Below are 72,089 nucleotides of genomic sequence, written 5' to 3' on the forward strand. Positions count from 1 at the left end.
AAGCATATAAACTCGTTTATAAAGAATATTTTTCCTCTTAGAATTATTTTTTTAAATCTTCTTATCTATCACGTAATATATAATCAACTCAAAAAGATCTAAAATAAATCTCTTATATGGGATTTGAGTTAATTTCAACAATCTCTACATTGATTCAAATTCCATCTAATTATTGATTTTTATGTTAGACATGCTTTCAACCATAATGAATTTCTTGTAATTATCTTTTTTTGTGTGTCTACACTTTACGTTAAATGATCTCTCAAAATATGAATTCAAACTTCTTCCTTGAATAGAGTTCTTTTGGATTTGTCTCTTCTCATATCTTAAACCTAGCTCGGATATTAGTTATTAATCCAGTTTTGATACCAATTATTAAGCTAAAAAGACAAAATTCAATTAAACAATTAAGCCAATAGAAATATAATTAAACAATCAAATCAACCATACAAAAGAGTAATTTAACATTGATCAATTTAATCGACTTACATCCACAAATAAAAAAAAAATCTACTAATTCTAAAGAATTACAAATAAACAAATTATCAACATTTAATCTAAAACAAAACATACCCACGAACCATTTTATTTTTCTCTAGTCCAATTGAGTTTTTTTAATTCAAATAAACACATAGCTACATGAGCCCTCTCATTTTCCTCTAATCTACTAAAAAAATACATACCTATAAGAACCTTCTAAATTTCCTCTAATTTTATGAGATATTATATTAAAAAAAACCTTATAACTTTCTTATTTTTTTCCAATATCTAATTATTTATAAATATAGAAACTTATCTATCAAGAATTTTTTCCTTTTAAAATTTTTTTTTACAAATCTTTTTATTCATCAAGTAATATTTAGTCGATCTAAAAAAAATCACAAACAAATTTATTATGAAATTTAAGTCAATCCCAACAATCTAAAATACCTATTATACTTTTATCGTCTCAAAAAAAAATTATATATATGATTATCATTGACATCGTATGATGAATTTTTTAATTTTATAAATAAAACTATATAGAATTATATATTATATAACATATTCACTTTATATTTAACTTTTTAATTTCCTTAATTATAATTCAATAGACATGTCTCAATTTTATGATTTTGATTTATAAAATTTTCATCTACAGTTGATAAATTTTTTTTCTATGTTGATAGACTAAGGTCTCATATTTAGCATTACTGCTAAAAGTAGTTTCTGTGCTCCAGAACTGTTTTTGACCCAAACACAATGTCAAACAATAATAACATTTCAGTTTTTCAGTTAAAAAACTTGGTTTTGCAACTCAAACAAAAAAATTCCTTAAAATATATTCTTACGATAAAAAAATATATTTGGGATAAAGAATTATTTTATTATTCTTATATTTATAATATTTTATTATTTTACAAAAATTTTAAAATATTTCAATAAGTTACTAAAATTTTTAAATAACAATAAATATTGAAAAATTTTAATCACATTTTTCTTATCTTTAAACATAATTTTTTTAACTCAAAATTTTTGCCAACCACGTCACTAATACTAAAGTATCTCGTTTCAATATCATAATAATATATTCCTTTATGATACGTCGCTGGCAAATCAATTTGATATGCAAATTCTGATATAACAGTGCAATTTGTTTAAGAATCTGGAGAGTTAGTCAAACCAAAGGCAATTTTGAATCAACTTTAATTTGCAAAATCTGATAATAAAGAAATTTGGTTCAGAATCTCCGGGATTGATCAAACCAAAGTCTAAAGTAGTCTAACGTCACGTTTTTCGTTCGTTGGTTATTTTTGAAATTAGAATTAAAAAGCAATAATTGTTTTATAATTTGGTTCATGGAATAAAAAAGAAGTAGAACACTGTGAAAATTTTATATTAGTTAAAAGTGTGGAAAAGAATTGATCCAGTATAAAAACACCATTTTACCTTCCAATTAAAATTAATATTTAAAATTCTAGCTAATATATTTTTTAAAACTTTTTTTATATTATTTAATTTAAATTAAAAAATATTTTTTTTAAATATATATTTTAATTAAAAATTTAAAACATTTTTTTTTATTTTTTTCAATTTTCTTATTTTCTTCATTCGTCCTTTCGTGCCATCGATGAGATATTTTTGTCGAAGTTTGCCGTTGAAGTTGCTTTCCGACGTCAGATTCAATTACTGGGCTTCAAAATCTACGCTGTCGGCCACTAAATTTGTTCGTGGCCTGCTACATCGATGATGCCAACAATTGTTCTAGAGGCTGGTTCCCGATGTCGATGGTATCGATTATCTATTCTAATTCCTGATCGTCAGATTGACAACGGTTGTCAACTATCGATCCTATAGAACAGTTAGCCTCTTTATCAAATATAAATATTTTAAATTAGTCTAGAATTTGATCATTAAATTAATAATAAGTATCTTTAAATAATATTAATAATAATAATAAATGTAAATATCTTTAAATATATAATATAAATATCTGTAAATATAAATTAGCCTGGAATTTTGGGCACTATATTCGTTAAAAATATTTTATTTTTTATTATTAGATTGAATAATGGCCTATTTTTAAATAATAATAATAATTATTATCATTATAAATATTTTAAAATTAGTCTAGAATCGATCATTGTACTATCTCAACTCCAAAGTTTTAGCCTCTTTATCATAAATTTAACGTATTTAGTTTCTAATTTTCTCAGAAAATGTGGAACTAATTAACAACGATAAAAACACCAATAGTTATATTCCATTAACTTTGATAATATGGCTCATTTGACGTTCATGTGGCTAGAAATATTCATGGATCAGCTGGATCAAATTAGAATTGATTGCTCTTTTGAAAATTTTGCTCAAGACACATTAAGCGTAATGAAAATATTTTTAAAATATAATTTATATTTAATATATTATTAGTGTATATATTTTATATATTATTAATTAATCAAATGATGATAATTTATTAATAAAGTAAATTAGATAATAACACTTTATTTATAAATAAATTATTTTAATTTATATACATTTATTTTAAAAATTAATATTTTTTTAATTAATAAATTATCATCATATGATTCATTATTAATATATAAAATTTATTATTGATAATATATCAAATATAAATTTTTTAAAATATATTATTTTAATAGTTTAATATTTATAAATATATTTTAAAATTAAAATTAAATTAATTTTAATTTTAATAATTAAATAATATCTTGGAACAAATCGTGGTTTGAAAAATCTCGTCCAAGACCCAACTTGAGGTGGGCCAAGCCTCGTGGATAGTTCTACACATGGCATTCTGGCATGGAATATTCGCCATTTAGCAAACAATAAAAAATAAAAAAAAAATTAATTTTTTAATTAAAAATACTAAAAATTATTTATTACGATTAATCATTATTCAATTAAAAAAACTTTAAACTAACTTCTATTGTATAATTTTAAAAAAATAGAAAATGTAAAGAAGAAAACATAAAAGTAACTAGTTTTTTTTTTTAAGAATAAAAATAATTGGTATTACATAAAAACTATCAGTTTACATAAACTAATGAAAAGCACTAAAAACCCATAGATTCAAAATTTACATTTAAAAAAAAAAGAAAAAAATTACAATTTTTATATTTTCCAAAAAAAAAAATGTAAAACAAAAGGAATGAAAGAGTGAAATATACTAAAAAACAAAGAGAGGAAGAAGAGAGAAATGTGTGGGAAAAACAAGGAGGGAGAATGAGAGGAATAGAAGAGAGAGACATCAAGGAAGAGAACGCAACAAGGTGGATCTGTGTCATGCTAGGCAGGCCTACGACGATATGCACTATCCCTGGCAGATTAACTTAAATGTTGCCCTTCATTTTATCCTTTGGTTCCATATTTCTCTATTTTCATATGTTTTTTCTCTCTTATATTGTGTTTGGGAAAGAGTAAAAACAGAAATGATGAGGAAGAAATAATTACAAATTTTTCCAACGTTTCATCATTTAGTAAGAAAAAATAAGAATAGGGAAAGAAAATGAGTGGATTTGCACATTTTCCGCCTTTCTAAATTTATTCCTTCAAAATGTAGGAAAAATATTAATTCAATTTAAATTAATAATTTTTGACCAAAAAATAACTTAAATTATTAATTTTATTTACAATTTTACCCATAATATTTTTTCCTTCTATTTTTCATCCTCCGTACTTAACATAATGAAGGAAAAATAATTTTCCTTCCTCTCTTTTTTTTTTATTTTTCTTTCATTACTTTTTCAATCATTCTCATTTTTCTTTATATTTATCAAATATAGTGTTAGATTAGTAGATCCCTTTCTTTTTTTTCTTCAATCTCTTTGACATTTTTTTAATTTTCTCTCTGATAATTTTTTATATGAGATGATCATTCAAAAAATCATTGCAATTTGCACATCATGATTAGATTATTATATTTAGGAAGCACTCGGTGATCTTATATGGTATTAATTTTGGATCACTCAAAGTGATCAAATCACTATCGTAAATTGTGATTTAATTCTCATATAAAAATGTGAGAAATTTTTATTATCTAGTTGAAGTTATATGTAAAATTAATAATATTGTATTTTAAAATTGTAATTATTTTATATTATAAATTTGTATATTTTTAAACTAATATTCATTGTAACAAGTTAAAAATAATTTGTGTATTTTTTTATTCTTTTAATATTCTATATATAATATAATTTTTTGTTTTTATTATGAATTTAATAGATTAATTTCATTTTCTAATTCAAATATTTTTTATATAATTTGTATTATAAAATTCAATTTACCTACTAATAAATATATTTATTAATTTAATAATTTAATTATATTTTATTATAAAATCAATAAATATTACTAATATTTTCTAAATTATTATCTTTAAATAACCTTAAAATTACTAATTCGTATAACTATTATAATATGCAAGGTTATTTCATACTTTTAAACAAAATAATATTTAATTTTTAGTAATACCAAACACAAAAATTTTTAATTCCTAAGAATTAATCTTTGTTAAGTAAATAAATTAATTTAAAATCACAAGTGTTAAAATCATCTCGGTAATAAAATCACCTTAAAAATTATATTACCATAATTATTTTGCAAAAGATATTAAATGCTACCTCTATGATATATGTTGTTTATCATTTTTTACTTTTTAATTTTAATTAATAAATAAATTAATATAATTAGTAAAAATGAAAAAAGATAAAATTTTGGATAAAAATTTGCCACCTAGTTTAAGGAAAAAAATTTACACCATTATTGATTATCTCCAGTAATTATAAAAAAAGTACATACATATAATGAGCAATCAATAATGAACCACTCACTCAATTAATATTCTAGATCCCTTATTTCAAATATACATATATATATTCTAAATCCTGCATTCTTTTTTAGTTATCCTCCAATTAATCACTCATTCACAATTAATAATTTAGACCCTTCATTCTCCTTTAAGTCATTTTTTTTTTTTTTAGTTTTATGAAGTTTTAACACACCAAATATTTAACATACATAGTTTTATGAACCCTCTTATTCTTCATATATACACATTTTAGACCCTTATTCTCCTCCAATCATTCTCTTCTAATTTTATAAAATTTTTATACATTAAACATTTAAACATACATACTTATATGAAAGATTTCATTCTTTAAACATACACATCTTGGACCCTTCTTTCTTTTCTAGTTATTTATTTTTTTAGTTTTATGAAGTATTCTAATACCAAATATTTAAATATATATATATATATATGGATCATTTTATTCTTCAAATATACGCACCCTTTCATTTTTTTTCTTATCCTATGTGTATCTATTTCGTGAAATCTTATAGCTCTTCTTATTTTTTTTATCATACATAATTTTATTAAAATTTTCACTATTTATAAGTATCATCTATCAAGAATCTTTTCTTTCAAAATTTTTGCTTTACAAATTTCTTTATTTATCAAATAATATTTAATCAATTATAAAAAAAATTTCAAATAAATTTATTTGTCAAATCTTTTAATATTTGAATTAATATTTCTAATAATATTCATAAATGGTTAAAATTACGAGAAACTGTAAATGAACCATTTCTAACTTTAAGACTTTTAAAAGATTATTTACAATACTTTAATTCTTAAAAAGAAAATTAAAAAATATTTTTAACTGTTTTTTATAAAAATTCCAATCACTGCAAAGTAAAGACAACAAATCAGTGAGGCTAATAAAGTTACAAATCAGTAGGACTAGTACGTTAAACAACTTTGTTGAACATGAAAAATGAAATTATTGAATTCTTTTCCTCTTAAAACCGTAATTCACCGCATCTTACTCATTTTCATTTGACAACAAAACACCTAGCCTCACCAGATCATGCTAGACCATCCATGCCTCCTAGGCCTATCATTGCACATGGCCCCACTTTTTTTTTTCTTTTCTACTTATTATATTCATAAACTCTATTTTCTGTATGGAAACAATACAAAGATCTCCCTGATTTAGTAGAAAATGAATTTATTTTTTTTAATTTAAGAAACATCTTTTTTATTTTTTGAAATTTGATAAAAATACACTTACTCTTAAAAAAGTAATGACGCTAATTATTAAAAGTTAATTTTAAATAAAAAATCAAACTTGCTTTTTGTTAATTATTAATCATTTATTTTTTTGAATAAATCATAATTTTATTATCTAAAAAGCAGTGAAGACTACTACAATCAATTTTTTTTACAATCAAATTATACAATCAAACTACACAATGTTAATTGCACAAGAATTACATAACAAAACTTTCTCTACATAAGTCCCATCTATCACATAAGTCCTTATTCTCACATAAGTCCCTATTAACTTGATCAAATGCTATATTCCATAATATTATCAGTTTGATTATGACCATTTCTTAAATTTGTTTTAAAATTTACTCTCTAGCACCTTCTTTTTTATCGAATTGCCTTTTATTCCTTTCTTTCTATATTAGGTAAATGTATATTCCCCAAGCTATTCTTAGTAGGATAAAGAGCAAAGCCTTCCCTTAGAGTCTTTTATCACCCTTTGAAACTTTGCTTCCCATCTAGCTACCTTCTTGTGTAGATTATCGAGCCTCAGCACGTGTGTCCAAACCTTTTTATAATAGTTGCAACTACAGAAAAATATGGTTTCGAGTTTTCACCTCTTACCTCATAATACACATCCTTCATCAGTAATGATCCCTCAAGAATTTAGTCAATCATTTGTAGGAAGTTTGTTTAAAATTGCCATCAAAGCCACTATAGTACATTTTGGTGTATGGAACTTACACCAAATGAGCTTATGCCATACAACTTTTGTTTACTTAGGTCGCAATTCCTCCCAAACTATTGTGGCCGAGAACCTTGATCCCCTTGTCTTTCAGATTAGCTATTCTTTTATTTGAACCAAGAATTTGGTTGCCAAGCTCCTTAATTATAGTAGCCTTTTCATAGACTAACTATTGTCTTGAATAATTGGTATTTCCCATAAGCTTCTTTCTTTGAGTATATTATTGAAAATAATGACTCGAATTTCATAAGTGATTTATGTGATATTAGTTATATATTACTTGATGGATAAAAAGACTTGTAAAAAAAATTTTTAAAAGAAAAAAGTTTTTAATAGGTAAGTTTGATTTACAAAAGAAAAATTTTAAAAGAAAAAATTTTTTTAATAGGTAAGTTTGTATACTCATAAATAGATAAAATCTCTAGATGGTTAAATATGAAAAAAAAATATAAAAGAGTTATAAGATTTTATATGATAGACATTTTATAAGACTAAAAAAAATTAATATCTTTATATGTGTGTATATTTGAATGAACTATAAGAGAATAAGATGATCCATATAGGTATAGGGATATGTATGTTTGAGTGGATTAAAAGATATTGAAAGAGTTTACATAGGTATGATGTACGAATGTGTATGGATATGCATTTGTTTTGGTTAAGAATCTTTATAGGACTAGAAAAAATTGAGAAAATTTTGGGTATTAATTATTGAATGAGGTTATATGATTTGTATATTTGTAATTTTCTATAACTAGTGGATCTTATTTTTCATCTGTAGATATTTGTTAGTTGAATCGAATTACGTTAAATTATTATTTTTTATGTGATTGATTGATTAATTATTTGATTATACTTTCACTAACGTGAATGTTAGATTAGATTAGAGCTTTTTGCCCTAACAAGTGGTATCCCTAATAAGTGGTATTAGAGTTATAGTGATATCCAATAAGTGATATCAAGCTGAGAGTTCAAGATAATAGCTGAAGTTTTCAAAATATAAAAAGAGGCAAGCCTAAAAAAACTTGTTTCAAGGGAAGAGTTCGAGTTTATATTTTAAAAATCGATTTGCATGAAGCGTGAAGATATACATAGAAGATTGTCATGAGACTTTCATTGTAAGTTGAGGTAAGTACATCTAACATGAAGATCGATAATTAATGAAATTTGAGTTAAAGTGGAGATTATTGATAATAGTGACTTAAATCTCATAAGTAATTTGTTTAAGATTAGTTAAATATTGCTTGATAAATAAAAAGACTTACAGAAAAAGAATTATAAGAAAAAAGAGATTCTTAATAGATAAGTTTGACTTATAAAAAAATGATTTTAAGAGAAAAGTGATTCTTAATAAGTAAGTTTATATGCTTATAAATAGATGTAGTCTTTATAAGGTTAGGTATGAGAAAAAATATAAGACAGTTGTAAGATTTTATAGGATGTACACCCTATATGACTATAAGAGATTAACATCCTTATGAGTGTGTATATTTGGGTGGAATAAAGAAGGATGAGATGATCCACCTAAGGATAGTGGTGTGTATATTTAAGTGGACTATATGAAATTGAGAGAGTCCACATAAGTATGATACATGTGTGCATATGAGCATATATTTATTTTAGTTAAAAATACTCAATATGATTAAAAAAGATTGAAATAGTCTATTGATTGTTTAGTGAGATTGATATGATTTGTATATTTATAATTCACTACAACTAGTGGACTTATTTCTCATTCGTAGATGTAGGTCTATGAGACTGAATCATATTAAATTACTATCTCTTGTGTCATTGATTAATTAATTATTTGATTATGTTTTTGTTGACGTGAATATTTGATTGGATTGGGATATTTTACCTTAACAAGTGATATCAAAACTGTGATGATCCCTAACAAGTGATGTTAAAGCTATGGTGATCTTTAACACACATAACCATTTATCCATGCAATCCACAATGAACCAGTTTATGTGAATAGCGATCATCGGTGCTTCAACATATATGCTTAATTCCAAGTTACAAGGTTTTTTAACCTAAATCCACCTTCTGGCCTTAGATTGCAAATGATTTGCCATTTGATTCTAGCTTCATTAGCTAAGTTTGATTGCCTTATTTAAAAATAGCTTAAGTATAATTGCACAATCCTTTTTATAACCTTTTAGGGAAAAACAAAATGCATGTTTCAATAATTATGGACACTATATATAATTGATTGGATCAATTGAAGTTTGCTTGCAGAAAACAAGTGATTTGTTGCCTAACCATTGATCCTTGCAGTAATCTTCTCGATTAATGGGTACAATATTTGATTGTTAACCTAAAAGTGCCAAAAGAACCTAAAGATATCTGATAAGAAGAGTACCAAGTGTAAACCTCATCTCTTGCAAGATTTCGATTAATTTCCTTCTCTGGACCCCTACATTGAACATTTCACTCTAGCATTATTAAGTTATAGACTTAAGAATGAGTAGATTAGCTGTAGGATGCTCTGTATACTTGTGATTGAACTTTTATTCCCCTTTGTGAAAATTAACAAATCATATGTTAAAATATAAATGTGTCTGCCTTATTTTTTTGCACTTTGGATGGTAAGAAAAGATTCTATAATTGGTAGCGATGTCCAATAGCCTTGATAACACATTCATGGCAATTACAGGCAGGTATTGTGAGGGTCACCCTGCTTGACTCCTCTTGCTTCTAGAAAGGAACCTCCCAAGCCTTCATTCATTACTAATGAGAACCTTTGAGTTGTCAAACAGTATTACACCCTACCAATGAACTTCATTGGATATCCTATGGCCAATTGTACAGATATGAGAAACTCCTAACTGAAAGAGTCAAATAACTTTTTCAAATAAATCTTAACCCTACCTTGAGTCTTTTAAGCTTTCTATGTAGTCTTACCATAAGTGTACCATATACTAGTTGTTTCTAAGAATCCTCAACCAATTTTAAGAAATTCGGGTGTTTCGTCTAGAAGTGAAAAATTTTGAAAGGCTTTAGTGGATCTTGCTTTAGCACATTGATCCTAAGAAAGGCTGGGCAATAATCTAAAACTTCAAGAGGTAGGAATTCCATAGTAGAATTCATTATCTGTGTCAATCAGGTATCATTATTGAGCACCTTATCCAACTTTTTTAAAAAGTTTAATTATTTCCCTAGGTAAAAAAAAGACCAATGTACAAGTGATTCAAGATTGTCAAGTCATGTATGCAGTCTCAGAATTCTTGGGTACCCACACTTGCAACCTGACCACCATCATAATCTTACCTTTCTAATAGTTCAGCTATAACATTACAGTTACTTGCCAAAAACCATGGACGGTTCAAGTTGGTTCCATGAAGGGAATAGAGATGCCTTTATAACCCTTTTTTTCTTAACTTTTGTATTGTACCCATATATAGTAGTAAGACGGATCTCTATTGTTGCATGATAAATAGTCATATAATGCTTTGATCAGTGGCTTCCACCATGTCTACTCTCATTTTAAATTTTCAGAGTATCCAAATTCTATCATTATATGTGAAAGAATAGTTATAGAGATGGGATCACCAAAGAAATGATTACTTAAAATATGCTACATATTTTCTTCTTTAACTCTTGTTTCTAACAAGTAAGCTACATCTACTTTCAGTGTTTTAAGTCTACCAGTTATCTCCTTCAGTTTTAAAAGGCCATTAAGCCCTTTGACATTCCAAATGAGTATATTCATGAAGAAGTGGAGAGTGAGTGACCTTTTAAGGTAGTGCAATTTGCCTTAACTTAAACTTTTCTTTTATCAATTGGCCCTTTTCTTCCTATTTTTCAATTATTTCATCAAATGTGCAACCCTTGCTACAACCACTCAAGGGTTCTTTAGAAAGTAGTATACTAGCTCATCCCTATGGGCTTGTTTGCTATATGTTCCAACACCTTTTTCTTCCCTTTCAATAGTATCAAATCTATTTGTGGAACAAGATCTTGCTTACCTTTTTGTGCTCCATTTTTTACTGTCCTTCCCAAAACCATTCACCCTCTCGATGTTCTCCATAGTAGATTTATCGCATGACGTCTTCTTTGGCTGCTATACTTTAATTGTAGCTAGCTCAATCTTTTGAATGCTATCATAGTGCCTAAAAACCTTATACTATTGATATTATTGAAAAGTTTATTTTTCTATTTATTTAAATTTAATTTAATAATTAACACAATTATTTTTTGATATTATAAGGGTTTTTTTTTATCAAATCTAAGAAAAGTAAAAAGCAATTTTCAAGCTAAAAGAAGATAAGGATTTTTTTTTATCAAATCTCAATGCATATTTGTATTTTTTTTAACAATATAGGTTTAGTAAATTAATAGTAAAACTTTTTACTAACAGATTTCATATCATCTATTATTTTTTAATATAATATTAATTATCATCTGTAAATATAACTTTCATAATTTATGAGTGAATCTTATTCTTGTGAATGATGACTGAATTGATGATAAGTATTTTAAAAAGTAATGAGTCAGAACCCAACATATAAAAAAAAATTATCTTTTCTTTATTATAAAATTATACAAGATTCTTTACTTTGTATTTAACATTTTTTTTCTATCTAATCTACTTGTGCCACGCTTGCGAGATTTTTAATTATTTAAAAGGTATAATTTTGTTTGGATTAATATTAAAAATACTGATGATTTTTATTTTTTGTCAAATGATTAGTAATTGTGTATTACTAAAAGTTTAAAGAATTTACAAAAATAAGAAATTGATATGCCCAGGTGCCCCCAATTTTTTGCCCATACGTTTACGAGCGTGTAGGGCATGGTTGATTGTTTTCAGACCATGCTGCATGCTGCATGCCCACAGCCCCACTCACCGACGGTGGTGTCATTAGATCTCGAGGTCTGGTGTCTCAACTACACCGCTGCGAGATCCTCGTCTGTACACGAGATGCAGATCGGGGCATGTAGCCGAAGACACGTCTAAATATTCAATATCATGTGCTGACACGTTTGAAGGGGCAAAATTTTCCCTTCTCCTGTCAACATGACACGTTTAGATTTCCTCTTTTTCCCCGGATTTAAGCCTCCAAAATAAAAAATTCAAAATTTTAGAGATGATAATTATTTTATTCTAATTTTTTAAAATTAATTTAATTTTTTAATTCAAAATTTAATAAATATATTTAATATTTAAATATAAATAAAATCAAATAAAAAATTAATTCAAACCACAACCCTATTTCTCATCCATTACCAAATCTCATTAAAAGAAAAAGAAACAAAATTTCTTTTTAATAAAACGAAGAAAGCACGTTCGATGTACCATACTTCGTAGGAATAGGATCCATCTATATATCATTTATTAGGCCGAAAAGAAATAAAAAAGCAACATATTAATTTCATAATAAATAAACAAAATATTTTTGTACAAAAAAGAAAAAACAAATCTCTTTTTGATTTTTTAAAGGTTTTTACTAATCCTTTCTTTTTACAGTTTTCTAGTAAGGGCTACTGTTGTATCCAAATATATGTTGAGAAGATTTGTCTAGTAAACTCGAGAGAAAGCTACGAGAAGCATAAGTATAAGGAGAAGGAGAAGAAAAGGAACAAAGTGCTTTTGGCTTTTTGTTACGGAGAAGAAAACTGTAACGCAGGTACACTTTTGATTTTAAAAACGCCATTTCACTTCCTCTTTCTTGTTTGAGTTTTTGTTTTCGTTATACGATGAAAATACGCTCATGGTTGCCGGTTGGATGGCTGAAGGCTGGGCCTCGCCGGTCGGTTTGTCTTCTTCTTCTCTTGTTTTTTTAACAAGTTATACGAAGCGGTTTTTGGTGCATAAATCAAAGATTGCCTTTGTTATTGACGACGAGTTTTCCTTTTACCGTATTTATTTATATTATTAGTTTTTTAAATGAGAAAAAAAGAAATAAAAAAGAAATTGATTGGAGTGTGAGCTTGCGTTGGTTTTCTCGTGAGTGGTTTTTCCGAGAAAAACACGAGTTGGGTGGAGTCCTGTAAAATTATTTTTTAATCCTCACTAATCGCTGTGTTTTTCCAAGTTAAAGTCAAAAGAAAAGGGCCATTGCTTGTTGAAAGTGAAAGCGAACCGCTACTTTAGTTGGTGGAGGTTTTCCAAATTATTAATACTCCTTTTGGAACATAGGAGAAATAATTTTTCTCTAATCTCCTTGATTTTTGTTATTTGAAAACCAAACCAATTCTCGAAGAAAAGATAATATTACTAGTATTTTACAGACCGAAAATTACTGAAAGAGAAAAATCCTTCCTATAATCTCTCCATTTTGTCTTTGTGTGAAGAAGAAAAAGGAAAAAAAAAGAAAAAAAAATATTAAGGGAGACGAATCGGTAAATCAAAGAGGCGTGAGCTTGAAAAGAGAAAAAAAGTTTGATATTGTTAGTTCAATGGTGAATGAGAAATAATCGTAATAGTGAGCAATAGAGAGTGACGGTGCCATCTCTCCTGCGACACACAGAGTGATGAGTAGCATATTCAAAGGGTCGCCGTATCGGCGGCCGAATGACGTGGAGGCAGGAAGCAGCCGCTCCGCCCAGTCCGACGACGAAGACCATGAGTTTAGCGGTGGTCCTTTTGACATCACCAGCACTAAGAATGCTCCCCTCGACCGCCTCCGCCGTTGGAGAGTAATGCCCTAATTTCTCTCTCTTTTATGTTTTATAAATAAATAATAAATATCTTTTATTCGATATATTCGTTGCTTTGTTAAGTTATGCCGAATTTTAGTTTATGTCTTTTGATTTTGATGGTGTTGGGTTGCTAATTTTAGGCGGATGGAGACTAGATTAACACATTATATTGAACTGCGTAAACTTCCTTTATGCCAGGGTTTAATAGTGCAATGATGTTTTTAGGGGCAAATGAATCAAGAGGGAAACTAAACTGCTATTTTCTTATTGATTTTGCTTACCTCCGTCCTCAAATTTTTTTCACCTCTTCCTTTTTTGTCGTTTTTTCTCTTTCAATTTTAAAATTTTTAATTTGGTCTTTGCCATTCTGTTCAAGCCATAGAAGTATAGATTTGTCTCACCTGTCTTGAATCATAGAGCAATGTTCTAATTGTTTTGCTGGCTTACTCCGGTCTTGTTGCTTTTTTCTACTTGTCTTGACGAGACAATTGTTTTACGTTACTGTTCAATTCAAAATTTCCTAAAACTAAAATGAAGTAGAGACTGACAATGGAAATTATTTTCTAAAAGTAAACAGGCCCTAACAATTGGGACATCCTCCCTAAATTGTCCTGGCTTCAAATAAATGAATAAAATAAAAACACCTCTAACAACTAACAGTGTGTTTTGCCCCTCTCCACTGCACTGCACCTCTTACATCTAATTTAACTTACAGCTTTGTCAAAATAAACAATCAATGTGATATTCTAGCTGGCACAATCCTGCACTAGTAAACTTACTGACTGCAATTTTGCGTTTCCATCTGATGATGTAAGTTCTATAATTTACTTTCTTTGGCATTATTGAGGGTTTGTGATTCCTTTGCTTTCTGCTTTTGAGGTTTGCACTCCTTTACTGCTGATTTGATGTTTTGTGTGCTTGAATTTTGCCTTGTGTTAATGTTTGCACTTATGAATTGTACGCATGGCTTGTCAAATATATTTAGCTGTTCTAAATTTGATTTCTCAGTCCTTTTAGAATAAGGTTGAGGTTTATTTGCTAGTTTTTACTTTTTTCCCCTTTTAGGAAAATTCCATGAACCATATGTTTTTGGATAAGAATAATTCTTTTCGCATAAAACAGTATTTATTTTAAAATTATATTCCTTAATATCAAACCCTCCAAGTTTCTAGTGACCTTGTGACTTGGTGGTTTGAGCGTAGTTGCTTTTCCTATTATTTATATTGTGGGTGTTTTGAGTTGCAAAGCTGACCCGAACCTGAATAAACTGCCCAAAGCTGAACCCGACCAACCCAGTCTAATCAAGAATAGTCAACAACCCAAATCCACCCAATCTGAACCTGAAATGACCTAAACACCTGAAGTAACTTGAACTCAAAAATTATCCAAATGACTAATCCAAAAAGGACTTGAAATTAAATTGATTTGATCTTAAAACTCAATAATTTGGACCGGAAATAATCCAAATATGATAATCCTAACCTGAATAACTGAGTGCCAAACCCAAAAAAACCTGAACCTGAAATGATCCAGACCTAACATGACTGAAACTGGAATGACTTGAATTTTCTTCAACCTGAAGTGATCCAACCCAAACCCGGCTCAACCCACCCATTTGACCCTTTAGGTGTCACACCTAGTTTGTTTTTCCTCCTCTCTATGATATATTCGGGCTTCTCTTATTTTCCTTACTACTGAGAAGTTGATAATTCTCGTAGGTGCTGAATAGTATTTGACAATAAATTATCTTTTGTAGCAAGCTGCACTAGTGCTTAATGCTTCTCGTCGATTTAGATACACCTTAGACTTGAAAAAGGAGGAAGAGAAGAAACAGATTTTAAGGAAGATCAGAGCACATGCACAAGCCATACGAGTATGTTATCCTTGATTTTAGTATTATCTTATGGGATCAAGGTTGTATCTTTTTCCTCTAATTTTCTGTTTTTGGCCATGTTAGGCTGCATATCTTTTCAAACAAGCTGGGGAACGAGTAAATGGTAACTTATTCTGATTATTGTATGCTTAGCTTTGTAGAATGAGTTTTTAAGTATAATGCTTATATTTTACTTTTTCAGTTTGATATTCAATTCTTTGTATCTTTCCCTTGTGTTTGGCAGGTTCATTCAATTAAGATTTGGCTATATGTTGGCATTACTCTTTACTGCCTTGCTTTATCTCAATTGTTTTTTCAAACTGCATGATCTTTTTCTTCTTTTGCTTTGACCTTGTTTTATTATTTGTTCTGGATTTTTTTTCTTTTTTGGATTTTTCTTTGGAGGCCTTAGATATTTCTCATTATAGTAGTTATTGTAAATTTTCATTCTCAAGATTTTGGTTCAAATGTTGTTCAACCAAGTGTTTATTATGTCCTGTCCAATCTTAGGTGTCATTTGATAAACTGAAAAAATTCATCACTGAAAATAATTAGTTCTAAGAATTTTTAAGTACTGAATTGTTACTCTAAAAATATTTGGTATCCTACTGAAAATTAATTATTGAATAGATGTCTTGTTGACTTTTTATCAAGTATTTTACATTAACAAAAGTTAAAAAAAAAGGAAAATTAAATAGTTCAAAAGGAAATAGTAAGGTTAATGTAATTAAATGGCAAAATTTTCCTTGAATAAGAATGATTGAATACATGAAGTAGCTTTTTACTAAATATTTTCAACATTTTTCATTGAAAATCTTCCATTAATTTTTTTTTTTTTAAAACAAGTTATCAACTGCATTGAAAATTTTCAATGCTTTATCAAACACACTTTTTATATCTTTGTAGTTTTGTGCATTATATAGTTTATCTATAGGATTTTTCCCTACTAGTTTAAAAATAGGACTGAGACTGTATAGCTTCTAAGATTGTATAGCTTCTTTTTCTATTATTTTCTTTGGCTCTTGTTTTCATTCATTATGGGTTAATATAGGTAGGCATATTGTTACCTTAATTGTTGTTACCTTCTAGAATCATGACATAAGCATGCCCTAGATTGTGGTTCTTTTCATTTCAGGATGTTTTCATGATAAAATTAGGAATCCAGATAGGTGGACTAAGTAGAATCAAAGATAGATTAGAATAACTGAGAAAAGAAAGAAAGAGAGGCATGAGGAACTAGTGAAGAGTGTAAGGGAAAGAGATAGGATTTGACTGGGAAAAGCAAGATGTCATTTGGTCCAAAAAAAGAAAAAGGAATTTAGACAGCCAAAAAGTTCAATATAATATATAATAATGGCTAATTAGCGTAAAATAGGGGCACATGTTGACTCTTCTGTTGATATTGTGTGTTAACTGGGTTTCAGGCTCATTAATTTCTATGTTGCTCCACTTAACGTATGCTTCATCCCCGATATTTCTCTTTAGTATTCTTTCATATAGTTAGCAAACCAAATTACGCAGCTGATTGGGCCTTTCTTTATCCCAAATACTTCCAATCAGTGCCTCTGTTTTTCACCTTCATTCATATGGACTAATATCTATTTTAATCAATACTTATATGCAAAGCCATTGATTAAGTTGGCTTTTTGATCAACTTGAGCTTTTTATTAGCTATATAATTAAGTTGATATAGCTTTCAGTTAGGTCATTGGAATTCTTTTTTGTGTGTATTAAAAAAAATGGTATTTAAAAATGTTGTATTATCTGTTCCATTTACTGTTGTTTTGTGTTGCAACAGCTTATAAAGGCTTATCATCTTGGTATAGATGTTTATCATGCTGCTCTGATTTGTAGGAACAGCAATTCCACACCCAACTCCCACCGGTGATTTTGCTATTGGACCAGAACAACTTGCATCAGTGACTAGGGATCACAATTTCAATGCTTTGCAGGAATATGGAGGGGTAAGTTTGTGCAAATAAAACTTGTTGATTGATATTTATATTTTTGTATTATTTTGCCACTTATTTTAGGTTTTGTATTCTTGTTGTGTTTCTAAATCAGGGTAATGGGTTAGCAGAGATGCTAAAAACAAATTTGGAGAAAGGGATTCAGGGAGGTGATCCTGATTTACTGAAACGGAGGAATGCATTTGGTTCAAACACATATCCTCGGAAAAAAGGAAGGAGTTTTTGGGTAAATTGTTAGATATCTAAGTTTCAATTTGTCTTTCTATTGTGTCTTTTTTTTTTTGGGTTCCCCCTGTCTGTATTCTGTTCTTATTCTTAAAAAACTAACATTTTTTTTCTGTGAATAGAATATTTTTGATCCATTACCTTTACTTTCTTGCACACAGAGGTTTGTTTGGGAAGCTTGCCAAGATCTCACTTTGATAATTTTGGTGGTAGCTGCTGTAGCTTCTCTGGCTTTGGGTATAAAGACAGAGGTGAGCTTTCCTGTGTATGGTTAATTGGATTATGTTTTTTATTTTCATAAGCAAATGTTGCTGAGGTATGGTTATAATGTTTTTCCTATTTTTAAGATGCCAAAAATTGTTTATTAATTATTATTATAATTTAATAATATTACTGTATTAATAAAAGCAACACTTTAAGTAATACAAATGGAATAGACCATCTTTTGTTTCATAAAATATACAATAGGATGATATAATACTGGTCTAGTGTCATATAGATTTATGGATTGAAGTTATTTTCTTCAGTGATGTATTGCCTGGTTTCTAAAATAGAATTTCACAGGGATTGCAGTATACGTTATTATCTAGTTATTAACATGAGCTCTGGTGGCGTAGCTAAAAAATTTTTTATTGGTATCATATGATAGTTAACCATATGCAAAAAGAAATTTGCATTTTATATCATTCAACAAAATTTACATAGATTATAGTATTTTAAGCATAAATGATAAACACCCAAACATTAATTTGACCTTATCGAAACTCCCTTTTATAAATAAAAAATATAAACCATAAAATTAAATGTATCATATGCTATTATTTTAGAAAATAATTTAATAATATTATTTTATAATTGCCAATCTTGATATATAATTGTTTGTTTGTATTTATGTATATAATTGGACAATTATTATGGTATAATACATTTGAATATGTATTTGTATTTGGTTAAATGAAAAAATAGATGAAATTTAATTTATGACCCCTTCTTTTATTTTTTATTTAATTTTAGTGGGTTCAATGTAGAAAAATACCAAAAATTTCCATTAAAATGTATATTTATCTTGTTTTTCAATGTTGATTGGGGGTCAATTGACCCCACTCAAATACACTTGGCTATGCCCCTGATGGCACTTGGGTTTTTGCTGTCTTGACCTCACTTGTTTATATGCCAAAATTTTCTTAAGGCAGGAGCGTTGCATATCATCAAGTTCTTGGTTGTGACCAACAATTATTTTAAGAATGTGCACACTCTATATCTTTTTTTGAAGTAGATTATTTTTCTTTAGTCCTGTTGATTTGTTCTAAGCCTTTAGGCCTTTTAAATAAGAATCTTCAGTTTTCAAGTCCTATGTTGTAATTTTCATTTACAGGGTCCCAAGGAAGGCTGGTATGATGGGGGTAGCATAGCATTCGCAGTTTTGCTTGTTATTGTTGTGACAGGTACTGGATTGATTGTGTAAACTTTTGAAGTGTTTTACAGAATTTATAAAATATACACTTTTTAGTTAATTTTTCCTTTATTGTCTTTAGTTCTATTCATCCTTGTTTTTTAAAGCGCTTCTTGAAATTGTTTATTGAATCAAAATTTGAAATTTTAGCAAAATAAACCTCTCATAGATTAACTCAACATGGTAATGCAGACATATTATGCATTTTTCCTTTTAATTAGTAATTTGTGATTACAAAGCTAGCTTTTAGGTGTGGATTCTTTGTTAAGCATTCTTAAATAATTTTTAGTAGGTAGCTAAGCAAAAATGTTTTCCTTTAGTGCTTGGTGGACATGTGAAATGAGGCTAGAATCTTGGGCTACGTTTTGCTTTTCCAAAACCATGTGGCTATGTGGTGCCAAAGCTACTCAAAGTTAAGGACAGCCTTTCTTGTTCTTGTTTTCCTTTTGGGATAGCGTCCTTTCATGCCTCTGTTACATAAAACCCCTTAAGCTTACTCACATGATTATGCTGACACACATTTTGGCCACCATTATACCCGAAGTACTCTTTTACTCCTAATATACTCACAAGATAGACACTAATTCAATGAAAATGATGGGAGACCATTTGCCATTGCCAAGCCAAAACAGAAAGTCAACCGTATTTTAGTGGCTTGAGTGACTCTAGAAGTCGTCCAAGGGTCTCTAGTTAGACCTAGTGCAAAAATCCCACCATGGCATCTTAGGTTGGTGACATAACAACATTGTGCTCATGAGTATGCTTGATGGTCTAAAGGTTAAAACTGCAATGGTGATGGTCTTAAGGTTAAACTGCAAAGCTGGTCTTAAGATTAAGACTGCAATAGTGTCTCTTTTTATTAGGCCATCACTAGCTAAGCATCACTAATGGCGGAACTTCTTATCCCAGACAATGGCCATTTAGTTCACTCTTGTTTGCGACTATCTCTTCATGCACATATGCAAGCCACTTAAGGTTCACCAGAACCAACTTGTGTTGAAGCCAAGTGCCACCACGAACATAACTCTACAAACTCCTGTAAGCAGACTGCAATGGTCTTCAATAAGAGGGTATTGAAATTGGATTAATGTACATCTGTGATTTTATGCGGCATTGCAGCACCAAGGCGCATTGGAGTTGGTGTGATAGCTAGTCTATGTAAATAGACTTAATAGGAGTAGGATGGTCTTCGTAGTTGTATCATTATTAGAAAGGAAAAGAATAGGTGTTCCTAGCAACCCTACTAGTGACTAAAGTTCTCAGCCATAAGATTTTCCCATTCTCACCAATCCTGGTTTATGCTGTTTATGGTTATTTTTTTTCTTTGTTACATAGGCTTTGAGCGTACACAAGAGGTAACATCTGGTCCGATACACTCTAATCTCCATTTCTTTGTTATATAGTTATAATAATGTTTTTTTTTTCCCTTTGATACGAGATTTTGGGCCACACAGTGGGAGGTAACCCTCTTTCATCTTATAATTCCCACTGGGTGCTCCTAGGATTCCAATCTGAGACCTCCAAATTGGAGTCTCAAGTTTGAGCTATCAGTATGTCCCCTTGGGGATATGATACTGATAATGATGCAATGAAGAATAAGTATATGGTAACTAGCATTTTCCATAAATTCTATTCCTTTTCAATAAAATTAGTTGCCAAGTGCATTTTATAGTCTATATGATGTCCTAATTTAATATACACAGACATTGAAGTTTGCATTATTTTATGTAGGGGATTATGTTTATGGAGGAAAACAAAAATGCTGTTTTGCTGTATTTACCGTTTCATAAACTTCATCTTGGTTTTGAATTCTTCTTCACTATGTCTTAAATAAGGTTTGATTGAGCATCTAGCCATTAACACAGAAGTAGAGCCTGTAAATTTTTTCCTTTTCATTTCTTATTATCATGAGTTCTAAATCTGCAGCTATCAGTGACTATAAACAATCTCTTCAGTTCCAAAAACTAGATGAGGAGAAGAGAAACATACATTTGGAGGTAGTGTCCACTGGTTAACAGCTGAATTGATTATAAGCAATATACTTTTGGAATTTATGTTTGAATGCAACATGGCAGGTTGTTAGAGGAGGTAGAAGAGTTGAAATTTCAATATATGATGTTGTTGTTGGTGATGTTGTACCCCTCAATATTGGTGATCAGGTATGTGGCTTTATCTCATTTCTTTTACTTTATTATCTTTTTAATGCATTATCTAATTGGATTTTCTAAATCTGCTCCTTAGGTGCCTGCTGATGGAATTTTGATCTCCGGTCACTCACTTGCAACAGATGAATCTAGCATGACCGGAGAGAGTGATATTGTAACGCTTACAACCTGCAGAGCTATTCAATGAAATTCTTACACTTGCATGCTTTAAAATTGCTGTTACATCTTGTTGCAGGTTCACAAGGATGCCAAGCAACCTTTTTTAATGTCTGGCTGCAAAGTGGCAGATGGGAGTGGCACTATGCTGGTAAATTTTATTCCTGTACCTTCTCTTCATATCATTATTTTGTGCATGCAGCAATCAGCCTGTTTAAGTTCTTAGTGTACACTTTACACACGGGTCTTACAGTTATTAAACTTAATACTTAAATTCTTCTGTTCCTCACAACTAACTGTATTTGTGTATTTAGTGTACATGGGTTCTCTTCATGATTCTTGACTTTCTACATTTTGACCATAAACATTTAGGCTGCATTTTCCACTGTCTTTCTTAGGAACAGATGTATATTTCATGCTGATGAGCTTACTTCTTTTACTGTCCTATATTTGATTATTCACATTGATAACTTGTAGACTATTATGGTTCTATTCTTTTTTTGGATAAACTGAAGTATGCGGTGAAACCTTGTACCTTTTTATAGCTCAAATAAGTATCATATTTGTTTAATTCCCAGGTAACAGGGGTTGGGATTAATACTGAATGGGGTTTGCTCATGGCTAATCTTTCAGAAGACACTGGTGAAGAAACTCCCTTGCAGGTTTCTGTTTCCCCATGACAGTAATTGATGAAATTTTAGGCTTTTCTTGTTATGTTTACCTCAAATTAATTTTGTAGGTGCGTTTGAATGGGGTTGCAACTTTCATTGGTTTTGTTGGACTCAGTGTAGCTTTTGCTGTCTTGGTTGTCCTTTTAGTAAGGTAACTCAGATTTTGGCTTAATGACAATCTCGTGTCTCTCCCATTCTGTTTTTCAGTCCCTTTGCCGTTTCGTCTGATTTTAAAGTTTTGGATTCACTTAGGTATTTCACTGGCCATACCAAAGATGCAACTGGAAGAACACAGTTTGTTGCCGGCAAGACTAGTGCTGGCGATGCTGTAGATGGAGCTATTAAGATTATCACTGTTGCAGTATGTGCTCCTTATCTATCACCTTTGTCCAAATGCATATCTTATGTGGATACTTAAGGGATATTTGTTTTTGTATGTATGACTAATATTGAATGATGTAGGTTACTATTGTTGTTGGGATATTTGTTTTTGTATGTATGACTAATAGTGAATGATGTAGGTTACTATTGTCGTTGTTGCTGTGCCTGAAGGACTTCCGTTAGCTGTCACCTTAACGTAAGTTTGCTCTCTATGTAAAGTATCTGAATTGCCAGAACGATTGTGTTCTCTAGTTGTGTTTTTATTGGATATCTTGATGTTGGGTTGCATCTTTTAATTTGTACCTTATATAGAGGACACATTTATCAGCCATGCTTTTTCTCCCATGTTAATCTGTATCTTTATGTTTTCCCTTAGTTTTTTAGCTAAGTTGATTGTGGTAATGCTTCATGGTACTCTTGTTGTACGAATGCCAAATATCTCTTCTTGCATCTCGGCAGATGCTGTTGTTTATTACATGTAATTGTGCAAATAATTTATTAAAAAAATTTAATTTAGTCTTGATACATAATTCTGATTCATCTTTTCCATAGTTGCTTTTTCATATAATAGTTGTGTTATTTGATTATGATGCAGCCTTGCTTACTCGATGAAGAAAATGATGGCAGATAAAGCTCTGGTATGTATGATGAATATTTTTATGCATCTTTTAGACATTGAAGTAAAATTGTTTCATGGGAATAGATGTGTTTCATGCAGCTTAATAGAAGTTGAAATGCAGGTGCGCAGACTTTCTGCTTGTGAGACCATGGGTTCTGCCACAACTATTTGCAGTGACAAGACTGGAACCTTGACTTTGAATCAGGCAAGTTAAAATGTGTTTTCTTTCAGATTTTAGCTGAACTGCTTTAATAATATGAGAACATAATTCATTTTGAATATTTCCTGCTGTTTTCATGAAAAAAATGCTTATATATATAAGATATTAATAAATTTTAATAATATGTATAATGTTGGCATGTAGGATTGTAAACCCATTTGCTTATGATGTGGTGTGAAAAAAGAAAATAGTACTCTTTAGGTAGTTTACTAGCATAGCACCGATGCAGTGAGGGAGTAAGATATTGTTGGGAGAGGATATATAAATTATTATTTTTAAAAATAAAAAAATTAGAATAATGATGGAGAGATAATTAATATAAAATTATATTGATTTCTTAAGTGAACATGATGATATAAAAAGTTGCTTTTGGTTATTGGAAGCAATTAGAAGTCAATTAACAAAATTAACTTGAGCTACAGTAGAAAGATACAATTAAATTGATGATTGAAAGATTTCAAGTTTTGAACTTTTTAAACTATTAGTTAACAAATTGCACTTATTAAGGCATCCGTTTGTCTCAATTTATATAAACCATTCAATTTTTTGTTCCTAATTTTAAATTATTGAACAATTGTTTCACTCATAATGGTATCAAGTTACTTAAATTTACCAATGATGATTAAAAAATTATTATAATTTGTAATTTAAACTTTCAGATCAACTTTTTAATTGCGTATCAATTAAACTTTTGACAATATGATCAATTATGTTATTGAGCATGTTCTAATTCCAAGATGGCACCAAATTCTCTCCCATAATAATAATAAATATATCAATAAAATAAAATAATAATAAACTAACTTCATTTGCTGGGTTTTGTGTTGAAGTGAAAGGAGAATTAAAAAGTTTTACAACTTAAAGAAATTAATTATAGAAAGTTTAAGCCAAAAATCTAAAAGATTGCTGAGCAGACAGATTTAAGGGGTGGCATTGGGCTGGGATAGAAAGTTAGGGAAAGAGCCACAATAAGAACTCTCATTAAGTTTATTGTACAGATGACTGTGGTTGAGGGTTTTGTTGGTGGGAGAAAAATTGATCCTCCATACAGCAGCTCAGAATTACCAGATACACTTACCTCATTACTTATTGAAGGCGTTGCAATGAATGCGAATGGCTCTGTCTTTACCCCAGAGGCATGTCTCAATAACTCATTTTTTTCTGAATTATATTTATTTAGCAGTCTTTAGTAAAATGCCTTCTGTTATTAGTTATCACAATTTTTGCTGGCTTTTTTAGGGAGGTGGAGATGTAGAGGTTTCTGGATCACCAACAGAAAAAGCAATTCTTAATTGGGCAATCAAGGTTACATATCTAACCTCATGTTATCTCCTCATCACTGCTTATTTCTAATTTGAATAATTTTAATCTTTAGTCTTTGAATCTTGTAGCTTGGTATGAATTTTGATGCTGTTAGGTCGGGCTCTTCAATTGTTCATGTGTTCCCTTTCAACTCAGAGAAAAAACGAGGCGGTGTTGCAATACAATTGGTAGTGTCACTATATTTTTAACTTTTATGAGCAATTTTACCTTAGTTGCATGTATTTCAGGTAGCGGTCAGCTGCATTTTTAATCTCTTTTTGTGCTTGCTTTCAAGGGAGGATAAAATTAGAATTTCGGTGGTATATGTCATTTTCGTTTTTAAAGGGTATTTGTTATATGCCTTTAGTGTGTGTTTGGTGCTTAATATTATAATAGGATATGATAAGATGATATTGTATATTGGATTAGAGTAAATAATGTCATCATATCTTGTGTTTGATGTATCCTAGGTCAAAATTTTCTTTACTTAGAGTTTATGCAGGCTAAATGCTCAATTAAGGATATAACGTTTGTGTTATTTTCAATTAAGGATCTCAACTTTAATTTGATTCAATATAGAATGTAACCTTATCAAATTTTCAAATAAGGTATTCCGTTATGGCTGTGGTTTACATGCAAAAAAAAGGTGAACCACTGTTCTGCAAGATAATGAACAGTAAAAATAGCCAAAAACACTACCTTCTCCAGCTTCTCCTCTCAAGAAAACTCTGCCTTCTTAATGTTCTTTCTAACCTAAGAACAAACACTTGGAAATCAACCTCTTCATCGATCTTGTCGCCAATGACCGCCATCGGTCTTTGTCCTTCACTAACAACATAGCTTTTTCGTGACTGAAACCAGGATCTCTGATTCAACCCCTCTTTTGTGTTTCTCTCTCTAAATCTCCAAATCAGAACCCAACTACAACCCAGAAATTGAAGAGCTCAAGAATCATGAAATCTCACCGGCAGAATCCGATGCCTTCCTTTGTCGATCTTGTCGCCAATGACCACAGTCGGTCTTCATCATCAGTAGCATAGCTTCTTCGTGACTGAAACCAGAATCTCTGGTTCAACCCTTATTCTCTGTTCTTCTTTCTCTAAATTCCCAAATCAGAACTCAACTACAACCCATAAAATGAAGAGCTTAAGAATTATGAAATCTCACCTCCAGAATCTGGTGCCATTCGCCGTTTCACTATGCTGCCAATTGATCAGCACCTCCTCCTTTTTCTAATTCTGTTTTAAAACCCAAAAATTTCCAAAAAGAAATCAAACCCAAAAAACCCTCTTGCTGAAAAATTCTCAAAAAGAATCAAACCCAGAAAAACCCTTTTTGATGAATTCTAGAATCTTGCTGCTGTGGTTGCTTTGTGGAGTTCTTGTTGGATCAATTACTCATTTAAGGCTAGTTGCTGATTGCTAATCTTGCTGATGAATTTGCTTTATCGATTGCCTAACAAAAAAATTTCTTTAACCCAAAAAACTTCTCAAAACAATTGATTTATTGTTTATTTTTTTGCCCCTTAAAAGATTCAAAAACTTTGCCCAATTTTCTTGCTTTTCAGCGGCCTTTGATTGTGAATTGCTACCATCTGGGCTGTCTTGCTTGATTGTTCAAGGCTAATTGTTGTGTTTAATTTTGCTCTGTGCCTCCCTATTGATTATCAATTGTTACTGTGCTCAACTTTTGTTTTTTTTTCGTTGGAATTAATGGTTTTAATGAAAATGTTAATGGAAAGTAGACTTAACGGCGTTTATAAGCCACAGCCATAACTTAGTCCTTATTTGAACAAATTCGAAAACATTGTATCCCACATTGAACCAAATTAAAGCTGAGATCTTTAATTGAGCAACCATTCAAACTTTTAATCCCAAAATGAGCATTTAGCCAGTTTTTACAATTTAAATTATTGATTTAACTTTTAAGGGTATGACAAAATATGTAAGTTCAATCCTATGGATTAAAAATAATCCTCTCCATTTTGGGAGGATTGAATCATCTTCAATTGAATCATCCTATGTCAAGAGGATGATTAATCCTTCTTGCAATCCTATCTCTTTCTTTATATACAAACCAAACATGGTATAGGAGGATTATCATTTTATCCTATCCATCATCTTATGCAGAAAACATGGCCTTAAGCAGCTGGTTTGATTTAGGTGGCTATTCTATTTGATGTCAGTCAATACAAACTACTTTTGATTTTTAGTATAGTCCAATCTATAGTGAACATTTAGTTGGATTCTCCACTAGTCAAATTTAACTTGAATTAAATTTAAGCAAGATACATGAGTTCTTAGCTGATGATGATAGATGATGTTAATGTTGAACTTATTGCGATGAAAATGATAATGATAGTGATAGGAGGATCTATGGCCGCAGCAGCTGAAATAATAATTCCATTTTCATCTTAAAAGACTTTTCCAAAAACTTAGCCTTCAGATTAAATTGGTGTAGAACAACACTGATTAAGTATTCCTTCTAGAATTTTTTTTCTTGTTGTAGATCAATGTATCATATGACTTAGAACAACATCAATCATGTAAGGACTGCAACCGAATCTAAAAATGTCTTGCCTTGAAAGATAATTGTGAATACTTTGAGAAATATTTTGTGTTTTTGTATTCCGAATAATTTGTTCCTTTTAATCCAATTGAACTGCTTTTCGTCTGATTCTACCATTTTCTTTGATATTTTGTCTCCCAGCCGGATTCTAATGTTCGTATTCACTGGAAAGGGGCTGCTGAAATAGTGTTAGCTGCATGCTCTTGGTTCCTCGACACTAATGACAGTATTGTAGCAATGGATGAGGAAAAGGTTTGAGATACTAATTGCCTCTTGAGATGAACAGTGAACTCTTGAAAATAGAAATTAATGTTTTCATTGTCCTTTTTTCTTGGTGACTGCAGTCTGTTATTTTATTTGATTAAATTTTTATATTTGAACCGTGCTTGTAATTTGATGTTGTTGGTATTGTGGTTGCTAACATTTTAAACAATTTCTATTTGTTGAAATTCGCTTGGTTTTCAGATGGCCTTTTTTGAAACGGCAATTGAAACTATGGCTGCTGGTAGTTTGCGTTGTGTTGCTATTGCATACAGATCATGTGAAAGTGAAGAGGTTCCAACTAATGAAGAACAGCTTGCTCAATGGGCTTTACCTGAGGATGACCTTGTTTTACTGGCTATTGTTGGTCTAAAGGTATCTATCCCGGAAAAGTTATGTAGGTTTGATACAAACTATGCATGTCTTCATCTGTGTTTGTATTTTATTTATCATTTTGCATATGGGGAAAGAGCTTAGTCCTGGATCCTTATCGTTTGAGGTAATTTATGTTTGCTTTTATGCTCATATATGGAGGATGGATTGGACAATTTGATAGAATCACCAACACCACCTTCTCATTCTGTACTGATAAATTTTGTTGAAATGATTGTTCACTGCCTTCTCTCATTCTGTTCTGAATCTTTGTTTTCTGTAGCTCATTTTTCTTTCATCTCTAATTAAGAAATAGCTTGCCTTATCATGTATGCCAATTTTGCCTTTCTGAGAAAAATCTAAATTCATTAAGTAATCAATGAAGTCCATATGCTATAGATTGTGATCTTTACTACTTTCTGCAGTTTTTTTTTTTCTTCTTCATTTAGAGAATGTCATTTTTTGTTCTCCATTTATAGTATTTATTTTCATCCCCTAACCCTACTCATCCTTAAAAATGTAAATTTATGTCTTGCAGTTAATGAAGTTCTATCTTGAACTGTGCGTTTAGTGAAGTTCTATCTTGAACTGTGTGTGATTGCAAAATGCTAAAAGTTGAAAGAAAATTTTGAAGATAGCAATGAGACCAACAATGCATTACGAATTTTAATGTTGAGTTACTAAGTATTAACATACCCAAAAACTGAGCATAGTTAAGAAGATGCTATGATATATGTTGGTTCAGAAGATGCTATGATATATGTTTGGATATACAAATGAAGATATAGTTAGGAATGATTGTACAAGGTAGAAAATCGATATCACATCCACTGCTGTCAAAATTAGGAAAACACGTCATTTGGTTTGGACCTGCAAAAACGAGATTACAGAATCACATGAGAAGATGCTACTTAGATGTGGATACCCATGTTAATGGAAAGAGAGGAAGAACAAAGAGGATATGGTTGGAAACTATAAAAAATGACTTCAATTTATTCATGCTACTGAGGATATTTCTGAGTTGAGCTGGCTTAATATGATCCATTTAGCCAAACTTGCATATTGGGAAAGGCTTAGTTTTTTATTTGTTGTGGACTTGTTGTTTGAAGTTTCGTAAAGCAGATATTACGAAAACTATGTTTTCTTTTGTTCATCATTCCTGTTTGATTATGAATGTAGTTTTAGTTTGATTTGTTTTATGCTCTTTAATTACATTGAGAATTTTTGCAGGATCCTTGTCGGCCAGGTGTCAAAGATTCAGTGCAGTTATGCCAAAATGCTGGTGTAAAGGTATAATTATTTATCTACTATAACTAATATCTGTTAAAACGATGATAATGCTTGTTTTTATGTTTTTTAAATTACAAATATAGAGTTTGATTGCAATTACGAATGTCCTGTTGTGGATTGTGTATCTTCGCTTCTTTTTTCTTGTCTTTTTTAATATTTGAAATCAGTATATGCTGCTTTTAAATTCCTTTTTTTTTTTTTTTGGTAGTCAGTCGTGTCATTCCTGCCAAAGCTCAACCCCGCTTGGAAGATTTCATTGTTATGAAATTGTTTTACTTTTGATTCCTGTGTTCATTTCTGTGAATGCTTAACCTGCCTCTACTCTAGTCCAATTCCATAAAATCCCCCCTAACTTCAATGTTATCAAATAACTTTTCCCCCTAACTTCTGCAAATCCAATCCCGCAAAATTGTAGTAAGAGCAAGAAATATTTCATGACCAATTCTTTTGCTCTTTATTCTTTGCTTTTTAAGTTTGAATTGTTCATTTAATATTGGCTTTTCTACTTCATTTTTATCTGCTTTCATTCCACTTGAATTAGGAAGGAGCAAAAATCTTTGTATGCCACTGCTAGCAGACTTTCTAAAGGCTTTAGGGGTTTTTTGGGATAGTTACATACTAGTTCCTACTCCCTAAATGCTTCTGAATTTTAGTTTGACTTAAAACTTTTAATTAATTGAAGATTGGTCTATGAATAATTTAAAAGTTACAACAGTGTATGTTTCTCTTAATTATTAGAACTTAAATCTTGTTAGTATGGGTCGTGATTTCTCTTGGACATTATATGTGGGTTTATGTGGAATCTTTAGTTAATTTTTAAGATATCTCCCCACCTTCAATGGGATATGATTATCATACAAAAATATTGTCTCATAGGATTCAGGCTTTTTTTTTTTTTGAAAAAAAATGTTGTACCTTTTCTTTGTTTTGTTTTGCTTGTCACCTTACTCACATGATACCTATTGGTTTTTCTTGTGGTCTCCTTTCATCTTTAAAGCAGATATGATGTTGGAGGATGATTATATTTGTTAATATGATTAATTTAGCTGATTTTCAATGTGTGCCATAGGTACGCATGGTCACTGGCGACAATGTTAAAACAGCAAAGGCAATAGCATTAGAGTGTGGGATACTACACTCAGATGTGGATGCTACTGAGCCTAATCTCATTGAAGGGAAAGTTTTCCGTGCACTATCTGATTTGCAAAGGGAAGAAGTTGCTGAGAAAATATCTGTATGCTCTGGTACTCTATTCATTTTCTGAATTTTCCTTGAGGTTAATAGAAAATTTAAATTAATTGGGGTGTTTATGCATAGGTGATGGGCCGTTCATCACCCAACGATAAACTTCTGCTTGTGCAAGCATTGAGAAAGAGGGGACATGTTGTTGCTGTAACTGGCGATGGCACCAATGATGCTCCTGCTCTACATGAGGTCTGACAATGTCTTTCTTTTTCTGGTTATCAGGATAAAGCTACTATCAACTGAAATCTTTAAAACACTGTTTTGTTAGTACATCGATCCTGAATTTTCTTATACATTTTTTTTGAAAAGAGAATCAAAATTTCCTTTCAAAATGTAAGACAATTTAAATTGAAAATTTGTAGGTCAATACATTCTACTTGGACTGCATTGGTGAATTGTTTAAATTTTTAATTACTAAAAGTGGTTACATCAGCCTTATTTGCCTTCAATGATTATTGCTTTGTGGAAAATTACTTTGTAAGAGTGATTGGTCAATAAATGCAGCTCTATGAACCTGTGATTCAGAGTGTTGCTAAGAAATTTAAGTAGATTGAATTTATTGGCTTAAGTTAGAAAATCATTGCTCCTAATTACCCCTTTCAAGAATATTTTATGCTATGAATTTAATTGGTAAAGGCTGGACGATCTTAAATATCAAACATAGTTACAAATGATTATCATTAGGAGGCTGAATTTTAAGTCTGAATTTTAGGGCTGAATTTAAGTCTTTCGACTACAGGCCGACATTGGTCTTGCAATGGGTATTCAAGGGACAGAAGTTGCAAAAGAGAATTCAGATATCATCATTTTGGATGACAATTTTGCTTCAGTTGTAAAGGTATATATTCCATTTTTTCCCATTATATTGCTTTATGATCATCATTAAAAGTTTCTTTTCTGTGATCAACCTTTTCATTCATTGAACATCTTATGAATTTAGGTTGTCCGATGGGGTAGATCTGTCTATGCAAATATCCAAAAGTTCATCCAGTTTCAACTTACAGTTAATGTTGCAGCTCTTGTTATAAATGTTGTAGCTGCAGTTTCGTCTGGTGATGTTCCATTGAATGCCGTCCAGGTTTGTTCACTTTCTGCGTTTATATGTGTGTATGTATATGTCAACTCTGTCGAATGGATATGAGTACTCTATTTTACTATCTCTGTGCAGCTTCTATGGGTTAATCTTATCATGGATACTCTTGGAGCATTGGCATTAGCTACTGAACCACCAACAAACCACCTGATGCATCGGCCCCCTGTTGGTCGAAGGTATGAGATTTTTATTAATCTAGAATTTTAACCTTACATTAGCAGGGACCCAGGGCTATGCCTGGGCAAATCTTGTCTTGAGGGTTGGAATAAAGCATTTCTCTGATTGTCATAATTTTGTCTATAGTTGATTTTTTTGGGAGTTTTTATTTTTCTTAAACCCAAAAGAACTGGTTAGTAAAAACTTAAATTGGCTGGCAATTGTTAGTCCTCATTAGGAGGGTTAAGGTGCAAGATCTGAATCCTATCTCTTCTATTGGACTTCCTCGTATGTGCCACAAAATGTAAAACTGGTAGTAACCTTTCTAATTCTTGTCTGAATTTCCAACATCTGACTTCAGATGGTATATATACTATATAATATTTAATATTAAGATACAACGGTTCACTGACTTGAGTGCTATTCCATATCCCAACAGTTTCTATTGTAATATGGTTTTTGTTTTAAAATTCGTTTTTTAAATCTTTTTTCTTACAATTGCATTCTTTTAATAGTATTTAAAAAATTTGTTTGAATTAGTAAAAGTTCATGGCAGTCCTCAATGCCATCCCTCTAAGTTCAATTTGAAACATTTGGTCCCTATAATTCTACCTTAGGTGCAATTAAGGACCATTAGCACTGTCACTTATTGTTGTTAACTACATGATGTGGCACTTACATTGTATCGTGGTTTTTTATTTGACATGGCAACGATGTGACATGTATATACTCCAAATAGTGAATATTTTTCTAATGTAAAAATTATGTTGCGAATTTTAATTTTAAAATATTTTTATTTTTTGCTCAATCTTTTTCTTTTTCTATTTATATGTGTTTCTTTTTGTTTTGACTTTTTACATTTAAAAAATTGAAAAAGAATCTAATAAAATTACAACATCTATATAACGTAAAAATCAATTTTAAGCAAAAAAAAAAGAATTGTCTATATATTCAAATATTGAAATATTATTGTAGATATTTTTAATATTTAATGAAAAATAAAATAAAAATCGATTTAAATGCTACTAAATTTGCAGTTATAGAAAAATGTTTTAGATGATAATTTATGTTACACAAATTTCCAAAAAATTGCCTAGGCTTCCTTTTCTTTTCTTTCAAATTGATCTCCAATCTTGTTGTTTTAGGGTGTTTAAAAATAATGTTTATTTTCCCATATTTTCTAATATTACCCATCATTGAATTAATAACTTGCTTATAATAAAATCATTTCTCTTCTAACAAGGTATAGCTTCATTATATTTGTTTGTTGTGGTGGACCACCCTCTAGCTTTTATGGAATTTATGGGGTAAAATCCAAATGTAGGAGGCAAAGTACCTCATTTAAATTCATTAAGAAGTGGACATTCAATTTGAAATGAAGATTAATACCTTATACGCTATGTCATTGCCATGTTGGATAAAAGACCTGGGTATAACATTGCTGAGTTAGCGTTTTTTAATAACAAATGGAAATGATATCAACGATGTGCCTTAGTTGCATACCCAAGTTAGCATTGTTTAATGGCAAAAGGAAATGGTATTAATGATATGCTTTAGTTGCATACCTGAGTTAGTGTTGTCTATGGAAAAAGGAAATAGTGTACATGATATGCCTTAATTGCATACAGGCGTTAACTATGTTGAATTTAAAGTAGAGAGACTGTAATGGACATTTTGACCTAGTTTTACTATCTTAATTTTTTTAAATTTTGATGGGTTCCTATAAACACTATGCCTATATTCAAGGTATGGTTTGCTTCAAAAATTGTTTGTGGTCCTTCACCAAACAGATTGCATAGGAAAAGCCTGCCCCTTTCCCTTATCTTTTTTTTTTTTTTTCTTTTTCTAAATAATAGTTATGTTAATGTGATGATTGTGTTTCAGGGAACCTCTTATAACTAATATCATGTGGAGGAACTTGCTTATACAGGTACATTTTATGTATGCAGACCTATTTGTTATTTTCTGATTGTTACAGATTTTGGTAATTATTTTGATTGCCTAGTTGCCCTCCCAAAACCCAAAATACCCTCTTTTTCTCCTGGTTAATGTGGCTCATGCCAAAAAAAAAAAAATTGGTGATCTTTCTAAGTTGCTATTATAAATTGTCCATGGAAATTTCAGGCTGTATATCAAGTGAGTGTTCTGCTTGTTCTCAATTTTCAAGGCAAGAAGATATTGCATCTGGATCATAAGAGTAGTGAACATGCTAACAAAGTGAAGAATACATTGATATTCAATGCATTTGTCCTGTGTCAAGTAAGTCATAACTACTCAAACAAGCAGTTAATAGAATTTGCTGCAGTTGGATTGAATATTCTATATCTGGTTATTACCTCTTTTAAGCACTTTCTAATTGTTTTTTTTTTTTTCCTTTTTTCTTTGGAGCAAGGTTATGTGTTCTTTGCTTGTGCAAATTGTTTTGCTGACCCAGTCATAGTTAAAAAATGATATTGTCCTGATTGAATGATGTAATGCTACTTAGGGGGCTTTTGGTTGTTTCATTCTGCTAGATCTAGTGAGGCCTGCGAAAAATATCTGGACCATTGAATCAACAACATAGTATAGCATGCACTCCCAATTTCATTCACCCTAGCTGAAAAAGAACAACAGTTCCAATCCAAATTTTAAAGCTTGTATTTCTACAAAAGCAATCCGGAAGAAAACAGAATTTAAGGCTTAGTCCTTATAAACTGGGAAATTTTGCAAATAAAAAATCAGTCCGGTATACACTCCACTCATTCTTTACAAGGCTGGGGAGGATGGTAGTTAGGACCAGAGGGGGCCATGCCTCGTCCCTACCCCCACCCTCCCCCCACCCGCAGACACTCTTAGATTGGAAAGTCTAATGTTTTATATTATTTAAACATTGGCTCCATAACTGACTGGTGTAATGTCCTTTTTCCTCTTGGCATTCTTCTCCTTTTGTCTTTTAATGGAGCATAAATTAGTAACTTGAATGTCCAAATAACTATGATGGGTTAATGGAATATAACTTATATCGATTGCAGATCTTTAATGAGTTCAATGCTCGGAAGCCAGATGAAATGAACATTTTCAAAGGACTAGGTCGAAACTATCTCTTTATTGGAATAGTGGCAATAACTTTAATACTTCAGGTGAGATTTGTTAGCAATACATCTGATTGGTATCTATTTTATAGAATTTTTCTTGGTGGTACATACTGTTTCTTGTTGTACAGGTGGTCATTGTCGAGTTTCTTGGAAAGTTTGCTAAAACTGTGCAGCTTAACTGGGAACTGTGGCTAATTTCAATTGCTATTGGTTTTGTCAGGTTTGTAGCTTTTTCAATGACAGATTCCAAGTTAAAAGTTATATCTTTTTCTTTTTCCATGCTTTGTTAATGTCTTCACAGTTCATCATCTTATTATTGTTTTTTTTTTTAAATTAGTTGGCCCCTTGCATTCCTTGGGAAGCTGATACCTGTTCCAAAAACTCCCGTCAGCCAGATCTTTTCAAGAAAGTTTTGCCGCCGAAGAAATAGAAGTAAGAATCTTCATGTTTGTCTCTACTTGTTTAGGATGACAATTTGTCCACATACTACGTGTTTGTTTATTTTTTTCACTCCATCTTTCAGGCAGTCGACAGAAAGCATGAAGGCTCACATCTTTAAGACATTGCCACTAACCTGTTTATAAGTTTACTGATTTACTTGCCATTTTCGCCTCCTTTTCGGATGACAACATATCACAAATCTCGATATAGGGAAAGAGCTTGAAATGTTTTGTATGCCTTCTAAACAATTGACTTGAATTATGTTTTACACAAATCATTATTAGTAGTTAAGAGTCGGGGATTCTATATCGTTACTCAGTGTCTATATATCATTTTAAAATGTGTTAATGGTTTTTCTTCCGGAGGTTCTATATCATGGGTTGGAGCTACTAAAAAAAATAAACGCTTATTCCCCACCCACAATGTTTGGGATAAAATAGATGTAAATTTTCAAGTGCAAATAAATTCACAATTTATTATTTTTGTTAAATTAAAAAATAAACCCAAATTTATGTAATTGTGTATAATATCATTAAAGAAAAATAATTATAGTTAATATTTTAGTATATGTAAATTTTTTTATAAAAGATGTGTAATATATAGTGCAGGTGGATTGTTGAGTTGGTATTTTGATGTAAAAAGTTAAAAATTGTGGGCTGACGAGAAAAGATTATATTAAAAAGGAAAGTATTGATTTAATGACTTAGAAGGGAAAAAAAAAGGGATTCGAAATAATGAAAGAGTAACAAATAAAGGGATTGGTGATCCGAGTAAAGGATTTTTTATTTTCGTTCTTTTGATTGTGAAAAAGAGAAAAATTTTAAAAATATTCTTAATAAGAAAAGAAAAATTTGATATAAATTTTTATTTGAAAAAAAAATTGATTGTAAAATTGAGAGAAAAATTGTAAAAAAATTTTTAATTAAAAAAAAGGATAAATTGTGCAATGGAATAAAGGGTTTTTTTTTTTTTTTTTTGGTTTCATCATGAAGCAAGGTGGTAGAGAATATTTCGATTAAGATTTTTGAATAAAAGATTAGGTTAATTTAAGATTAAGATTTTTGAATAAAAAATTAGGTTAATTTAAGATTTTTTTAAGAGAATGTTTGATGATTTATGATTATTTTGAGTGAAGTTTTTGTGATTTAAGATTTTTTTTTTTTGAGAAAAGGTTCATTTGATTAAAGTGTTTTGAAAAAAACTTACTTGATTTAAAAATTTTAAAAATTGGATTGTGTTGATTTAAGGATTTTGAGAGATTTTATTTCGTTAATTTAGAAGTTTTAGTAATTAGCTTCAGTTGATTTGAGAGTTTTAAATGTTGGTTTTAGTTGATTTAAAGGTTTTTTTGAAGATTGGATTCAATTTATTTAAACATTTTGTAAAAAGAGTTTTATGGAATCGAAATTTGGAGGAAAGGAATTTTTGGAAACTCATATAAAAGTAAAGGCTTTTTGGTTTTGTATTTTTCTTATTGTTTTTATAGTAATTGATGTTACAAAGTCATTTATTTTAGTTTAATTTTATATTAAGAAAATTTTTTATGTGTTATACTAGTTTTATGTAATTGTTGTTACTTTTTGTTTGATTGTTGGTGCATTTTTTTGACTAGATTTATATGTTATTGCTTTAGTTTTATGCTGTGGTTGAGATTGATGGGCCATATGTTGTTAATTGGTCCTATATGTTGTTGCTTAGATTTTAGGTTGTTGATACTATTAAGTCATGTGCTATTGTTTGGTGTTATATGTTTTTGTTTGGTTTTATATGTTGTTGTCTAATCTCATATATTGTTGAATAGTTTCATTATCACTTATACTACTTTACTATTTTTTTTAGTTTGGTTTAACTTATTAACTTATGTTGGCTTTTTTTGATAACATGCGAAGGATTTCAATTTAAGAATCTACTATGGAGGATTTTTGTAAGTGATCCTAACTTAAAATATATCAATTATGAGGTTGATGATGTCAAATATGATCTTGATAAAATATGCTATTTTCATATGGTTAAATTGATATAGATGAGAAATTATGTAAATGCAGGTAAGATTTTTTTTAAGGCCTTTGATGATGACATGAATAATGAATTAAAGTTGTTAAAGGATATGATAGTTCAACAATTGATTTAATTATTATATGTTTACAATAGGGAGGTTGTGAAATTATGTGAAACATGAGGTGGATGAACCTAGACTTGAATCAAATATAGTAAGGGTAGAGATTGGTGAGCCCAATAATAGATTGATAAAACTTGAGGTATTAAAAAGATCGATAGTGATGATGCTAATGTGGCAAAGGTTGGTTGTGATGATGTTGGTGTTGGAAAGAATGGTGGTGGTGATGTCGATGTTGTAATGCATGGTGGTAGTGATGCTAATGTTAGAGATAATGATAGTGAAGGCGATGGTCATGAGGTTGCCAGGTTTGATGACAATGACATGTTATATGACTTTCTATGTTTATTAGTTGATAATTATGAGGTTAGAGAAGTAAGGAAGAATGTCAGGCAATGTTGATATTATAATGCAATGATGTAAGAAGAATAAAGGGACAGAAGAAATTATAATAACGTAAGACCTTGTAATGATAGCCAAACAATTGAAGTAAGATCTAGTAGTGAGAAAAAGAAAAAGCAAAAGAGGCCAATTTACTTTCTAATGCTGAAAGTGATCATAGCATTGATGGATTTATGAGGGAGTATCCTAAGGATTTTGAGCCTTTTACTTGTGAATTTGAGAAAGATGATGATAATGAGGAAGTTGAAACATTGTCAAGGAAGACTAGTTTTCCTTCCTATGATCTTAAGTCCCTTATTCTTGATTTTGAATTAGGTCTGCTGTTTAAAGTTAGCATTCAGTTTAAAAAAGTCATGGTGTATTATACTGTTCACACTAAGAGGGATATTTTGTTCATTAAGAATGAGCTTAAAAGAGTGAGGGTTTTGTGTGCTAGTAAATGCTCTTTTCAATGTTTTGCTATTTATGAAGATAGGTTAAGATGTTTCCAAGTGAAGACATTGTGTAATATGCATAGATGTAATTATAAGAACAAAATACAATTAATGAGTGTAAATTGGTTGTCTAAAAAATCTGAAGATAAAATAAGGAAAGAACCATATTTGAAGCATAATGAGTTGTAAGCTCATATTAAATCAAAGTTCAAATTGTTTGCATTTATTGACAAGGTTAAAAGGGCAAAGCTGATGATATTAACTGGTATTCAAGAGGCATTCACCAAGTTCTCTAAACTGATAGCTTATGTTGTTTAGTGCCTTAACCAAAATCTTGGTGTCATACTATGATAAAAGTAGAAGATTATTTCCACTTTTTCGTCATATTTTTAGAGGGTTTATTTCTATTTTGCTTCTTTCAAGGAGTGATTAAAACAGAGTGTGGGAAAATAATAGGTTTAGATAGTTGTTTTCTTAAAGGTTCAGTAATAAGGGAGATATTAACTATTGTAGATAAGGATGAAAACAATTAAATGTATCATGTTGCTTGGGTTGTGGTAGAGAATAAGAATTTCGATTCATGGATATGATCATTCGATCTTTTCAAAGCTAATCTCAACATAACTTATAGTGTATCTTAGACTATTATTAGTGATTAACATAAGGTATGATTTTTATGATTTTTTTTCTTAATTGGATTTATATTTGAAGTCCATTAACTATAATTATTTTTCACTAATTATGTTATCTTTATTGTTTTGTAAGACTTATAAATGTAATAAAAGAAATGTTCCCCAATGCTGAGCATATATTAGGCCTATACATGCAAACTAGAATAAAAGCCATCAAGGAAACAGAATGAAGAATCATTTCTGGATATGTGCAAATGAAACAACTGAAAGACAATTTGAATCTATGTTAGAGATGTTACACAAAAAAGATAATTTTGACTCAGCAAAGGATGACTTATTGAAATATCCCTCAAGATATTGGTGTAAAGTTTTCTTCAAAACAGATGTTAAGTGTGATGTTTGTTATAACAACTTATACGAGACATTTAAGGGTTACACTGGTCAAAGCTAGACATAAGCCCATTATTAGCATGATTGAGGAGATTAAAGTGGCTATGATGACAAGAACAAGTGAAAAAGAGAAAGTTTGTGGCAAAATGGGTAGGGAATCATGATCTATTGGTCACGAAAAAATTGATCAAGAATTTGACAAAAGCAACTCAATGGCAAGCTGTTTTCAATGGTAGTGATGGATATCAAGTTAAGTGTGCTAGCACTACAAGAAAATAGGATTATGGTGATACTTTTTTAGCGGTGTTTTATTAATTAACATTGTCAAGTTTCCTTTTTTTGAAAAGTTAATGGTGCCTATATTGCAATTGCCACTAAATCTTTATTTAGTGGTGTTTGTATTTAAAAATGTCACTAATTTATAAATTTAACGTTGTTTATATTATAAAACATCGCAAACTAATTTTTAAAATTTAATAAAATAAAATCTTTAAAAATGGGATGTAGTTTTTAATATTATTTAGTGGCGTTTATTTATACAAATGCTACTAAATATTTTAACTTTAGTGATGTTTTTCATAACAAACACTGCTATGTTATTTAAGAAAACATAAAACGCATAATTTTATGATTATCTAGTGGTTTATTAGTATAAACGTTACTATTTCAAAAACTTTAGTCTAATTCATCCCATAAATTAAGTTAAGACCCAACCCTTTTTCTACCAAGAACTTTTTGTAATTCATCCCCTTTCTTTAGTGAAACCCATACCCTTTTTCTACCCAACTTGCATCTCTCACTCTCGATTGAAGCTTAATCTTGCATTTTTTTCCCTAAATTAAGTCACGATTCAACCATTTCTACCTAGAACTCTCTGCAATTCATCCCCTTTCTCTCGTGAAACCCTTAACCCCCTTTCTACATAGCTTTCACGTCTCACTTTCACTCTCGATTGAAGCTTTATCTTGCATTTTATTTCCTTTCTCATTCGACACTGAAGCTTAATTTTGCATTCTAAGTCAGTGGGCTTTAATCGTATAAAATTTAATTGCATTTTTTTTTTTGTTATCAAAGTTTTGACCTACTAGACAAAGTTTTCTATATTACTTTATGATTTATTTTTTTGTGTAATGCAATTATTAATATCTAATACCAAGCTTTAGTTTTTGTTTAATCTACAAGAGTTTGTATTAGTTTCAAGGCTACTACCATTGTTGCTTTAGTCAACATTTTATCTATAGTAAGTTAGAATTGACCTTACTCTCATCGATTTATTTTTTGAATAAATGAAACTGATTGATCCAAATTTATATAATTTTGAATCCTTAAAAGGAATTTTTGTTTTCATCCAAAAATAGAAGTAGGGTAATTGTCTTGAATTCAAGTGTCTATTTGGTCAATACATCTTTTTTCCTATAACTCTTACCATTGAATTATGGGGTCTGGAGTTATTTGCTTGAACAAATAACTCAATCTAACTTAATCAACTTGGTTCTTCTTTATATAATGGTTATGGATATTATTCTTTTTAGGGCTTTAGTTTACTACCATTTTTCCTTTCAAATTTGGAGTTTTATTATGATACAAAATGCCTAGCCCTCATATGACAGTAGAGAGAAGAAGCTGTTAGAAAATGAGAAGAGAAAAAGGCTGGTAAGACATATGAAGCCACTGTTTCTTAATTTGATTTTTGGTATTAGACATTTTAAAAAAATTTACATTATTTAATAAATGTCTCTACTTTATTATTTTACTTTAAATTCAGTGAATTCATGAACTATCATAAATTAGATATAGAACCTTTATTTAATAATATCACATATATATTAATTTATGTTGATAGATCTTGTAAATGCTAATGCTATTTGCCATCATGCTTTCAAATTCATATGCGTAAGTTTGAATTTTGTCCATTCATGAAATTTATAAAAAGTAAAATTAACATTTTACTCAGTGAAGGTGGCTTCGAATTTTGCAGGCTTGAGTAACTGGGAATTGTTGTAGGCATTGTTTTCTTGGTCTTGGCTGTCTTGTTTTAACTTCAAAGCAGATTCAAATGTAAGTTTGATATGTCCATAAAGTTTTTATCTTTTTTTTTTTTGGTTGCTTATTCCTTTCTTTTTGATGCAAGTTTAAGCACATCATCTTCTTAATTTGGTCTTTCTCTTTTATAAATCATTGACAAAATAAATTAACAAACATATTACAAAACAAAAACTTGTTAGTTTATGTTAAGCAATTTAAGATAAATTAATGAAGACAATTTAAAAGAAATGGAAAAGAAAAAAGGTGTACCAGTCACTAGTTTCTTAGTAGTAGACGTATTTTTGCTTCAGAAATTAAAAGTTTTAATGTCGAGTTTTGGCTAGAGATGACAAGAGAAGTGATATAATCTTTTATAGAATATATTGTAGACTTATATTAACGCATATTCACTATATCCAAAAAGGTTGTTTCTACATTAAGAAAAGCATGGTGCTTTAGTATTCATTGGATCTGTTTCAATATTCCTATTTTTAGATTTGTGAACATAGAGTGAATTTTTTAAAAATTTTTTTTCTTATAACTTAAGTAAAAAGTGAATGAAATGGAACATGGATTATGTGCCAATTTGGCACAATATTGCGTCAGGTAATCAATTATTTTTTGTAACTACATATTTAATTTAAGCGACGTTATGCTGTAAATGTTATCTCAACCTAAATGCTTTTCATTTTAACTCTTCTACCTAGCATATAGTTTTTTGGTTGTGATACTGTTTTAAGTCTTTGATGTCTTCAACTAAGTAAAATGTTATTACAGAAAGTATTAGAAAGTATACTGGTTATTTGAAGTCAATTTCAAGTATTTATAAGACTAATTTAAAATTTTGGTTTAAGATTCTTAAACAGTTTGATCTCATCTTCATATTAAGTTCCAGTAAACCAAGTGAATAAGCATCTAATATGTAAGTGATATGATATATATAATCAAATATGATCTTTTTTTCTAAGTATCTCATACGTGGGTGACATGATATAATCAAATATAATCAAATACCTAGGTGATGTAATATATCATGGTATTGAGGATTTTAATTTTTGTGGGTTTAAAACACTAATCCAACAATATGCATGTGATCCAACTTTCTAAGCTAGTTCTTGTTTTTTCTTACAAGACAAGCAATTAATCATATGCAATGAACTAAAAAAAAAGATTTAATTTGACTAGTGCCATTAAAAGGGATTTTTCCCTGTTAGACAACATATATGCTAGTATAGATATTTACCTTTTTCATTTTAATTTTTGACATTATTTGCATTTTAATCTTTTGATTTGATTTAGGCAGACTTATATACATATATATATATATATATATATATATATATATATATATAACGGAAGCACATTTATTGTAATTGATCCATAGATTATGTGTAATTGACATCAATCCCCATTGACTATGAGTTTTAATTTAATTCTTTTGTAGAATAGTTTTGGTTGATTTTAGGAATGATCCATTAGTAAGATAAAATCTTTTGGACAATTACTTTTATTTAATAATAAAATTTTCACTAGTTTCTTTGATGAGATTGATGGAGATGGTCATTATTTTGTTTTTGGTTTGTAGAAGCTTAATTAGGTGAAATCTTAATTAGTTGTTTAAAAGGAATGGTTATTGTTTTTGAACTAAGTTCTTAATGCCATTAGTTTGTTATTCGTTGGGGTTTGGAAAGCTTATTGGTCCTTAGAACCTAGCATTTATTGGTTTTGGATTTCAACTTTAGGTTTTAGGTGGTTTTTATATATTAAAGGTTTTTTTTTTTTTTTTTTGTAGTGCTGTCATATTGTAACAGAACTATGGCTTGCTCTATCTTTTGAATATTAATAAAATCTATTTGGTTTGAAAAAAAGATAGCACATATATATAGATGCAAAAAATTCTATAACAATATTTTCTTATCAAGTTCAAGTAAACCAAGTGAGTAATCAAATTTGTTGATATTAATGTTTCCATCATTATCTTGAATTAGGTTATCATTGAATGATGTTTTAATTGCTTTAATTTTCTCATAAAGCTTTGGACTTCTTGTTTGCTATGTCTTGGACTTTTAGGATTTGGGCATAAGAGACAGAGAATAAAGTTTTATTTTGTATATTTAAATCTCTAAAGTTTTTTACTGATAAAGATTTTTAATGTTTGCAAAGTGTTTTCTTAACTATTCAATTCACAATAAATAGCAAGTTGAGAATAAAAAGGCAACCTTAAGAGTCAAATCATTAAAGATATCCAAAAATTCAAAATTAAGACGACAAGCAAAAAGAAGTTGGTATATATTTATTTATTTTATGTTATGAAAAAATCATAGAGGTATTGGTCTTGAAATTGTTTGAGTAGTTTAATAATCAGAAAGGTATTTTATGTTAAGAAAAATTTTGTAGCTTGGATATTTTGAGCTGTTGGTCTTGAATATGTTTGAGTAGTTTATGTTATGCTTATCTATGCAAAGATTGATTTTGTAAAATATTACTATATTTTTTTATCAATGAATGTGTATTCATTTTATTTTGTATTTAGATTTTCAAATATTTATAATATTTAGTTTATGAATTTCAATTCATTTTTATTTCTTTTAATACTTTTTTATTTAATTATAGTAGTAAATATTGAAAGAAAAAAACTAAATATCATAATTTAGTGGTGTTTATAGCAAAAAAAATGCCACTAATTTTATAAGCGTTTTTCTCAAAAACGCCAGCAAGTTGACGATGGTTTTTTTTTAAAATGTCGCTATATTCTTTAATGCAGGTATAGTTGACGCTTTTAGTGGCATTTTTTATAAACATAGCTAAACATGAAAAAAAACACCATTAAAGACTTATTCCTCTATAGTATAAGAAACACTTCATAGTCAATCTTGCTAGAAGAACATGTGCCTACAAATAATGGAATTTAACTGGTTCTTATGTTGTCATTCTATTTATGTTATTTTTGTTGATGCTGGTTGATTTGAAAAGTACATTCATAAGTGTTATTCAAAGGAAAGAAATTTGCTAACTTATGAGCACATTTTTCAACTTATCAATGGTAGAAAATGAATGGCCAAAAAGTGAGTTAAAAGTAATGCAACCTCTTTCGACTAGAAGAATGCCAGACAGGCTAAAAAGGAATAAAATTTCAAAGCATGATGAGCCTAAATATAGATATAAATTATCTAGCAAGAGAATGATAATGACTTGCCAACTTTGCAAATGAGAATACAATCAAGCTGGTTGCCTTTAAAGAAGTAATTGGTTGCTTTCAATGAAATAACCATGTTGGAACATCTAGTTTTGTAAGTTTTTTATTTAATACTTTTTATTTTTTTATTTGCTTAGCTTAATTAGTTATTCTTTGATTATGGCTATAATTTGTTTGTTATTACTTGTTCTTAGGTTCCTAACTGTCAAGTGATTCAAAAAGAGAAAGTGGCAGAGGAATGGGAAATGGTAGGGGTTCAGGACCAATGATATCAACAAGAAGAAAACGAAAACATGTTTTTGATAAAGAAAGTGCTATTGTTGGTTCATGGATTGCTTTTAAAAATCTAGATTTAAGAGATATAAAAATTGTGTCGTTTGACTTTATCAACAATTATTTAATCTTTAGTTACTCTTACTTTAATGAAGATTTAGATTATTATTAGGAGCTAAATCATGAGTCTAAGTCAAGCGTTTTTGTTTAAGATCAAATTTAGTGTTCATTCACTAGAATCTTATGTTATTGGTTTGTAACTGGTTATTTAAAAGAAATTGCTTGATTTTAGTAATTCATTTCAGTTTTAAATATTTTTAGATATGTTGATTTCTGGATTATATGTTGATGAGGGTTACACAAGAAAGTGTTACTACAACACTTGCAACAGCGAAAGTAAAAAGAAAGCAACAAAATAAGACACCACACTTATTTGACATAGGATTATATATTGACTAAAATACTAAAAGGTTAATTCTCAATTTAAGCATATTGAATATTTTGAATTTTGCCAGATACTTATGTTCTTAATAATGAACTAATTTCTTAATTTTTTTACTTTTTGTCTTTCCTGTGTAGATTGGGCAAGATATGAAACTTTGATCGATGAAGGAGTTACAAGTGGGAGAACATATGCTAACAAGAGGAAAAAAAAATATGATTGCTTTTTTGAATTTTTTGTTTTTGTTATTGCCATGAAGACATTAATGTTTGTTGTTGAATTTGTTATTTCGATTCAAACTTGCTAATTGCCATTGATCTTTTACATTGTTGGTTCATGCCTTTATGTTTATACAAAGATGTTATAAATGGCTTAGTTTTAGGCTTACTCTAGTTTATGGCTTGTTGTTTAAAGTTTTTATATATAGATGTTAATGAAATGAAAATCCTTGATTTCAAAATATTTCCTTTTTTTTATTTCTTGTTAATGGTTTTTTCTATTTTATTTCTGTTTAGAGATGTTGTACACAAGTATCAGGTTATGAGAGCCAATTTTCCTTGATCAAGATTTTCCCTTCCTTTTATTTCTTATTTTTGGTGTTTTTTCTTTTTTTTTTAAATTTTTTTTATAGATATGCACATGTAGGTAAAGTGTAGGAAGAGCAAATCTTTAGGCTCAAAGTATAATTTTTATTTTTTAGGTCAAAATATCAAGTCATCAGTCATATGGATACTATTTTACACATCATTTGCCATGTCATAATGCTAGCTGTTAGAGCTAGTCTCTTTTAATGGAATTATACATAATTACATAAATTTGAAAGTTTGTTTTTAATTTACAAAAAAAAAAAAAAAGATTATGGGTTGATTTTTGTGCGATAAAAGATTGAGGGTTTATATCCATTTTATTTCAAATATTGAGGGCATATTTGGGTATTAAGCCATAAATAAAAAGACCTTTGCCATGTGCAAATATTGTTTTGAATTTGGGAATTTTTGTCATAGTAAATGAATTTCTTTTTTAGACTTTTGTGACAATTGTTTAGAGTAAATTTCAGAAGTGGTTGAATTTTCAAAAATTTCAATATGAAATGATTCAGTTTTAAATCTTAACAAATTAGATTTAATGGTTCGAATTTACATAACTTTAAGTATTAAAAAAATCTTAATATAAAATGATTTAAATGTAAAATTATTAAAATTCGAAGCAATGCAAATGTTCAATTTGTAACAATTCAACATGGCTCTAACCAAATTTGACTAATTTGATAGGCTTTACTGATTAATAGTATTAAGTTGCATAAAATGGTTAATTCTAATTTTTGATATCCGAAATTTGGAAAAGTCTAAAATTGATACTTGATTTGCATCCTAAATTTGTAAATAATGTATAATTTGTATTTTGTATTTTCAAATTATGTATTATATTATGTCAAATTCTAATCCTGTTAATCTTGTCGCTTATATATGCAGCCTTTGATAAATATTATCAAGTTATGTGTTCATCATATATATTATTATATCTTTTTTAAATATGAATTTAAAAAATATATTTTTTGTTTAAACCATAAAGATTGTTTAGGATTTATCAATCATTTTTTACGTGACATTCATACAAAGGTTTTTAGAAAATATTTAACATTTTTATTTAATAAATAACATGTACATAACAAAATTATATTAGTTAGATGTCATATGGGCGAGTTAAGTTAAAAATATTAGAATTTAAATTAAAATATACATTATTTGAAAGTTTAGGGGTGTAAATTGTACATTTTATATCTTCAAATATTAATTTATATATTTTTGCAAGTTTCATATATTAAAACTGTAATTAACTCTTATATAAAATTATAGATTTATCATCTTGGTAGCAATATGTGATTCGAGCATATTGTATGATATCGATTCTCCAAGTTATATTTTAATGGATCATATTTTTTCATGTCAATCCAATATTAGTATACTACTAATTATGGGTCAAATTAAAATAAAACAAAATTTGTTACATCCTATGAAAAAGAAAAATGAAACTATTGCTTATAAGTGAAATATAAAAAAAACTAACATCAGTCCATTCTATATTAAGCATATATACGTCTTAACAGATTATCATTTGTGCAAGTCAATTTAGAATTACCAAAGTACTATAGGATAGGATATTTATTAAAATAAATTTAATACAGTAACTCTAAAATGAAAGATCCAAATAGAAAAAAATATGTAATTTGTTCAATGGTAAAAGTAAATATCATATTTACAATGTCCATACAATTACTTAACTATAAATTATAATATTAAATCACTATCTATAATAGAAGAAAGTTTTTAATCTTAACGTCTTACATATGATTTTGAATATAATACATTAAAATTAGAATGAAAATTTAATCAATTAGATGGTAATTAATTTGTGCTAATTAAGTTTTAATATTCTATAGGAAAAACTTTTTAAATTTATTGTAATATCTTTTATGTTATAAGATATATGCTAAATAATGAACTTTTTAGAGAATGGTTGTTTTCATATTTCTAGGATGGGTTTTCTTCAATCCTTGTTTACTCTGCCTCATAATTTTCCTTGATTTACCTTGCTTGGTGGTGAAGAGCGATTGTTTGTTGAGACTTGCAGTGCTTGCTTCTCCTTTTCATGCTTGGAAAGTTTTTTTTTTTCATGAATTCATAAAGAATTATATGATTCATTAATTGTAAGTACATCAATATTCTTAAATTATATAAACAATGAAATTAAATTTTGTTATTGAAACGGAATCTTATCTTCATGAATTCACATTTGGTTCATGATGCCATTATTCTTAAGAAGAAACCCTCAATTGATTCTCTTGTCTTCATGTTTAAAGCCTCGAACTCCTCACGAAGTCCTTGGAATTGCAACCTTTTGCCTTTACATTCTTTTTTTCTTCATTGAATCCCAAATATACTTGGAGGTGTCTTTGTAAAGAATTATCTCCAAGGTTGATTGGTCGATTGCCTGAAATGGATAGCTATTGGCCTCTTGAAACCCTTCAACTTTGATGCTTCCAAATTTGCTTTATACTTCTCTGTAAACATAACAATAATCGTTGATTTTACTATTCCATATTCAACCACATGCCAATACTTTTTAGACTTTAAGAAATGTTCCATCACCATGTTCCAATGGGCATAATGACCATCAAAGTGGGGAATTAAAAGTTGCATAACTTCTTTAGATACCATAAAATTTTCTTTACTACTACTTAAAAAAAAAGTGAAATGAAAAAAAGCTACAATTTGTGGCTTTATCTCACTCCATTTTTTTTTAAACTTTAATTGAAAATTTCAAGTGCACAAATCATACAAGAAAAAAGTTAAAATCATTCCTATAGAGGTTGGAAAAAGAGTTAATAATAAGTACTAAAATTATAATACCCTAGCTAATTATATTTAGACAAATTGAAATTAATATGTAAGAACTAAATTAAATTACTTAACTAATCAAAACAAAAATTAATTTATGCAAAAATCTATTTAAACAAGCTAACAACCTAAAACTGAAATTTAAATGTGCAAAAACTAAGAATTAAACTTAAACAACAACTTATGTAAATCAAAACTATAAATAAAGATGAAAATTCAATAAGCAAAGAAAATTTAGGTAAAACAGAATTTAAGTTTCAACCTAAAAACAAGAATTAATTATCTATTTTTTAAATTAAATAATAAATATAACGTAATAACTTAAGAATTCAAATTGTCATGCAAAGATATTGCATTAACTAAAATTGAAACTGAAATTAAATTTAACAAACTTAATTTAACTCATGAAACCTTAAAGACAATAAATTAAATCCAATCTAACGTGCTTGAGTCATAAACAATGTAAATAAATTTAAATCGAAACTAACATAACTAAATCTACGCAAATTAAACTTTAAATTATGCATAAATATTAACCTAATTTAATAACTTGAGATAATAACTTGTACAACTAAATTTAACTTAAGAAACCTTGAATCAAACATGAGTAGAGCTAAACTGGAATTGCATGAACTAAACTTGAAATAAATTAAAATAGCAAATTAAAGTAAATAGAAAGAACAAAAAATTAGAGAGTTTGAATTTAAATTAAATCTAAATAGAATTTAAATTGCTTGAAAACATAAATTAAACTTGCAAAAAATTAAATTAACTTGAAAGAAATTGAATTGAATAGAAACCATAATAAAACAATGTAAGAAAACTTAAAAGAATAATGGTTGATCTATCACCCCAAGTTTTAAGCTAAAAAAACTTAAAAGAGCCGAAAAACAATAAAAGAAAACCCTATAAAGTTATAAGATGGGCTATCACGCTAACCATGCTCATCTTTAATGCCAAAATTAACTATTTATAAGAAAAAGATTACAAGAAACCCTAGGCAAATGATCAACAAACTTGGTTTTGAATTCTTGAAGTGATTAAGTTCAACTAAAATTGGATTTCTCTTGTAAAAGTTTTCTTAACTTGAATCTTTGTTGTGCTGGTCTGAGTTGGCTATCTTTAATGTATGTAGATTGATTCTTAGGATGATTAGGTGCTAATTTGGATAATCTAGCTAGCTTAGCACTTATAAGACAATAGTTTTGTTCTCTTTTGTTGAAAATAGTCTTGTTCTCTTTTAAACTCTCTTAAGCAACTCTCAAAAGTCTTAATTTTGAGTTACTTTCTGGAATGGTAAAACTCCTCTTTTCTGGACTTTGACTAGCTTTAAATGTCTTGAATTTTTCAACTGCTTGTTCTTTCTTGACCCTTTTTTGATGAGTTCTTGAAGAGTTAAATCTCTGAAATTGAATATGTAGATTCAGTTAAGTTTCTTGAAAATCAAAAGTTGAAAGTCTTTTATAAAGTGTTTTCTAAGTTGGAATAGATCTTGTTCTTTTTTGAAGATTTTTTTAGAGTCTAATTTCAGGAAGGACTCTTCTTAGAAAAAAAAAATAATTTTGAATTTAAATATCATGTGCATGTTGCCTCTTTTTAGTAGTTTTTATATATTCATGCAAATCCCACCCTAAATAAGAATAAGTGCAATCAAGTAAAGATAGGATTTTGAAGTCATTATAGGAAACTAAGAGCTATTTCACCTTTTGTAATTTGTATAAAACTACTAAGTAATTGTGCCATATAAGCTTCTAAATCATCTTTCTTGGCCAATTAGAAAAAAGTTATTACCATGTCATTCATTAGTAATCTCATGTATGTTTTAGACACCCAATTTAGTCAGAGGTCCAAATTGGTTGGGTTCGAACTCGCTTTAAGCTCGATTGTTAAATTTGAAATTTTTATTTGTACTTTTTTTATTTTTTTTATCTTTTTATTATATTTATTATTATATTTTATCTTTTTTATTTATCCTTCATTTTCCTGTTATATCTCTTTATTATTTATCTCCTTTTTTATCTTTATTTTTTATTTTGTTTTCTTATCTTATTCTTACTTCTAATTATCTAATTATCTAGCAAAAGGAAAATTTGAAATTAAAAGAAGAAGTTTGGTGATAAGGTTGAGGGGAATAGAAAGAATTTGGGTGATAATTCAAGCTATATTAGAGTTGGAATTGGGTTAGGACTCTTAAGGATAAATTGTAGTTTTTTTTTTTTGTGATAATTTAAAATTTTAAAATTTGAGTATGGAGTGATTAGAAACTCCTAATTTTTCTAGTAAAAAAAATGCTACAAGCAATGGAACAGAATAGACAACAATCATAAAGGAGAACTTGAGAATAAAAAGTTTTAGGTAGTTCAAGTTTAACTTTTAGGCTTTTGTTAGTTTTTAACAAATTTTCAATGAGATTCCTAGGATTTAGTGACGTTTTCCAATGTGCATTAAAATTGTTGTCGATGATTTTAATGATACTTCCAAAATTTGAAGACGATTCCTAGTTTCCCTAAATGTCAATCCGATTAGAAACTTGACTCGTAGTGCTAGGATAACACTCCACATCTCACAAGCCTCGAGCCAAGTGCATCGAACTGCCTAACCACTTTGTGAGTCTGTAGTTGAGTCGCAGTTAAGCCTAAATAGAGCCACTGATGTGAATTTTTTATTTGTTTTTTTATTTTTATTTAATTAGTTTATTTTACGTGAATTTTATTTATTCAAATTAATTTTTTGTTAAAAATATTTTTAAAATAAACTCATGAATCCTGTTAAACTGTTTGAGGCTTTTCATGGGTTTAAAATGTTTTTTAGATTATGATCCTACTAAACTATTAGAAAATTTTATAAAAAAATTAAATTAAAAATATTTTTGAATTAATCCTACTTAACTATTGAAAAATTAAATCTCGAGTTAAATCTTACTAAGCTATTGAAAGATTTAATTTTTTTAAAAATATTTTAATCATACCAAATTATTAGAAGATTTAAATCTCATAATTGAATCTTACCAAACTATTGAAAGATTTAACTCTTACCAAACTATTAGAGAATTTCATAAGAAAATTAAATTAAAAATATTTTGAATTAATCCTACCAAAATTTTGGAGAATTTAAATCAAGAGTTAAATCCAATCAAACTAACAGAAGATTTAATATTTTTTAAAATATTTATAATCCTACCAAACTATTGAAGGATTTGAATATCAAAATTGAATATTACCAAAGTCATAAATAAATTTTGAAATAAAAATTTCACCAAACTATTAGAGAATGTGCTTTGAAATTAAATCTTAGCAAACTATTGAACGATTTTATTGATTATTTTTAAAAATAATTAATTTTCTTGAATTGACACTAATGAATCCGATGATGGAGCTGCTTCAGCGAAGAACACTAATCTCCATAAATATTCTTGAAGTGAGAAATTTTCTTAATTTCTTACGAAACTATTGAAATAATTTTAAGATTAATTTTTAATATTAAATTTACTTTATAAAAGTACAAACATGTTTTAAGACTTGGATAACATGAAATCAATTGGTACCATCATTTGAATAGACGTTGTAAGGATGCTATAACTTTTTTCATGTGTAACCATACTCCAGACCTAGATATGGTTTCGTGAACTAGAATCTACCTTTTAAAAATATCCAAGTCAAGCTTGAAAACTTGTCTTAAAAAAAAAAGATTCAGTTAGATGGCCAGTTGCATCTAAACAAAAATGATTAATGACGACTCTAAGGTTGTGTCTAGCTATTAGTTTTAGACTTATACATTATGACAGTTTGGTGATTCCATTGGGAATCGACAAGAGTCATGCTAGTAAATGAATTCATGTTATCCAAGCCTAACTCAATAAGTTTAAGAATTTTCTTTAAATATTTTTTCTTTTATATTTTATTTATTTTCAACCATGTAATGTTCTATCATTCATTTGCATTACATGACATGAGTCCTATACCTGGGCTTTGTTCTTTAAGAGGAAGTAAGGTACCTATGCTTTCATGAAATTTTAAGTTACTATATGATCAGTGAAATACTCCCTCTCAAATTGAAACATTTTCGTTTATAGACTATGATGGGTGATGATTGTGATGTCTTACTAATCTGTCATGAATAAGGATGTGAAAAATAATTTAAGAACCTTTAGATTGTGAATCCAAACCCCATATACTAAAACATAAGAAGTCAACCTTCGGTTAGAGCCATGTTTACCTATTATTAGAATGTAACCCTAGTTAGGATATGTGAATGGATGTTTCAAGTTTCATTTGTAGCAATCCTATAAAAGGTTCAAAAATTTTATGGTTGTTTAGTCTCTTATTTATTGTTAAGTTGTTGAATGTTGGATTTTAATGCAACATCATTAACATATGCTTTCATCCATGCATTATAATGTGGCAAATATTAGTATATGCATTCATTTATCCCTTTAAACATTGTTATGCACACATTCATGTGTTTATGCATCATAATTTGTTATGTGTCAAGCATTCAATGCATACATTCATTCATGCATATAGGATTCTTAAGCAAGCTAGGATGATCTTGAAAAAGTATTTGCATAAACACTTAGTAACATAAGCATGTTGATTGTGGTATACAAGATTCAAGGATAGCTTGACTATCTAAGAATTTTGCTCAATCTACTTACCATTAGTTTAATACCTGGACCCAAGCTAGATGAATTGAGTAAAAGAACACGAATTGCTTCGAAAAAACAAAGAGGGCCTAAGAAGAGCTCAAATGGGAGTTGAATAAAATATTAGAGGTTTTGAATAAGTTGAACAAGAGAAAAACTATGGAGAATGATGTCAGGCCATAAAAATCATCCATCACAAGATGTTGACTCTTTATACCTTTTTGAGTATGGCTCATAGCAGGCCTAATCCTCTTAATGAATTTTTCCATAATAATTTACAATTTTTACCAGATATACTTATTCTAGGATGTCTTTTATGTTGGCCAAGGGTAGTTTGAAAACTTCGTTAATCTTATTTTCATAGAAAAGGTAGCTGAACAAGTTCAAGTGCCCAACCTAGATGACCTAAAAGTGAAAGACAAGCTAAAACTGAAGGTAGTTAAAACCTTAGAGGACTTAACAGTTGAATAAAAGATAAACTTATTGAAGGAAAAGTTGTGAGTTGTTAGAGGGATATATTTTTATGGCTTCATGGATATAGCTAGCTTTTACTTAGTGCTAGATATTGTATTCCCCCAAAATTTAAAGTTTTTGAGTTTAAGAAGTACGATGGTATAAATAGTTTGATAACACATGTCATTATGTACTGTTGGAAAATGGTTACCTATACAAGTGATGAAAAGTTGATACATGTGTTCTAGCCTAACCTTATTGGCTCAATAACGAGGTGGTACATCCAATTAAACAGAATTTGTATCTATTATTAGAAGGAACTTGGCTAGACATTCATTACATAAATATCGTCACACATAGACCTAGCTCATGATCGTCTTTCTTTATAGAGCATGGAGAAGAAGGTGACAATATCTAAAGAATATACTCAAAGGTGAAGGGACATGGTTGCTCAAGTTTAACCACCTTATCCTAAATGGCGCCACATTCGATTATCATAGTAAGAACATAAGTCATTCTACAAAAACTTACCTTGTTTTCAAGCACAAGGTGCATAGTTTGATTCAAGTATGGTAAGCTTTAATGAATTAGGAGGGCAGAATGTCAATAAAAATCATTTCTCGATCACACATTGGCATAATTTTGGGAAAGATAAGAAAGTTAAAGAAGGCAGAAAGTTGTTTATCATTTTAGGATTTCTTTTAGAGTAATACTAAGATTTCTTTTATGTAATGAAATTTCATTTTTTTATTATTTCAGTAAAAAATGGCAAGTATGATGCATTTCATTACTTTTTTTTTTCATCCAAATCACTATTTTATACTTTGTTATTTCCCATATCCTTTTTATTTCCATTCTCAAATTTCAAATGATGAATGTTTTGACAATGATAGCAATAATTTAGGATTTGATTTGAGAACCTCATTCACATTGATAAACTTGATATGTGAATATTATTTGAATAAAAGAAGTAGGTTGTATAAAGAGAGTTAAAACTGGCAAGTAGATATTATTCATGAAAAATGAAATAGACATATCTTGAAAGCATGTAGTCTTTTATGGTGATTTATCCATGAGTTTGTCTTTATTCAATAAATGGTCTTCAAAGAAAACATTCACATTTGAGATGAAAAATGGCCATATTTATTTTACCATTCATAAAAATGAAATCATCAATTGCTACATCTTTTGAGCTACGATGATTTTTTTTTCTACAAAAAAACTTGACTACGAATCACCTTTACACGAAGGGGTAAATTTTGGGAAGCGACCTATTTGGTAAAAGAAAAAAGGTAAAAGGTCACAAAAGGTTTCAAAGATAAAGAGTTAAAAAAGAATAGTTGGGCCTTTCAAAAAAAAAAAAGCAAATGCTACAAATAATATGAGGGACAAGGTAGAAAAGAATCATTTTGTAAGTGAATTTTACATGGAAAGGAATAATGTAGAAAAAAGATGAAAAGTGTGAATGATAAAGAATGGGGTAAAGTGCCAAGTCACTTCAGATAATGAGAATTGATCCTTTAGTTTGAACCCTTGAAACACATGTTTAAACCTATTTTATCTTTTTGTTAATGAATCCTCATTATAGCCTACGTTAAGTGTCTTAAAAGTTCATTTTGATTAAATGTGAATGTTTGAATTAAAAGATCATATATTGAACAAAGGCATGCTTGTGATAGAGTAATGAGATCATGATTTGTTCTCATGTTTCAAAGATTGATTCGAAATATGTGGGAGATATCAATAATGAATGAAGTAAAAAGAAATGAGAAGTAGAAAAAAGAAAATTGAGAAAGATACGAAAAAATGAAAAAAATGAAAAGGAAGACTCAAATTGAAAACTTGAAAGGGTAATTTGGGTAAACAAATTTGTGTTGAAAGTAGAAATTATAGTTAGGCAGAAGATCTTGCTAAACTGTGGAAAGATTCAAAGGGCTCAAAATGATTTGAGAATTTAATGGAATGAATGTTTGAAAACTTTTGGATTAATGTTAAAAATTGTCTGCATATTCATTATTTGGATATAGTTATACCATCCAAACACTTATCCCACTGGTATGCTGAATTTGTTCCTTTGTTTATTTTTTTTCACTATATTGTTTTTATATTGATTATCCTTTCTTTCAATTTACATTGTCCTCTTTATTTTTGCATCCCTAAAATAAATGGAAGAAATGTATGATTGCATTACATTTGTCATGAATTAAATGATAATGAATAAATGAATGGCAATGTCCATAAAAGATTCTTCCATTCCTTTGAAAGAAATCTAGGATGATATAGGTAAAAAAAAGAGAAAAAATTAAAAAAACTGGAGAAGATAATTTGAAAAAGCAAACGTGGTGATCAAGTGATGAATATGGTGATGGATTAGTCAATATAACATGTAAGTTGTGACCAGATGATGGAAATAACATGGAGCAGTTAATAGAATTTGTGAATTGATTTTGAAAGTGTTAGTGTTGAGAAGCTAAGAAAGAAAATAGGAGGTGGTGGAGTGTTGAGAATCTTATTACCATAATTGAAATTTCATGACATTGATTTTAATGGCATCTGCATTTCATTCATTGCATTTGCATTATTGTTTGAACTATGCATGTATTTAATCTGGTAAGTATATAGATCATTATTTTGAATGTTGCACTTCCATTGTTATTTGAATCACGCATTTGCATTATTTAATGACAATTTTAATGGTTGTATTTGCACCATTTAAAAGGCATTTGCATTATTATGACTGCATTCATTACATTCAAAATTTAGACTTTGGTGAGGGGTTGAGAATTTTTATGAGAAAAAATTTTAAACTTTTGAATTCTCAAATGAAAAAGGCTTTTTAAGATAAGATTTTGAATCCTTAAATGAGGAAAATTTTTATTTTTTACTTTTTTGATGAGAAAAATGTTTAAAATTTTAAAATTGTGAAGCCTTCGTTTTGAAAGAGAATTGTCAATGTTGAGAATAATTTGTAAGACTTCTAGGCATAATCTCTAAGATGTTTCAAAATTTTGGGTTTCAAATGTAAATTTTTGAGTTTCGAATGAGATTCTATGAACCTTGGACATGAATCTTTAAAAGTTTCAATTGCGAATTTTTTAATTTTGGATGTAAATCTTTAAAATTTCCAAATGAGAATATTTGAAAATTTGTATGTGAATCTCTAAAATTTTTGAAAGAGAATTTTTGAAATTTTGGATGTGAATCTCTAAAGTTTTTCGAATGAGAATCTTTGAAATCTTATATGTGAATTCCTAAAGTTTTTTGAAAGAAGATATTTGAATTTTGGGTGTGAATATCTAAAATTTTCGAATGTGCATATTTGAATTTTGGATGTGAGTCTTGAAATTTTTTATGTGAATATTTGAATTTTTCAAATGTAAATCTTTGAATTTTTTATGTAAATCTTTCGAATGTGAATCTTTGAATTTTGGATGTGAATTTAGAAATTTAAGATGTGGATTTTTAAAAATTACAATTGCAAATCTTTACAATGGCAAAGTTCTTAAATTTTACGAACCTTTAATTCTAGTGAATCTTCAATTCTTACAAATTTGAAAATCTTATGAATCTTAAAATCTTGTGAATCTTCAATTCTTGTAGATATGAAAATCTTGCAAACCTTCATATCTTGTGAATCTTTAATTCTTGCAAATATGAAAGTCTTATGAATCTTTGAAATCTTACAAACCTTTGTAACCTTATGAACCTTTGAATTTCAAAATACGAACCTTTGAATTTAATTCTGAGTTATTGAGTTTCAAATTTTGCATATTTGGGTTTCAAGTTGAGAACCTTTAAATTTGAAATCTTTGAAATTTTTATACATAGCTAAATTGTGAAGCTGTATTGCAATGAGAATCTTTTTTGGATTTCAAGTTGAGAACTTTTACGTTTTGAATCTTTGAAATTGTTGTACATAGCTAAATTTTGAATCTGTATTTCAATAAGAATCTCTAGAGTTTTATTTTGAGTCAAACTAGGATGTAATAGTGTCTATGCTTTTATACAATTCTTGCTGTAAATTCACAAAAAAAGGCAACTATAGACATCCTGTTTAGTCTAGGCCCAAACTGGTTGGGCTTGGATTCGCTTCAAACCTGATTATTAAATTTGAGATTTTTATTTTTATTTTTCTATTCTATCTTTTGTATTTATCTTTCATTTTCTTATTATATATCTTTTTTATTTATCTCTTATTTATCTTTTTTTTTCTTTCTTATCTTATTCTTATTCTAATTATCTAATTATCTAAAAAAAAGGGAATTCTAAAATTAAAAAAAGAAGTTCGGTGATAAGGTTGAGGGGACTAGAGAAAATCTTGGTGATAACTTAGGCTTTAGTTGGGATTGGGTCAGGACTCTGAAGGATAAATTATAGTCTTATGATAATTCAGAGTTTCAAAATTAAAGTCTGAAGTGATAAGAAACTCTTTTAATTTTGCCTACAAATAATGCTACAAGCAATGTAACAGAATAGACAACAATCAGAGAGGAGAACTTGAGAGTAAAAAGGTTTAGGTAATTGAAATTCAAATTTTAAACTTTTTGCAGTTTATGACAATTTTTGGCAAGATTCCTAAGCTTCAATGACATTTTTTAACGTGTATTGAAGTTCTCGATAAGAATTCCAATGATACTTCTAGATTTTAATGATGATTCCTAGTTTCCCTAAGCGTCAGCCAAATTACGGACCCAACCTATAATACCAGGATCCAACAACCCACATCTCATAAGCCTCAAGCTAAACCATGCATTGAGTCGCTAAACCACCTTGTGAGCTTGTAGGTGAGTTGTCTTTAAGCCTGAACCAAGCCATTGACCATTTTGGTGAGTTTATTATTTTATTTTATTAATTTATTTTATGTTAATTTTATTTATTCAAATTATTTTTTTGTTAAAAATGTTTTCAAAATAAATCCATGAATCCTACCAAACTAGTGATGGACTTTTGTGGGTATAAAACGTTTTTCAAATTATGAATCTTACCAAACTAGTAGAGAATTTCATAAGAAAATTAAATTAAAAATATTTTCAAATTAATCCTAACAAACTTTTAAAAGATTTCATAAGAAAATTAAATTAAAAATATTTTTGAATTAATCCCATCAAACTATTGAAGGATTTAAATCTTGAGTTAAATCTTACCAAATTATTAAAAACTTTTATGATATTTTTTTTATAATTTTCAATCTTACTAAGCTATTGGAGGATTTAAATATTAGAATTGAATCTTACCAAACTATTAGAAGATTTAGTGATTTTTCTTAAGACAAAGTCATAAATAAATTTTGAAATAAAAATCCCATCAAACTACTAGGGGATGTGCATCAAAATAAAATCTTATCAAAGTATTGTAGGATTTTATTAATTATTTTTAAAAATAATCAATTTTCTTGAGTACACACTAATGAATTTGACAATGGAATCTTTTCAACGAGAAACACTAGTTTTCATGAATACTGTTGAGGTGAGAAAATTTTTTGAATTTGCTACCAAATTATTGGAGTAATTTTAAAATTAGTTTCTAATATTAAATTTATTTGATAAAATTACAAACATGTTTTAATGCTTGAATAACATGAAATCAACTGGTGCCATTCTTTGGTTGGGCATTGTAAGGATGCTATAACATTTCTCCCATGTAACTGTACTATTGGACCTAGATTTGGTTTCATGGACTAGAGTCTATCTTTTAAAGTGATTGAGAATCTGTAAGTGCACAGAATTGAAACAAGTAGTATAGAATGAGTAGAGCATCATTTCTACGAAGATTATTATATATGGAAGAGAACTAAGTGCTAAAATTGTATACTCGTAATTATATCCAGAAGATCAAAAATTAGAATGCAAATAACTAAATAACTATTTAAATTAACTGACTAAACCACAACCTAACTAAGCATGCGAAATAGACTAAATCTAAACTTAACAACTTAAATTAAACAAAATAGAATGAAAATTTACTTAGCAAACTTAAAAATAAGTAACTTAAACCTAAATTAATATGCAAGATCATAAACTAATCAACTTAAACTTAAGTCATAATGAACACAATTGAATTAAAGCCAATTAAATCCTAAAACATCCAAGGGCTATTAAACTTTGATTTAACAACTAAACTTAACTAATTAAGTTGAATTTAAATTAGAACCTCAAACATAATTTGAATTAAATTCAATTTCATGCAAACAACTTAAAATTAACAAATTAAAATTCAAGCTACAAATTAAATTTAGAATAAAACTTAAAGAGCACAAATTGCATGAATTGGAAGCACATAAAAAGAGAAAACAAAAATTGAATTGAATTGAAAGCAAGAATAGAAATTTAAAAAAGCTTGAATTAAATTGAAAAAAAAATAAAACTTCAATTTAAAAGAAAACTAAAATTGAACTTTGCATAACTTAAAATAACATAAAGAATGCTTAAAAAGATGAAAAATAAAAAACAAGAAAACTTAAACAAGCTAACTACTTAAGGTTTGGCTGTCACCAGAAACCTTATTTCTTCTTTTTACCTAAGCTAGCTATTTATAGAACCAAGAATACAAGAAAGCCTAAATAAATATGTGGAAGTGGTGGCTGACTTTTATCAGATCTTTTTGTAGTTTAGCCAAGCTTGAATTCTTGAATGTAGAAGTTTTCTTCAAAATCAGAAGTTGAAAGTCTTCTTCTAGAGAGTGTTTTTCAAGTTGGAATAGATCTTGTTCCTTCTTGGAGGCTTCTTGGAGTTTGCCTTCAAGTCAGACTCTACTTGAAAAGAAAAAAATCAATTCTGAATTTAAAAATCTTATGAATATCAACCCCTTTGTTAGAAATCTTTATATATCCATACAAATCCTACCCTAAGTAGGAATATGTGCAATCCAAACAAAGATAGGATTTCCAAGTCAATGTAAGAAAACCAAGGGCTATTTGGACTTTTCTAATTTGGATAGAATTGCCAAGTCATTATCATAACATATAAATCTGTGGATGTATAGTTAAACATGACTTAAAGAGTCACCACCAATTTTTTTATTTATGTGCGATTAGCCATTTAACTGAATCTATCCCATTTTAAAAAGAAGTCTTAAGTTTGACTTAGGTATCTTTAAAAGGTAAATTTAATATCTACAAAACTGAAACTAGGTTCAAGAGTATGATTACATGTAAGGAAGGTTGTAGCATCTTTACAATGCCCATCAAAAAATGATACTAGTTTGATTTCATTTATCCATTGAGCTTTAAAAAAATCTTACAAGAGAATTAATTATTGAAAATTATTCTTAATTCACTCAAATACTTTTAGTAGAAAATTAAAAGAATTCCCTTACCTCAAGAGTATACAAGAAAACTATTGTTTCTCTTGTTGGGGCTCTGTCGTTAGATTATTTAACATTTAAAAAATTAAATTCCAAGAAAAAATTGATACTTAAACTTTTTCCAAGAATTCTTTTTTATTTTATTTTTAGGAAAATAAAACTACTGCTTTATTTAAGGAAAAATTGATACTTTCAATTTTTTCCTCAAATGTTTTTGAAATATTTTTTATTTGAGGAAAATTAATATTTCAAAATTTCCCTAAAACATTTTTTTAAATATATATTTTTTATTTAAGAAAAATTGATATTTTAACTTTTCCTCAGAACATATTTTTAAAATTATTATTGTTTAAAGAAAATTGATATTTCAACTTTTCCTCAAAGCACATTTTTTAAAAAGTTTTTTATTTAAAGAAAATTGATACTTTAATTTTTCTTCAAAACACATTTTTTGAAATTATTTTAAGAAAATTATTTAACTCATTTTGATTTTTGAAGTTATTTTTTGTTTTTAATATTTTCGTTTTTTCTTTATTTTTGAAATTATTTTTATTTATTTAGAAAAACTAAAAATAATAAATAACCAAAAAAAAGGAAAAAAAATTGCCAAATAAATTTGGCTTGACTTGTCTCCCATGAAGAGGCTTCAAAAACAGCTCACAATTGGCTTAGGCTCGACTTAAGGACATAGACCAATAGCTTGGGTGGCGATCAGTTCAGGTCGAGTCAACAAAAACACGTGGGTTGGCTGACTTTATAACAAATAAAATGGCATCATTTCACATGAATATAAAAGCCTAAAAATTTGTCTTTTCCATAAGAATTCTAATTTCTGCTCTCTTTTTAAAAGCTTTTATTTTCTCTAACTTTCTCACTAAATAAAACAGATGAACAAAAATCGGTTATTCAAGGGTTTTCAGGTTTCGATGCTGGTGTTGCCTCACACTGTTACTGCCATAGTTGGTACTATTGTTGAAGCCCAAATTTCACCCAAAAGCTCATATCGATCTTTTTATCTCGGATCTAGGCTCAGATTCTTAAAAAACTCACTGGATTCATATGGATTTGAAATCAACGTTACGATCCTCTTTTTCAAAAATCTACTTTGTCACTTCTTCGACAGTTGTGGCTTTGAGGTATGGTCTTGTCTTAGTTTTTAACTTTTTTTTCACCGATTTTAGGGACTCTTGAATGAGTCGAACCAAAACCTTAAAAAAAAAAAAAAATCTTATTTTTCACTTTTGTTTTTCTCTTTTTCATTTCTAATTTCTTTTAGTTTTTGACTTCAATTTATTTCTTTTTGAATCTGTATTGGTGTGCTTAACTGATGATTGGAAATTATTTAGTGAAAAATTAATGGCGGTGCTAAGACTTAGTTTCAACAATGGATGGTTGTTTGGTGAGGATTGGGGCTTTTACTATTAATGTGTAGGTCTACTTTGATGGTTAATAGGTATGGAGTCGTGGGTGGATTGGTTTGTTTTCAATGTGATTTGGTGGGTTATGGGTTGTTGGTCATTGTTATTTGTGGAATCTGTTTGTAGGTTTACTTGGATGGAGGTGGTAATGGGGGATAGGTTTGATTTGACAAGAGATGGTGATTGAATTGGGTTAGATTGTTGAAAATTGGTTTGCTGATTTGTATATGATTGGATAGGAATAGAATGGCTACTAAACCAGGAGTTGAAAATTATGTGCTTATGATTTTTGGCTATTGCTAGGCTTTTTTTTTTTTTTGGTTATTGAGGTTTGTTGAAAATTGAATTTTTCTTATTGGGAGTTGATTCACTAGGACTAGTTATTAGGCTGATGGATTTTTCTTTGTGAATTCCCCTTGAGCAATCTCTGTGTGTGGGACTAGTAAGGTTGTTGATGATTGGGGTTGGATGAGTAGGATGGTGACGAAACTATAATGATGGTAGTGTGTCAAGAATGGTGATGAAACTTTGCTCAATTTTCTTTTGTGTGTTTCTTGATTGTTGTTGTCTATTGTTTTTTTGGTAATTTGAACAACAGTTTATGTAAAAGATAATGAAGATAGGATGCCAATTCAAAAACTAGTCTTCTTATCCCTCAATCTAAATCTGTTTTCATGAAGCACTTGAATTTCAAAAATTCAATCTACTTAATCTTATCACTTGATTTATCCTTTTTTTTTTTCATTTCCAGAATAATAATAATAATAAAAGCAAAAGTAAGTAAATAAAACAATAAAAACAAATGGGCTTAAATTGAGTCCAAAATATAATCTAACTCTAATATTCAGATGATAAGTTCAAATCAAATGGATAGGTCCAATGCCCAAACAACCTAGGATGAAATAAGGTGTTTACAATTGTCCCTCTTTACATAGTTTTTATGAAATAGGAATTGTGCAAAGATATAAACACCTAATATGTTTGAGTTTGGCTTCACAACAACTACAACATTTTAAAACTTCAAAGATTCACAATTAAAATATTTAAAAATTTCATAATAAAAAATTTCAACACAGATTGAAAGTCAAAGATTCACAATTTGAGTTCAAAGAATCACAATTTCAAAATTTAAAGTTTCGCAAAGTTTTGAAAGATTTGCAAAATTTAGCTTCACAACATTTTTAGATTCATAAGAATGTAAAGATTCGTAAGATTTTTTAGATTTGCAAAAACTTTCAAATTCGTAAGAATTTTAGGTTTGTAAGAATTGAAAATTCATAAAATTTGAAGATTCGCATATGAGAGATTCACATCCAAAATTCAAAGATTCACATTAAAAAATTTTAGAGGTTAGCATTCAAAATTAAAAAAATCCTTATTCAAAAATTTTAGTGATTCACATCCAATATTTGAAAGATTGTCATTTGAAAAACTTATAGGAATTCACAATCAAAATTTCAAAGATTTTTACTCAAAAACTTTAGGGATTCACGTTAAAATTTTTTTGAGATTCTTATTTAAATTTCAAAGATTCTCATTTGAAAATTCTTAGAGATTATACTGGGAGGTCTTACAAATCATTCTCAACCTTGAAAATGCTCATTCAAAAGGCTTCACAACTTTAAATTTTGGAATGTTTTCCTCGTTAAAAAAATTTCATTATGAAAAATTTTCGTCATTTGAGAATTCAAAAGTTCAAAAATTTCCTACCAAAATCAAAATTTTGTATGATAATGATGCAAATGGTTTTTTAATGATACAAATGTAATAGCCTAGATTCTCACAATAATGCAGATGCCATAATCTAAACCATGATTCAAATGTTCACTACATGAGGCCAATGCATGACCAAACCATGATTCAAATGCAATTATCAAAACAAAGATTCAACTATTCATTGAATCATGTGCATGTATTATTCAAACAACAATGTAATGTAGTGTCACTAAAATCAATACCATGAAATTCTAATTGATTGTGGTGATAAGATTCTTAAGACTCCACCATCTCACATTTCCTTTTTAGCTTCCCAACACTAACAATGTTAGAATCAATTAACAAATTTCGTCAACTGATCCATGTTATTTCCAGTATTTGGTCACAACTCAGATTATATTGGTTAATGCCTCATCATATTCACCACTTGAGCACTACATTTGCCTTTTCAAATCATCTTCTTGTGCTTTTTTCATCTTTTTTCATTTTCTTGTTGCCCCTATCATTTTGGATTTCTTTTTAAAGGAATGTATAAATCTTTTATGGACATTGTCATTCTTTCATTATCATTTCAATTCATGATTAATATAATGCAATCATATATTTCCTCGATTAATTCTAGGGATGCAAAAATGAAAGAAGACAAGGTGAATTGAGAGAAAAAGCAATATATACAATAGCGAGTTTGGTACAAAAACAAATAGGCAAAGGAATAAATTCAAAGTATATCACTAGGATAAACATTTAAATGGTATAACAATGTCCAAACAATGAATATTCAAATAATTTTTAACATTAATCTAGAATTTCTTTAAAAAACTCATTCTATTGACTTTCAAAATCATTTTGATCTCATCAAAATTTATCGTAGTTTTAAAAGATATTTCGATCACATTGAACTTTCATATATTTAACTGCCTTTCCAGTTCTTAACTAAGATTTTTTTTGCCCAAATCGCTCGTTTAGGTTTTCAATTTGAGTATTCCTTCTCTTTTCTTTTTTTTTTTTCATTTTTTCACTTCATTCATTATTGCTATCTCTCACGCATCAATCTCTAAAACATAATAACAGATTACGATTCCATTGCTCCATTACAAGCATGCCTTAGCTCAACATATGATCATTCAGTTCGAGCATTTAGATTTGATCAAAATGAACTTTTAAGGGTCGTAATGTAGCTATGGTGATGGGTCATAAGAAAAATGGTAAAATAGGTTCAAAACGAACATTTAAAGGGTTCAAACCAAAAGATCATTGCTCATCATGTAATGTAACTTGGCACTTTACTCCATTCCACATTATTTCACTACTTTTCAAAAAATTCTCATTATTTTGTCCCAGGTCATTTGTGGCATTCGCTTTTCTTTTATCATAAAGGGGTTTTCTTTTTTTTTTCTTTTTAACTTTCCATCTTTGACATCTTTTATCATCCTTTTTTTTTTCAAGTAGGTTTCTTTCCAAATTTTATCCCTAATGTAGAAGGTGATATTTGGTTTGGGTTCTTTAAAAAAATAAATCATAACAGGCACAAAAGGGGTAACAATGGATGATTTTGTTTTTATGAATGGTAGAAGAAAGATGGTCATTTTTTTTATATCCAATGTGAATACTTTTTTTAAAAATCATATTTTGAACAAAGATAAACTGAATGATACTTTAAAGGTATGTACATTTTATTTTTTCATGAATGATATCTACTCATAGATTGCCTTTTTTGCTCAAATAATCTCCATAATCAAATTTATCAATATGAATGAGTTTCCAAAGTTAAATCCCAAAATTATTGTTTATCATTGTCTAAACATTCATCATTTGAAATTTGATAATGGAAATAAAAAGAATATGGAAAATAACAAAGTATAGAAAGTGGTTTGAAAGCAAAAATGTAATTAAATGCAACAACTTGCCTTTTTTATTTGTTAGCTTTTTAGATGAGATGGTGATTCAAGAGGGGGTGAATTGGACTTCTTCAAATTCTTTCCAAACAATGATTTCAAAATAATTGAATGAAAATTAAAACTAATATCAAAATATGATGCAAATAACAATAAGTTATGAACTTGAAGCAAATATAAACTATAATCAAAGTAAAAAAATAGAGATAGAGAAATTAAACACAATAATTTATAGAGGTTCGATCCTTCTCCACAAGGCACCTATGTCATCTCTTCTTGGTTGTCCACACCAAGGCTTCAATCCATTAATCTTGAATTGAAAATATAATCCTATCTTTTTCTCTTTAAGGTTTAAGATAGAAACCTTGCACTCTCTACTTTCTAGTCTAAGTAGTAACCTTACAGTCCCAAAATTCAAGAAAATGCCTCACCTCTTGATTATAAAATCATTTAATAAAAGTATAAACTTAGAACATCTCTCAAAGGCTAAGTGTTTGCCTAATGAAGTATAAAAAAATTTGATGAATGAACAATAACAATAATTTGGATACAACAAATAGAAAGATGTAAACTTTTAAGCTCTAACCACTCTTAATTCTTTAAGAGAATGAAAATATAGCTTATTGACTCTTGCTCTCTTGATTCATCAATCTCTTGGTGTGTTTGAGTGCCCAATTTATAAAGGAATTGAGGAAATGGCTATTGGAAATGCTTAAGAGAAGAAAATAGCCATTGAAGCTTAGTAAACTAGCTGTTGGACTTATTTTAGCGCATACCCGATTGATCCCTTCCATGAGGGGATCGATTAGTTCAAGTTTTGAAACCATTTCTCAGCTTGAAAATGCATGACGCGATCGATCCCTTCCATCAGGGGATTGATTGGTTCAAAGGGGTGATCAATCCCCTACATAGGGTGATCGATCCCTTCTTGCCATTTCAGAATAAAATTTGATTCTAGTTAAAAAATCAATCGATCCCTTCCCTCAGGGGATCGATCTTATCAAAGCTAGATGGTTGTCTCATATTTTGCACTTTACTCATTAATTTGATCATATCTTAAGTTATCCAAATCTAAATAAAAAACTATTTAAAGATTTAAAAGCTAGACTTAAAGGGCTTTCTATCCATATAAATTCATCACCTAATTCATTTTGTACGAATTATAGTGAATTTTCAAATCTACCCATTTGGTAGTTTTTAGACAACTATAAAGTGTCTAGTAAAAATTCAAAATCTTTTCTTAGAAAATTTGGATTTTGATTTTGTTTAATCCATTAGAAAGTAGACTCAAAGAGTTTTCCAACCATATAATATTAAAGCTTTGTGAATTAATACAAAAAAAATAAAACATGTTCAATATGAGAAAACTTTGTTCTTGTAAAATAACTTTCTTAAGTTAATCTATTTCTCAAAACTAATATTATTAAAATTGTATTAAGTCCAAAATGAATAAATTCACTTTAAAAATAACAATTGGACTTTCATATAAGCTCAAATAAACAATCTTTAAAGATAGATTTGGTTTGAGAAATATGAAAAGAAAGAAAGATTTGTTTATACTATGAAAAATATATTATTTATTTAGTACTAAAATATAAAACTTAAGTAACATGTACTAAATTTATTTTTTTTCAAAATCTTGATCAAGCTTATTTAGCTTAATGTTTTGTCATTTCAAAATAAAGATCAATTCAAGGCTAACAATCTCCACCTTTTTGATATGACAAAACTTAAAGATGAATTTGCTTGATGAAAAACTTTCTTTGCAATATTTAAGATTTTGAAAAGCATTTTAAAAAACTCTCCCTTAAATAATACAAGGCAAAACTCCCCCTCAATTTATGTATCCTAATCCAACACAACTCAACTAACATATGTTGAAGCATATATAACAATTAAGCACACAAACATATGTATATCAAGCACAAGCAAATTTATTCATATGATATTTCTCTCCTTTTTTGTCATAGCAAAAAAGCATGAGCATATTAATGAGCAAATAAACACAAAAATGCATCATTAACAATTATATTCATGAACCATTTCTCCTCCTTCTTGTTTATGCTCTTTATATCAAATATTTAAGCTCCTATATCAAATATTTAAACTCTTATATCAATTGCTATAAGCATACAAGAATAAATATCTCTAAACTCTTTCCCCTTTTTTGTCATTTCCAAAAAAAGAGAGATCACTTCAAGGCATAGGACAAAATGCTTGATACCAATAATATCAAGAGCATTTTGAATGCATGTAATCAAGTATAATATGCACAATGAAGTTCACATACATGTATTTAAGCACAAAAGCATAAGTGTATCCAATTTTAGCATTTTAGCACAAGTCACCAAATTTACTATATGAAATTTATAAGCAAAAGATAATGAATGATATGCAATCTACTCATAAATCATGTTAGGATAAGATGTGCTTAGAACCTAAAACATCAATGACAATTAAGTATAAATTCAAGCACATGCATACAAACTCATACCAATTGTTAAGGATACCAATTGTTAAAGATATGTTACCTCAAAGCATACCAATTGTTATCCCAAAACAAATCAAGCAAAATTATATTATAAGATTTCTCCTCCTTTCCAAAATAAAGATTAATCAATTTAAGGCACACACAATTTTGCATGAAAGGTATAAGCTATATCAAGGATAGGCACATAAATAGGTGTTCATGAAAGTTTAAAAAAATTCTTTAGCAATTTTGACACCAATTGTTACCAATTGTTAGCAATTTTATTCAATAACTTTTATAGAGCACACATCAAGCATATTAAAAATTCATTCAATACATGCATAAATGATAATAATAATCTTTTTTAAGCTATCCTATCCAAACAAGAACCTAAAGCTCATATGTATTTAGTAGAACATAAATATTAATGAGCAATAAAGTTCAATTATCATCATGTCATAACAAAGATTATTCAAGCATTTTTCAAACATGATGAACACATAAGCTATAGCAAAGAAATAATAACAGTATAATTATTCAAATATATTCCTATTTATTTTAATGCATAGCAGTAAACTTAATCTAAACATATGCAAGTATCTAAATATATATTTCAATCAAAATCATACAAGCATATGCAAAAACATTTCAAATCACATATAGCAATATGGTACATGTTATTTCAATGGACTCAATCAATAAACATGTATATAAAATTCCAAAATTGTAAGTTCATAATCCATGAGTCAATGCAATTGAAAGATAAAAAAAAATCAACATATTCAACTCATATCCATGTCCAAAGATTCAAACGAATATTCATGCAATAAAAACTATTAATCAAAGCAACCAAGAGCTAGGCATGAATATTAATCAATCCAAGCATTTAAGAAAGTTAAGACAAATTCTATCAAACAGCTTGGTGATTAATTTGTGCAAAGTGTTCACAAATTCAAACATAATATCTCATTTTTGCACATATCAAAGTAAGCATTTATCAAATCATGCATTAAACATTATAAATCATAGGCACATAGCATAGATTCAATATAATTACTCCATTCTTATCAAGCTATGTTGTTGTGCTCATTATAATTGAGTGAGGCTTTGAACCCTCCATTTCACATTATTTGAGCTAATCTTTGATGTACTTGGGCTTGATTGATGAAAATGACTTGCTTTGCTTGTTCCACTTGAAATTTCAAAAATGTTGGCTCATTCATGCTCACTTCAAGTTCTCCTAGCATAGACTTAAAAAATATTCTTGACAAAGAAATGTTCATTAATAGCTTCAAGAATATCAATTGATAAAAATTTATACCAATTGTTAGAAATGAATTCCATATTCTAAGTCATTATAGGCAAAAGAAAATTTATTCACTAAGCATAAGTTGCCAAGTGCAAGGGAGTTATATTTATAAACTTATGCTAAAAGTCATCTATCAAGTTAAGCATCAAATATCACAATATTGGCACTAAAGCTAAAGTTCTCATGTAATGTGCAAAACATGAATCCTTTCTAGATCATTTAGAAATATTGAACACAAATAAGACATTTTCAATATTCATGTATATTTAATAAAACTCCAAAGAATATATCAAAATAAATTTTAGGCCATATAAAAACTAAAAACTCAAGGAAGATATATTTATCATTAAAAACATATTCAAGAAAAATTTAGCATAAAAACATAAATATGTCTATACAAATTATAGGCTATAATCAACAATGACTTAAGCTTAAAATAAGCATCATAAGAAAATCATTTACTTAAGTCATATTGCAACTATGTCAACTCAAGAAAAATCATATTTATCATATATGCACACATTTGACAAGAACAATAGATGAACTAATAACACATACCATTAAAACACAATGAGTTCATTAATACTTAATCTCAAACCAAGAGATAAGTCTACTACACACAAGTTCCAAAATATTTAACAAAATTAATGAATCAATTTAGCACATGAGCAAGTATATTTAAAAATATATTAAAAATTAAGAAAAAAAATTTAAGTATTTTCAAATCATAAGCATTAAGGTCAAGTTGAATTAATGATCATATGAGCATATATCTTGACCAAAAACATAGATGAACAATGAATCAATATATGTTACTTAAGCACATAAGGTTCATCAATTCATCAACACAAGAGAAGAAATAAATCTTAAATTAATAAGGATAAAAAATTAAAGCATATTTCAAGATTATTTAAAAAAAATCAAAAGATGAACAATCAAACATCAATATTTATGATTTAAGCACAAGATAATCATCAACTTGTAAAATCACAAATCAAGAGTTAAAACAATTATGTATAACATAATCAAATTTAAAGAATTCACAAGATCCAAGCATTATAACCAAATTCAGTAATTTTAAACATCATGGTCATATAGGCATATTTAACAATCACAAATCACTATGTATAAAAACCACACAATCATTTCCATCAAACCAAAATCATTAAAATAGATATATTTATGCAAAATACAATAGGATTAATCATTCAAAGATTAATATTTCCAAGATTTTTATTTTTGATACTTTGAAGTTCATTTTTTCTTGAAAAAGACCTTAATAAATTTCATAACTATTTAAACTCATTTTTAACTATCTTGAACCATTCCAACAAGTTTCAAATGACAAAATAAAGTTGGTCAAGTGGTCATTTGATATTAGAAACAAAAAAATCAAAAAGCCAGCTTTTAATCTTGAAAAAGGCTATTAAGATGGGAAAATATGTTTAAACACACATTTAAGCTCTTCAAACCATTTAGAAAAGTTTTATATCTTGAAAACAAGATTTGATCTTTTAAGCTCTAAAATCTTTTAAAACTTGCATGTAGCACTTATGATAATTTTAAACCATTGCAAGTTATCAAGTTATCTTTGTTTGAACAAGTTTAAATCATTGAATTCAAGATATTCAAATTCATTTTACAATAAAAAAATTGTTAAAATAAAATTTCATATTTTAAGGCTTAACTCTAGCAAAAATCATTTTCAAAGCAAAACATAAAGTCTCAAAATCATTAAGCTTTGAGTGCTCCCCCTAAATTTGTGCATAAATATAAAAACAATTTAGCACACAATTTATCACATCAAGCACCAATAATAATTTCACAAACTATGCATGATATCATCAATATCCAACATTCATATACATAATCATGCATAAGCACAAGTTCTCGAGAATGTCAATTTCACAATTAATATAAAAATATTAAGATTATTCATGCAATCTCAATATTAAAAGCATTCTCATGTAATCCCACATGTGAAATATATTAAAATCATACAAAAAAAATCATACTTAATTCAATCTTACATATATCAAATAAAATTAGTATATTCAAGATATATCAGCAAAGCATATATCAATATCCATTAAGCATT

The 72,089-nt window shown here is 28.7% G+C and overlaps 1 protein-coding gene across 7 annotated transcripts; it reads left to right on the plus strand.

Annotated features, from left to right (window-relative positions):
* Positions 1 to 12,830: 12,830 nt before the first annotated feature.
* ACA10 (autoinhibited Ca(2+)-ATPase 10) lies at positions 12,831 to 35,792 on the plus strand. 7 transcript variants are annotated; one of them, XM_022897709.2, is made up of 35 exons: positions 12,831 to 12,928; positions 13,038 to 13,940; positions 15,700 to 15,816; positions 15,901 to 15,940; positions 17,671 to 17,780; positions 17,881 to 18,012; positions 18,173 to 18,262; positions 19,387 to 19,456; positions 21,391 to 21,461; positions 21,540 to 21,623; positions 21,706 to 21,783; positions 21,865 to 21,936; positions 22,364 to 22,447; positions 22,525 to 22,607; positions 22,709 to 22,817; positions 22,978 to 23,033; positions 23,433 to 23,475; positions 23,578 to 23,661; positions 24,675 to 24,812; positions 24,916 to 24,981; positions 25,068 to 25,166; positions 27,688 to 27,798; positions 28,012 to 28,182; positions 29,410 to 29,469; positions 30,539 to 30,703; positions 30,787 to 30,903; positions 31,454 to 31,552; positions 31,655 to 31,792; positions 31,883 to 31,983; positions 33,848 to 33,893; positions 34,088 to 34,222; positions 34,975 to 35,082; positions 35,166 to 35,257; positions 35,375 to 35,469; positions 35,561 to 35,792. In XM_022897709.2, exons 2-35 carry the CDS (start codon positions 13,776 to 13,778, stop codon positions 35,578 to 35,580), a joined length of 3,249 nt encoding a protein of 1,082 aa, XP_022753444.2. In that variant the 5' UTR covers positions 12,831 to 12,928; positions 13,038 to 13,775; the 3' UTR covers positions 35,581 to 35,792. The 7 variants fall into 7 exon arrangements, with proteins under 7 accessions (XP_022753444.2, XP_089600702.1, XP_022753446.2 ...); XM_089744576.1 differs by having other exon boundaries at positions 13,772 to 13,940; positions 24,675 to 24,816; positions 24,920 to 24,981; XM_022897711.2 differs by having other exon boundaries at positions 13,772 to 13,940.
* Positions 35,793 to 72,089: the final 36,297 nt, after the last annotated feature.

The sequence above is a fragment of the Durio zibethinus genome, chromosome 15, assembly GCF_047325235.1.
Source record: "Durio zibethinus cultivar Kanyao isolate XHJ-2024 chromosome 15, ASM4732523v1, whole genome shotgun sequence".
Lineage (NCBI taxonomy): Eukaryota > Viridiplantae > Streptophyta > Magnoliopsida > Malvales > Malvaceae > Durio > Durio zibethinus.

What these genes read in the sequence shown, in the direction of transcription:
- ACA10 (XM_022897709.2), top strand. Translation starts at nt 13,776, where the DNA reads ATGAGTAGCATATTCAAAGGGTCGCCGTATCGGCGGCCGAATGACGTG. An exon ending in CACATGCACAAGCCATACGA is followed by an intron (nt 15,817 to 15,900) that starts GTATGTTATCCT and finishes TGGCCATGTTAG; the next exon opens with GCTGCATATCTTTTCAAACA. An exon ending in TGGCTATTGTTGGTCTAAAG is followed by an intron (nt 28,183 to 29,409) that starts GTATCTATCCCG and finishes GAATTTTTGCAG; the next exon opens with GATCCTTGTCGGCCAGGTGT.